This window comes from Acinonyx jubatus, chromosome B2, assembly GCF_027475565.1.
Source record: "Acinonyx jubatus isolate Ajub_Pintada_27869175 chromosome B2, VMU_Ajub_asm_v1.0, whole genome shotgun sequence".
Classification (NCBI taxonomy): Eukaryota; Metazoa; Chordata; class Mammalia; order Carnivora; family Felidae; genus Acinonyx; species Acinonyx jubatus.
The window spans coordinates 59035467-59107555 of NC_069385.1; the positions used below are offsets into that span (position 1 = coordinate 59035467).

The 72089-nt window shown below is 34.5% G+C and overlaps 1 pseudogene; it reads right to left on the reverse strand.

Annotated features, from left to right (window-relative positions):
- Nucleotides 1-17329: 17329 nt before the first annotated feature.
- On the reverse strand, nt 17330-18521 carry LOC106975269 (nucleophosmin-like; annotated as a pseudogene).
- Nucleotides 18522-72089: the final 53568 nt, after the last annotated feature.

The window sequence follows — 72089 nt, forward strand, 5'->3', positions numbered from 1 at the left end:
CAGAGCCTATGTAAATAGACTATATATGAATGAATATTCGCTCAGCAAAAATTTTTCTCTAAGGCTGGCATTCCTTCTTTTTAAAAATTTTTTAGTTATTTGTTTATTTTGAGAGAGACAGAGACAGTGTGAGCAGGAGAGGAGTAGAGAGAGAGGGAGAGAGAGAATCCCAAGCAGGCTCCTCACTGTCAGCACAGAGCCTGATTGGAGGTTTGAAACCACAAAGTATGAGATATGACCTGAGCAGAAAACCAAGAGTCAGACACTTAACCTACTGAGCCACCCAGGCACCCCTAAGTCTGACATCCTTCCTACCAAGTACTAAAGGTTAGTAGAATGAGAAGGCACAAATAAAGTGGACTGGGAAACTCATAAAATATAATGGAATATTGGAAGGATATTCATGTTGACAATCTAGAATTTAAAACACTGTTATTGTAAAGATACATTCTTTGTAATTCTGTGTCTAAAGTTTGTTCACAGAAATATTTTTCTCAACATTGTCTTTTCATGTGCCTTTTTTATAGTCACTGTTTTCTTACAAGTATTATTTCCTCCTCTGCTCATTGTACTTTTGTCCTCTGTAAATCAATCTAGTGACCATCAGTGATGCTTCCTGTGGGAGTGTTCTGGAGTATATAAAGTACATCAAAAGAGAAGAATCACAGGTGTTAATTATAGTGAAAATCTCAAATCGCTGATGGTCATAACCTACTGCAACATCTGGAGCTTATCTTTTAAAAAAAGTCTAAAAGGTTACTACTTTTAGATTTCAGCATTAGTATAGAGAAAAGTTAAATCACAGATGGCATAATTCTTTTTATATATCACCAGAGAGTTTTAATATATCATAGTACAGTGGAATGCTTTAGACATATGAGCTTCTTAAAATGATAAAATTTACCATATAGTTTCTTAAACATATTCTCTGAGTCCATAACATGGAGGTCAAGCATTATTAATCTTGAAAAATAAAGACAATATAAAATCATAAAGGAAAATAGAGACAAGTCTTTTCAAGAAATGTGATAACTTTATCCTCCTTTGTTTTTAATAAATAGCAATGCCTCCTCTCCAATTGTGTTTGATTTTAATGAATTTGAACATATTATCAGTTTATTTAATTACTAGTAGAAATGTTTGCTTGTAGCAAAGTTACCACCTCTCTGAGTCTTTTTATATCCTGTTTATTAGTTAAAAGTACAGCCATATATATATGCATGTATACTTATACACACACACACACACACACACACACATATATGTGTGTGTGTAAGTAAAAATAAAAAGAGGCTAGATCTGTGATTTTGGTTGAAAATAAAACACTATAGGAAGAAATATAATAAATAAAATATAATGGTTAGTATAAGGGAAATATAAAATATAAACAGAATCAGTGAAACAAAAATATTTCTATACATAAAATCAAATAGTTACTTCCTTAAAAGGATTAATAAAATTGCCTAAATATATTACTCTAGAATGAAAGCAATAATAAAACAATTTTTATAATCAAGAATATAAAAGACAGTCACCACACAATCTATAGACATTAAAAAGTTAATAATATTACGAACTTGATTTTGGCAACAAATTTGTCAATGACATTAAAATGGAAAGTTTCTCCAAACTATAATGTTCCAAAACTGACAGAAAGAAAATTGAAAATCTACATATTCTACTATCTGTCAAGGTAATTGAACACATTATTAAATTTTTAACATAAAATCCCTGATGAAATTATCTATTTTCAAGTTTTTATTTTAGTTCTGGTTAGTTAACATATAGTGTAATATTGGTTTCAGGAGTAGAATTTAGGGATTCATTCTTACATATAACACCCAGTGCTCATTACAAGTGCCCTCCTTAATACCCCTTGCCCATTTAGCCCATCCCCCAGCCAATTTCCCTCCAGCAATCCTCACTTTGTTTTCTATAGTTAATAGTCTCTTATGGTTTGCCTTCATCTCTTTTTTTTCCTTCCTTCTTGTATGTCCACCTGTTTTGTTTCTTAATTCCATATGTGAGTGAAATTATATGGTATTTGTCTTTCTTCAACAGACTTATTTCACTTATATATACACTCTAGCTCCATTCACATCATTGCAAATAGCAAGATATCATTATTTTTATATCTGAGCAATATTCCATTACACACACACACACACACACACACACATACACCACATTTTCTTTATCCATTTATATATACCACATCTTTTTTATCCATTCAGCAGTCAACGGACATTTGGGCTCTTTCCATAATTTGGCTATTGTTGATAATGCTGCTATAAACACTGGAGAGCAAATGCCCCTTTGGATCAGTATCTTCGTATCCTTTGGGTAAGTAGTAGTGTCATTGCTTGACCGGAGGGTGGTTCTATTTTTAACTATTTGAGGAAACTCCATACTGTTTTTCAGACTAAGAAGTTACCCCTTCCAACAGAATAAGAAGGTACCCCTTTCTCTGCACCTTCACCAATAACTGTTGTTTCTGGTGTTAATTTTAGCCATTCTGACAGACAGATGTGAGATGATATCTCATTGTGGTTTTCATTTATATTTCCCTAATTATGAATGATGTTTAACATCTTTCCATGTGTCTGTTAGCCATCTTGATGTCTTCTTTGGAAAAATGTCAATTCATGTCTTCTGCCCATTTCCTAACTGGATTATTTGTTTATTACATGTTGAGTTTGATAAATTCTTTACAGATTTTGGTACTAACTATAAGATATCTCATTTGCGAATATCTTCTCCCGTTCTATAAGCTCCCTTTTAGTTTTGTTGATTGATTACTTTGCTATGCAGAAGCTTTTTATCTTGAAGTCCCAATAGTTCATTTTTGTTTTTATTTCCCTTGCCTCCAGAGACATGTCTAGTAAGACATTGCTATGACTAAGGTAAAAGAAATTGCTGCCTGTGTTCTTCTTTAGGATTGATGGTTTCTTGTCTTACATTTATGTCTTTAATCAATTTTGAATTTATTTTTGTGTATGATGTAAAAAATGGTCCAGTTTCATTCATCTACCTGTTCCTGTCCAGTTTTCCCAACATCATTTGTTGAAAGACGTTTTTCCCATTGGATATTCTTTCCTCTTTGTCGAAGTTTAGTTGGACATAGAGTTGTGGGTTCATTTCTGGGTTTTGTATTCTTTTCCATTTATCTATGTGTCTGCTTTTGTGCTAAGACCATACTGTCTTGATGATTACAGCTTTGTAATCTAGCTTGAAGTCCAGAATTGTTATGCCTTCAGCTTTGCTTTCTTTTTCAAGATTGCTTTGACTATTTGAGGTATTTTGTGGTTCCATACAAATTTTAGGACTGTTTGTTCTAGTTCTATGAAAAATGCTGGTGGTGCTTTTAAAGGGATTGTATTAAATGTGTATATTGCTTTGGGTAGTATCAACATTTTAATAATATTTGTTCTTCCAATCCATCAGCATAGAATGTTTTTCCATTTCTTTTTGTCATCTTTAATTTCTTTCATAAGTGTTCTATAGTTAGTTAGTTGGTTAGTTAGTTAGTTAGCTTCAGAGTACAGGTCTTTTACCCCCCCTCCCCCCCCCCCCGCCTTTGATTAGGTTTATTTCCTAGCTATCTTACGGTTTTTGGTGCAGTTGTAAATGGGGTAGACTCCTTGATTTCTCTTTCTGCTACTTCATTATTGGTGTTTAGAAGTGCAACAGATTATGCATGATAATTCTATATCCCACAACTTTACTGAATTGATGTATCAGTTCTATCAAACTTTGGGGGGACTATTTTGAGTGTCTACATAGAGCATCATGTCATCTACAAATAGTGAAAGTTTGACTTCTTTCCCATTTTGGATGCTTTTTATTTCTTTGTGTTGTCTGATAGCTGACGCTAGGACTTCCTGTACTATGTTAAATAACAATGGTGAGAGTGGACATCCCTGTCTTGCTCCTGACCATAGAGAAAAAGCTCTCAGTTCTTCCCCATTGAGGATGATATCACCTGTGTGTCTTTCATACGTGGACTTTATGATTTGAGGTATGTTTCTTCTATCTCTACTTTGTTGAGGGTTTTTATCAAGAATGGGTGTTGTACTTTGTCAAATGCTTTTTCTGCATCTATTGAGAATATCAGATGGTACTTATCCTTTCTTTTATTAATGTGGTGTGTCAGGTTGATTGATTTGTGAATATCGAACCATCCTTGCTGCCAGTAATAAATCCCACTTGATCACGGTGAATAATTCTTTTAATATACTGTTGGATTTGATTTGCTAGTATCTTGCTGAGAATCTTTGCATCCATATTTATCAGAATTATCCTATAATTCTCCTTTTTAGTATGGTTTTTGTCTGGTTTGGTACTCAAGGTAATGCTGGCCTCATAGAAGGAGTTTGGAAATTTTCTTTCCATTTCTATTTTTTAGAGCAGTTTGAAAAGAATAGGTATAAACTCTTCTTTAAATGTTTGGTAGAGGGGTGCCTGGGTGGCTCAGTCACTTAAGCGTCTGACTTCAGCTCAGGTCATGATCCCGCATTCTGTGAATTCGAGCCCCACATCAGGCTCTGTGCTGACAGCTCAGAGCCTGGAGCCTGCTTCATATTCTGTGTCTCCCTCTCTCTCTGGACCTCCCCCTGTTCATGCTCTGTCTCTCTCTGTCTCGAAAATAAATAAACGTTAAAAAAGAAATACAAATAGTTTTAAAAAAAATAAATAAATGTCTGGTAGAATTCCCCTGGGAATCCACCTGGCCCTGGATTTTTCTTTCTTGAGAGATTTTTGATTACTGATTCAATTTCTTTGCTGGTTATGGGTCTGTTCAAATGTTCTATTTCTTCCTGTGCCAATTTTGGCAGGTTACACTTTTCTAAGAATTTATCCATTTCTTCCGGATTGTCCAACTTGTTGGCATATAATTTTTTATAATATTCTCATAATTTTTTGTATTTCTGTGGGACTGGTTGTGATCTCTCCTCTCAGTTGAGATTTTGTTTATTTGGGTCCTTTGTCTTTTCTTTTTGACAAGTCTGGGTACAGGTTTATCAATGTTATTAATTCTTTCAGAAAAGCAGTTCCCAGGGGAGCCTGGGGTGGCTCAGTCTGTTAAGCATCTCACTCTTGATTTCGGCTCAGGTCATGATCTCAGAGTTCATGAGATCAAGCCCCATGTCTAGCTCTGCACTGACAACATGGATTCTGCTTGGGATTCTCTCTCTCTCCTTCTCTGTCTCTCTTTCTGTCTCTCTCTCTGTCTGCACCCCTCCCCTGCTTGCTTGCATGCATGTGCTCTATCTCAAAATAAATAAATAAACATTAAAAAAAAAGAACTAGCTCCTAGTTTCACTAATCTGTTCTCCTGGGATTTTTGTTTGTTTTTATATCATTCATTTCTTTTATAATCTTTATCATTTCCTTCTTCTGCTGGTTTTAGGCTTTATTTTCTGTTCCTTTTCTCCTTTAGGTGTAAGGTTAGGTTGTGTACTTGAGATTTTTCTTGCTACTTGGGTTATTCTGTATTGCTTTATACTTCCCTCTTATGACAGTTTTCGCTGCAACCTAAAGTTTGGGACTGCCATGTTTTCATTTTTATTTGCTTCCATGTATTTTTTAATTTATGCTTTAATTTCCTGGTTAACCCATTCATTCTTTAGTGGGATGTCTTTAACCTTGATGTATTTGGGGGCTTACTTTTTTTTTTTGTGGTTGACTTCAAATTTCATAGCACTGTAGTCTGAAAATATGCATGGTATGATGTCAGTCTTTTTGTACTTGTTGAGACCTGATTTGTGACCTAGTATGTGATCTACTCTGGGGAATATGTACCTCAAAAAAAATGTGTATTCTTTAGGACGTACTGCTTTAAGAGGAAATGTTCTGAATATATCTGTTAAGCCCATCTGATCCAGTGTATCATTCAAAGCCATCATTTCATTCTTGATTTTCTGCTTAGATGATCTGTCCATTGTTGTAAGTAGGGTGTTAAAGCCCCCTACTATTTTGGATAAAAAACTCTTTATTATGATATAGTGCCCTCCTTCATCTGTTGTAACAGTCTTTGGTTTAAAATCTAGTTTTTCTGATAGAAGTATGGATACACACTAAATTATTCTAAACATTTAAGAAAGTACTACCAATATTCGCTAAAACCTCCCCAGGTTTTAGGTACTCCTCAGAATATTGAGGTAACACTTTCCAGCTATTTCATGTATCAACATACTTTGAAATCAAAATCTGAAAAATCCATCATACGAAAAATTAAAGATCTGTATATCTTATAGGCCAAGACAGAATAATCCTAAATGAATAAAATTATATATAAAGTATTATTTGTGACATCACTACAAGCATAAAACATACAGACATCACAATGACTCTAAACCCGTATCTTTCTATAATAACACTGAATGTAAATGGAATAAATGCGCCAACCAAAAGACATAGGGTATCAGAATGGATGAAAAAACAAGACCCATCTATTTGCTGTCTACAAGAGACTCATTTTAGACCTGAGGACACCTTTAGATTGAGAGTGAGGGGATGGAGAACTATTTATCATGCTACTGGAAGTCAAAAGAAAGCTGGAGTAGCCATACTTATATCAGACAAACTAGACTTTAAATTAAAGGCTGTAACAAGAGATGAAGAAGGGCATTATATAATAATTACAGGGTCTATCCATCAGGAAGAGCTAACAATTATAAATGTCTATGCGCCGAATACCGGAGACCCCAAATATATAAAACAATTACTCATAAACATAAGCAACCTTATTGATAAGAATGTGGTAATTGCAGGGGACTTTAACACCCCACTTACAGAAATGGATAGATCATCTAGACACACGGTCAATAAACAAACAAGGGCCCTGAATGAGACATTAGATCAGATGGCCTTGACAGATCTATTTAGAACTCTGCATCCCAAAGCAACAGAATATACTTTCTTCTCGAGTGCACATGGAACATTCTCCAAGATAGGGCTGAGTCACAAAACAGCCCTTCATAAGTTTACAAGAATTGAAATTATACCATGCATACTTTCAGACCACAATGCTATGAAGCTTGAAATCAACCACAGGAAAAAGTCTGGAAAACCTCCAAAAGCATGGAGGTTAAAACACCCTACTAACGAATGAGTGGGTCAACCAGGCAATTAGAGAAGAAATTAAAAAATATATGGAAACAAAGGAAAATGAAAATACAACAATCGAAACGCTTTGGGATGCAGCGAAGGCAGTCCTGAGAGGAAAATACATTGCAATCCAGGCCTATCTCAAGAAACAAGAAAAATCCCAAATACAAAATCTAACAGCACACCTAAAGGAAATAGAAGCAGAACAGCAAAGGCAGCCTAAACCCAGCAGAAGAAGATAAATAATAAAGATCAGAGCAGAAATAAACAATATAGAATCTAAAAAAACTGTAGAGCAGATCAACGAAACCAAGAGTAGTTTTTTTGAAAAAATAAACAAAATTGACAAACCTCTAGCCAGGCTTCTCAAAAAGAAAAGGGAGATGACCCAAATAGATAAAATCATGAATGAAAATGGAATTATTACAGCCAATCCCTCAGAGATAGAAACAATTATCAGGGAATACTATGAAAAATTATATGCAACAATTGGACAACCTGGAAGAAATGGACAAATTTCTAAACACCCACACGCTTCCAAAACTCAATCAGGAGGAAGTAGAAAGCTTGAACAGACCCATAACCAGCGAAGAAATTGAATCGGTTATCAAAAATCTCCCAACAAATAAGAGTCCAGGTCCAGATGGCTTCCCAGGGGAGTTCTACCAGACGTTTAAAGCAGAGATAATACCTATCCTTCTCAAGCTATTCCAAAAAATAGAAAGGGAAGGAAAACTTCCATACGCATTCTATGAAGCCAGTATTACTTTGATTCCTAAACCAGACAGAGACCCAGTAAAAAAAGAGAACTACAGGCCAATATCCCTGATGAGTATGGATGCAAAAATTCTCAATAAGATACTAGCAAATCGAATTCAACAGCATATAAAAAGAATTATTCACCATGACCAAGTGGGATTCATTCCTGGGATGCAGGGCTGGTTCAACATTCGCAAATCAATCAACGTGATACATCACATTAACAAAAAAAAAAAAAAGAGAGAAGAACCATATGATCCTGTCAATCGATGCAGAAAAGGCCTTTGACAAAATCCAGCACCCTTTTTTAGTAAAAACCCTCGAGAAAGTCGGGATAGAGGGAACATACTTAAAGATCATAAAAGCTATTTATGAAAAGCCCGCAGCTAACATCATCCTCAACGGGGAAAAACTGAGAGCTTTTTCCCTGAGATCAGGAACACGACAGGGATGCCCACTCTCACCGCTGTTGTTTAGCATAGTTCTGGAAGTTCTAGCATCAGCAATCAGACAACAAAAGGAAATCAAAGGCATCAAAATTGGCAAAGATGAAGTCAAGCTTTCGCTTTTTGCAGATGACATGATATTATACATGGAAAATCCGATAGACTCCACCAAAAGTCTGCTAGAACTGATACATGAATTCAGCAAAGTTGCAGGATAGAAAATCAATGTACAGAAATCAGTTGCATTCTTATACACTAACAATGAAGCAACAGAAAGACAAATAAAGAAACTGATCCCATTCACAATTGCACCAAGAAGCATAAAATACCTAGGAATAAATCTGACCAAAGATGTAAAAGATCTGTATGCTGAAAAATATAGAAAACTTATGAAGGTAATTGAAGAAGATTTAGAGAAATGGAAAGACATTCCCTGCTCATGGATTGGAAGAATAAATATTGTCAAAATGTCAATACTACCCAAAGCTATCTACACATTCAATGCAATCCCAATCAAAATTGCGCCAGCATTCTTCTCGAAACTAGAACAAGCAATCCTAAAATTCATATGGAACCACAAAAGGCTCCGAATAGCCAAAGTAATTTTGAAGAAGAAGACCAAAGCAGGAGGCATCACAATCCCAGACTTTAGCCTCTACTACAAAGCTGTCATCATCAAGACAGCATGGTATTGGCACAAAAACAGACACATAGACCAATGGAATAGAATAGAAACCCCAGAACTAGACCCACAAACGTATGGCCAACTCATCTTTGACAAAGCAGGAAAGAACATCCAATGGAAAAAAGACAGTCTCTTTAACAAATGGTGCTGGGAGAACTGGACAGCAGCATGCAGAAGGTTGAAACTAGACCACTTTCTCACACCATTCACAAAAATAAACTCAAATGGATAAAGGACCTGAATGTGACACAGGAAACCATCAAAACCCTAGAGGAGAAAGCAGGAAAAGATCTCTCTGACCTCAGCCGTAGCAATCTCTTACTCGACACATCCCCAAGTCAAGGAAATTAAAAGCAAAAGTGAATAACTGGGACCTTATGAAGATAAAAAGCTTCTGCACAGCAAAGGAAACAACCAAGAAAACTAAAAGGCAACCAACGGAATGGGAAAAGATATTTGCAAATGACATATCGGACAAAGGGCTAGTATCCAAAATCTATAAAGAGCTCACCAAACTCCACACCCGAAAAACAAATAACCCAGTGAAGAAATGGGCAGAAAACATGAATAGACACTTCTCTAAAGAAGACATCCGATGGCCAACAGGCACATGAAATGATGCCCAGCGTCGCTCCTTATCAGGGAAATACAAATCAAAACCACACTCAGATATGACCTCACGCCAGTCAGAGTGGCCAAAATGAACAAATCAGGAGACTATAGATGCTGGAGAGGATGTGGAGAAACGGGAACCCTCTTGCACTGTTGGTGGGAATGCAAATTGGTGCAGCCGCTCTGGAAAGCACTGTGGAGGTTTCTCAGAAAATTAAAAATAGACCTACCCTATGACCCAGCAATAGCACTGCTATGTATTTATCCAAGGGATACAGGAGTACTGATGCATAGGGGCACTTGTACCCCAATGTTTATAGCAGCACTCTCAACAATAGCCAAATTATGGAAAGAGCTTAAATATCCATCAACTGATGAATGGATAAAGAAATTGTGGTTTATATACACAATAGAATACTATGTGGCAATGAGAAAAAATGAAATATGGCCTTTTGTAGCAACGTGGATGGAACTGGAGAGTGTGATGCTAAGTGAAATAAGCCATACAGCGAAAGACAGATACCATATGGTTTCACTCTTATGTGGATCCTGAGAAACTTAACAGAAACCCATGGGGGAGGGGAAGGGAAAAAAAAAAAAAAAGAGGTTAGAGCGGGAGAGAGCCAAAGCATAAGAGACTGTTAAAAACTGAGAACAAACTGAGGGTTGATGGGGGGTGGGAGGGAGGAGAGGGTGGGTGATAGGTATTGAGGAGGGCACCTTTTGGGATGAGCACTGGGTGTTGTATGGAAACCAATTTGACAATAAATTTCATATATTGAAAAAATAATAATAAAAAATAAAGTATTATTTGTGAAAAAAAATTGACATGTAAAATAAGATAATTCAACATGAACAATGCAATTTATTCTTAAAATTTGTGGATAATTTAACATTTAAAAAACAAACAAACAAACAAACAAACAAAAAGGGCATGTAATAATTGGTACTGGATTTCAGCAAATGTGATTTCTGTTTAGGATTTTTCTATATTTGTCCTTGAGAGGTATAGAAGAAAGAAATGAGAGATAATACGCTCATTCTTTTAAAGAATTAATGGATTTGTTGGTGAACCTCTAACCAGTTTAAATAAGAAAAAAAGACACAAATTACCAATATTAGGAATGGAAAAGTAGCCATCACTCCTGAATCCTTAGACATTAAAAGGGTAGGGGCGCCTGGGTGGCGCAGTCGGTTAAGCGTCTGACTTCAGCCAGGTCACGATCTCGCGGTCCATGAGTTCGAGCCCTGTGTCGGGCTCTGGGCTGATGGCTCAGAGCCTGGAGCCTGCTTCGGATTCTGTGTCTCCCTCTCTCTCTGCCCCTCCCCCGTTCATGCTCTGTCTCTCTCTGTCCCAAAAATGAATAAAATTGAAAAAAAAATTAAAAAATAAAAGGGTAATAAGGGAATTATATGCCCATAAACTCAATCTTAGGTGAAATGAGCAAATTTCTTGAAAGACACCATATATATTATGTGTCTATATATATATGTGTGTGTGTGTATATATATATATATGTGTGTGTCTATATATATATGTATATATATGTGTCTATATATATGTATATATGTATATATATATAATATATATATTAAAATCCTTTCTTGAAAGACACCATATATATTATGTGTCTATATATATGTCTATATATATATATATGTCTATATATATGTGTATATATATATATGTCTATTCCTTTCCCTCCAAAAAATTCTAGCTCCAGATTTTTCACTGGTGAATTCCACAAAGCACTTAAATGTAAATATAACACCTGTTTTATACAAGATTCACCAGAAAATACAAAGATGGGAATACTTCTTAACTCATTTTGTGAAACTAGTCTTGTCCTGATACCAGATTCAGATAAAGAAAGCATAATAAAATAAAACCATAGACTCATATTCATCACAATTACAGATCAACAGTTATCAAGAAGAAAAGTAGTCCATCAAATCTAGCAATATATAATAAAACCTCATATTTAAGAAGGACTCATAAAAGAAATGCAAGTTTTGTGCAACATTCAAAAATTGAAATTAGAAAATCAGTCTTCAATAAAATGATCCAAAGCTTTTAGAATAAATGGCTTTTATCTAGGGCTGTGATATGGAATAAACAAGATGAGTTTGGAGTATCTTGCATAATTCCAGAAAATAAAAAAGTGCTCCCATCCCTCACAAAAGCAAAACAAAATAAAATAAAACATAATGACCAGATTGTGCAAAAAGGACACAGGGGCCAAGTGAAAGAGGTACCAGTGACCAAATTTGGAACAATTTGAGCAAGAAGATCAATAATATGGTATTGTATTATACTACATTGCATTAGACATTACTATAAAATGAACATCGTATTTATATTGGTATATAATGATTAAATAAATAAAGGTCAAAGCATGGGAATCTTTTGTGCAGAAAAATTCCAAATAATTTATGTAAATATTCCTTGCTCAAGCAGCTGTAATGTAACTTCTCATCCTATAAGTATGGATTGTGGATAGTAACTTCCCTCCAAAGACAACAGTATGGAAAAGGGTGAGGGACAGAATAATTTTACAATGAAGAAAGCTTACAAAACTATTTCAACCTGAAAAGTCATGATAGCATGTATCCTGATAGGAATGATGAGACTAGAACTTAGTCTTTTGGTCTTCCTTCCATTTAATTATGAAGAACCATAAGACAAATACCAGTTTGAAGCACATTCTGGGAAACATCTGATCAGTACTCTTCAACACTGTCAACTCTTCAAGAACAACAAAAAGTCATAGCCAAATGAAGCATAAGGAGATATGGTCACTGAGTGTAATATTGATATAAGATTCTGTAACAGAAAAAAGGACATTAGATAAAAGTTAAGGAAATTTGTAAAAGATGGGCTTTCTTAAATAATAATTTATTAATGTTGATTCATGAAATGTAGCACATTTAGCGAACCATTGTAAGATGTTAATAAAGGAAAACAGTGTGGGCACTAAGAAACTCTGTATTATCTTCATAGTGTTTCTGTAAATATCAAACTATTCTAAAATTAAAAGCTTATTTAAAAGTTAATCAATGTGTTCTAAGACTTTTCAAAAATCCATATAATTATAATCATATCATTTGGTCTAGAAAAAAATTGGCATCATTCAACATATATTCATGTTAAAAATTCTCAGCAAACTTGGAATAGAAGAAAATATTTTTGTCCTGATAAAGGGTGTCTAAGAAATACAGTCAACATCACACTGTATGATAAAAGATTGAATGTTTTACCTCTAAGATCAGGAACAAAGCACAAATATTCATTCTCATCACTTTTATTTAACATTGTATTGTATTGAAAGTTTTAGCAGTACCCTAAGACAAGAAAAATAAATGTAAGAAAATTGGAAAAGAAGAAATAAAATTGTCCCTATTTATAGATAATAAGATTAGCAATCTAGAAAATCCAAATAATCTACAAAGTTCTCAAAATTAATAAATGGGTTTAGGAAGGTCATAAAATACAATTTAAAAACATATTTTAAAATCTTATTTCTATATTCTAGCATTGACAATGTAGAAACCACAATTTAAAAAGATATTATTTATAACAGGTAAAAACATTGAAATGCTGAGTTACAAATCTTACAAAATATGTGCAGGAACTGTAGACCAAAAATAAGGAATCAAAGACCCAAATAAATAGAGCAATATACTATGTACTTCGTTTGGAAGACTCAACATAGCAAATGTCCCCAAATTGATCTATGAATTCAGTGGAATCACAATAAAAATCACCTCAGAATTTTTTTTTTAAGTATCCGCAAACTAATGTCAAAATTTAAATAGGACTCATATGAACTAAAGCTACTAAAACAATCTTCAAAACGAAAAATATAGCTGAATGATTCACACTAACCAATATCAAACAACCTATAGTGCTAGATGCTGTAATCAATAAAAGGTGGTAGTGACAAAAGTATAATCAAAAAGATTGATGGGATAATAGGGTCCAGAAATTAATCCACACAGGGGCTTTTTGGGTGGCTCAGTCTGGGTTTTGGCTCAGGTCAAGATCTCACAGTTCACAAATTCAGGCTGCGCATTGGGCCCTGTGCTGACAGTGCAGAGCCTGCTTGGGACTCTCTCTCCCCCTCTCTCTCTGTCCCTCCCCTGTTCGCTTTCTCTAAATAAATAAATAAATAAATAAATAAATAAATAAATAAAATTTATTAAAAAAAGAAGAAATTAATCCACACAAATGTGATCATTTGGTTTTTGGCAAAAGTGCAAAGGCATAGCGATGGAGAAGGTATAGCATGTTTAACAAGTGGTGCTGATTCTATTTACATAAAATTCTAGAAATTGCAAACTAATCTATAGTGCCAGAAAACAAATCAATCCTTGTCATATAATTGGGAGATAGGAAAGATTGCATCTTTGGGGGAAGATATAAATGTTGGGGATTTTGATATTGGTAATGGTCTCTTGGGGCATATGTACAGTTTATTGTATGTCAATTTTACCTCAATGTATACAAATTTTCAAAATTATAATGGAAAAAAACCAATATTTCATATTGTTATTTTAGTCTATGGTATGCACCATTCAATTATGTAAACAGATACTTTAACACACAAAAGCAATTTTTTAAAAAAGAACAGTTATAAAACAAATACATCAGGCAGCGAATTAGTGCTTATCTCACTTTATCTTTACTACTACCCTTTGAGGCAGTAACTTTATTTTAGAAATAGATTCAGAAGTTCAGAGACATTAGGTAACACTGCAAATTACAAAACAATGTCTTGGTGCCTGGGTGGCTCAGTTGGTTAAACATCTAACTTCGGCTCAGGTCATGATCTTACAATGAGTTCAAGTCCTGCGTGGGGCTCTGTGCTGACAGCTCAGAATCTGGAGCTTGCTTCGAATTCTGTGTCTCCCTCTCTCTCTGCCCCTCCCCTGCTCATGCTCTGTCTCTTTGTCTCTCAAAAATAAATAAACATTTAAAAACAAATAACCAAAAACAATGTCAGAGGAAAGTTTACAATAATTGCTGAACTGAACTTTCCTAATAAAATGTGTATCTCCCTAACAGTGTAGTTGGAATGTTTGGATATGACACCATCAGATTTGTAAGGGTGTGATAGGAAGAAATAATTGCAAGAAGACCAGATAGGTGGCTAATTTCAGTATTCTATACAACAAGCAATTGCAGTCTGTACTGGGACAGTGGAAATGAAGACAAAGGGATATATCCAAAATATATTTGTAAGAAAACTCACTTATACATACATATCCCAGTGACTTTGTGAACATGACAAAATATTTTTTGTTGTTTAGAGCAAATAAAATTATTAATAACAAAATTAATTACCTTTGTTTAATTTATTTGGGTCTCCTTGAATATATTAAAGTTATAGTCTCTATTGCTTCATCTTAAATCTATCATTGGATTTAATTTAACTTACATTTATTAAGATACTACATTGTTCATATTGCTTGACTAAGAAAATGTAATGAAAGCCATGTTATTGAAAATATGATCCTAACAAATACCAAATCCAAACATGTTAATTATCTGTGTGGATTTCAGTTATCAACTTAGTATCAACACCATCTGCTTTCAGGAACTACAATTCCCTAAACACCTTTTGGTATGATACCTGGGTAGAGTCTGCTAATGAGCCACTATTAGGATATTTGTAAGGTGGAAGAAAAGGAGAGACCAGTGTTCTTTAGATGCAGCTGTGGGTCTAGGGCATGTTCAAAGCAACTCGCAGCAGGCCCCTGTGAAGCATTTGCTTAGATATTGTAGCTTCTGGGGCTACCAGGGTCTCCTTCAGAATCATTGGTTCCTGTGTAATGGGGGGGGAGCTCCCGGTAGATTCTTGGTACTTAAAACAGCTGCTGTGGAAGACCTCTTGTGAAACCACCTGATTTGTCACTGCAGGGGAGTCCTTTAATGATAGCTTCTGGCTTCCTTGATCTATACTCCGTCCAACCCATATAATGGGTGAGTTAAGTTTCTAATCTTCTGTATGCAACATATACTTGAAATAGAAGTAATACTTTCTGCTTTTCCTGATGGAGCTCCAATTCAAGATCTAATTTTAGACTTTATTAGACTAATGTAAGACTACTTCAGGTACATTGTTAGGTTTTGACTGTTTCCCCACACCTCTATATACCTATATAAAATTATCTTTACGTGCTCATTGGACTTTCGAATATATATATAGGTCCTTTTATTAGACCCACAGTTTTTAAACACAGAGATCTTTACCTTTGGGTCTCAGTCCCTGGAACTGCTGGGCCTCTGCCTGGCACTAGCAAATGCTCATTTAGTGTCTATTAATTGTTTATTGAAATGTTTATAGCATTAAGTGAATTTATTTTTACCCAAGGATCGACATTATGCTATCTATTTTGAAAATAATAGAAAGGGTGTTATGACAGTATCCACATGGACTGGGGAAGTATAGAGATATGTTTTATATAAAATTTTATATTATCCTACCATATATATAGTAAAAGAATCTCTGTAACCAATATTGGAGAATTAATGGTGTGCAGCCATAGTTTGATTATTTTTAACAGGTCTAAAGTTTGAGTAACCCATAATAGTTTTTTGATAACTTAAAAAAGCAACAAACTTATCTCATTCACTTAAAAGAGAAATATTAAATGAATTTCATGAAGAAAAATTACCCAGGGGATAGTCAAAATTTTGCAGTATAAAAGACTTACCCATTCTCCCTTTATTAGCTTTGTAGACATAACTGCAAAATTAACAAACCATGAAATTCAACACCACACCAAACAGTAACAGATGCCTGACTTTGCAGTTGGTAGAGCAAAAACCCACAAATATATTTCAAGAATTGGAAGAGAGATCATTTTGCTTCCTTTGAACATTCATGCATTTGCATGCTTTATTCAGACCTATTTAGAAAAGATTCCTATTAAATGTAGACTCTAGATCATTGGTGCAATATAGGAAACATTTCAAAGCTCACTGAAGCATTGCTATCATGTGTCATATTGTAAATATAAGTTGTAGACAATAGTGATAATCACAAATGTTTTATAGAGAAAAAAATTAAATGCCACATCTTTGTGTGTTATTGCAGATCTACTCACAAGGGCTATGTCTCTTTCACTTGAGATATTAAAATTATAAACAAAATTTTATCTCTAAAATAATATGGTAATTATTAAAAATTATTAAAAATTATTAAAAAAAGATTTTTTCCTAAATCATAAGATTACCAACATTAATTTTGTCAAGAATTTGATTGCTTTATGTTTATAATTCTTTTCATATACTTGAACTTTATATAAAATTACTTTGAAATTATTGAGATGAAATTTAGTCCATTTATAAATCAATTACTGCCTTAGAAATAAAACTATGCTCTTTGATCCATATATTCAATTCTTAGGATTTTATCCTAAGGACAGAATCAGAGATGTAGAATATTTATATACAAATATGGTCAGTCACATATTGGTTATCTTTGTAATAGTGGAAAAATTATAAATAAGCTAAATATCCAGTGATAGCAGAATGATTTAATATAATTTATCCATATAACACACCATGCAGCCATATCTGTATTTTATAAGAGACTATTAAATCACATGGAGAAAATGTTTACATTGCCTTTTTTTTTTACTGACGTTATTTCACTGTATATTTTTGTCTCCCCACCATTCCATCTGTCTGACTACCACTACTGCTCTGTCCTATCATAACATTCCATACATACTTAAAACCAAGAAAAGGGCGGAGGAGCTCCATCTTTAAAAACTAAGTAGGCATTTCGGACAACACATTCTTGGCAATGGAACCTGGACAACATTTATCAGACATAGTAGGGAAAGTTCTCACTCTGCATATCAACTGTTACAGAAAGGCAACAAGACAGAAACTTTAACGAACTGTTTAAACCATTTTAAACTATTTTCTTAAAAAGACTTCTTCCACTTCCAGAGATCTTGAATAGCCTCTTGGTCAGTCATCCAGAAGCAATTACTCACAGAATTGATGAACTTGGCTTCCACTTTGGGAAGAAAACCACCTTTTTCTATACTTGCTAGCACTTTTGCTTTAATGTCTTCTATGAAACTAGATCCTGTCAGTGTTTTGGTAGTCTTTTCCTGGTTTTTGAAGAATTCTTGACCTTTTGATCTTGGTCTTGATGATTTTGAGTCTTTTCCATTCTGGTTTGATTTTGTGCATTTTTTGACTAGAATAGCCATATAGATTTTGAGTGGAATCTCATGTAGATTTCTTTACTGGAGGCTTTTCTTCAGCTTCGTCATTGTCAAATTCATCATTATTGTCATCATCTTCATATCATTTTCATCAGCAGCAAGTTTTACTTTTATTCTATGGAAATTTGCTACCACTTTTGGGACAGAAGACTTTCCAGCTATACTATGGAGTTTCACATTCTCTTCCTAGTCATCTTCTGACTCTGCGTCTTCCTCCATAGCTACTAAGTGCTGTCCACAAATATGCATGGGCCCTGAACCACATTTCAACCATAAGACCACAGGTGGTATTATTTCACAGCCCCCAAGGGAAACTATTGGCTGTACAGATATTTTCAAAGTGACTTTAATTGGACTGCCTTCATGATTCTTTATCTCTGCTTCAACAATGTATAATCCATCCTTTGCACCAGCCCCAAACTGACCGTTCTTAAAGATGATTGGTGCTCACTTCCTTCATTATCCACTGTAAAGTGATAATCTTTGTCAGCTTTTAGTTCACAACCAAAAAGATAGCTCTGGGGCTTCAGAGGACTCATGTCCACATCTACTGAGTCTTCCATGGGGTGTGGTGGCACATACATAGATGGGAGAGAAGGCTGACAGAGATAAACAATTACTGTTCCAGAGAACAACTATGTAGGACAGAATCACAACATGAAAATCTTTACATTGTAATGAGTAATTAAGTACAACCACAATTTTTAAAAGGTTATGAAATATCACCTCCACTCAAGGGTATAATATGAATACACAAACATACACTCACATTCACAAATGAAATCTGTGGCTGGTGTGTAAAGCAAAATGTTAATAGTGGATCTCTCTGAGAAGACATAGGTAGGTCTTATCTCCCCCTTTGCACATTTCTGTCTTTTAAGATTATCTATTGTAAACATTAGCAAAAATACAAATAATTGCTGTTGTTTTAAAAATTTAATAACAGAACATAGTTTGACCTGCCAACGACTTGCACAATAATCAAAGTATTTAATATTATGTGAATTTAGTATTATATGAATTGTGTAAACAACATTATGAGACCAACATATCTGTAAAGTCTTGACTTAGAAATTAAGAGATTACACAATTCTTTATATAATGATCAGGTACAACGTTTCAGAATACTTGAAGTGTTCTCAATCAAATTCAATACTGATCACAGAAATATCAGTTTCCATTAATATGCTAGAGGTAAGAATTCAGTCATTATTAAAAAAAAAAAAAATGCTGCTATAGGTTAGGTACTATGGTAAAGATTAAACATTTTTTAGTTTATGTTATTTAAAAATATTATCAAGTATTCAAAAGGTTATCAAATAGCTTCAAGTACAAGAGAACTCATAACAAGTATACCTACCCATATAATTTGTGAAGGCTTCTCAGAGAAAAATGTTTGAGCTGAGACAAAAAATGAATGGAATAGATGTAGAATAAAACAGCATTTTGAATAGACAATAGCTTTGGCTAAGATGCAAAATTGGAATAGTGAACATGTAAAGGACTGTAAAATCCCAGCATTGGAATGAAGACGGCATTGACAGAGAATGCAGAAACAGTGTTTCTGTGATAGTAGCTGGACTGCCTGTGAAGGCAGTGTCTTCCACTATCTAAAACAGGTTGTCTTTTATTCTGGGGACAATGGGAAGCCACTGCTTAGTTTTTGGTAAAGAAATTCCATTATCATATATATTTTTTTCAATATATGAAGTTTATTGTCAAATTGTTTTCCATACAACACCCAGTGCTCATCCCAAAAGGTGCCCTCCTCAATACCCATCACCCACCCTCCCCTTCCTCCCACCCTCCATTAACCCTCAGTTTGTTCTCATATAGTTTTTTTTTAAGTTTACTCTTTTACATTGTAGAGACTGGATTGAAGGAGGAGGGATGTTGATATCAAATGGATGTTAGAAGATTACCAATAAATTGAATAGGATGGTGACCTGGACCATGGTTGTGGCAATAAAGATGGACTGTAGTAGGCAGACTGGTGAGATTTGGGGCTCATAGAGTAGAAGAAATCATGGATGACTCACAAGTTTCAAGCTTGAGCAACCGTGTAAATGATAGTGCTACTTATTTAAAATGAACAACGGACACGGGGACGATTTAGGAGAAGGTAATAACTCTAGTTTAATTTGAGGTATCTTTGTGATATGTAGGTGAAGATTTTGAGTAGGTAGTTTGATATTTGTGAATGGAGCTCAGAAAAAATGTCTAGTTTCAAATTTGTGAGTGTTACTGGAGATAGTTGGGCAAATTTCACTCTGAGGCCATGTGAATCTATCTCTTATAACTTGCCATTCAAATAATGATTTTTAATTTCTTGCCCTTGAGGAAAATATAGGATTAAGAAATTATACATATTAAGTAAAATATACAAATAATTGTGTGAAAAGGGAAGGAATAATAATATTGTCAAAATTCTGGTGCAAAATTTTTGTGTATGTGTGTGTGTGTGTGTCGTGGTAGTAGGATAGTAAGAGTAGGGTGTTCCTCTTAATCTTGCAAATGAGATAGGCAGGTTGGGATAAGATGTCACTAATAAATCTATTCCAAATGTTAATGGAAGTATGTGATGCCTGGGGCCTGCCATTTCTGTCTCAAGAATTATGATAAGAATGAATTAAAATACTTACCCAATTTGAAACAAGTTCCCAGCTTTACCTTGAGAGCTTGTCCACGAAATGTAGATAAATCCTTCTTTGTCCACCCATTTATTAGAGTTAGCTCATCCATGGTTGCCATGAATGCTCGGAAATCTCTCCTGGGGTGGAGGACTAAAAGCAGTGCTGGTGACATCTAAACATTGTTTAGCATTTCCCTGAAGTGGAGGCAAGTAGTCTGTTTAAAACACTACAAACAGAAACCCCATCTCTTGAAATCCTAAAACATCCATTATGTTATGTATAAAACCAACAGTGCATGTTCTATGTCTTTAAGATCTTTACTACTTCCAAAAAATCCTTATGAGCACTACCTGTATTATCTGAGACCCTAAATGCATTAGAATATGTTTCTATGAATTACAAGTTGGATAAATATTAATTTTGTGGGGTATTCCTTTTACTCCTCTAAATATATATATATATATATATATATATATATATATATATATATATGTGTGTGTGTGTGTGTGTGTGTGTGTACACACGGCTTCACTATTTCCTAGTTTTAAATGTAATTGTGGAGAAGTCTGAGGTCAATCAGTTTGATTATCCATGTCACTGTTTTTTCTTGCCCTGATAGCTTTTATTTTATCTTAACATTTTAAAGCTTTGTAACTTTGCCCAAATATATCTTCATATTGCTGATTTTCTGTGCAGTTTTTTCCAAAAACTTTTATTTTCTTTTGAGAAATTTCTTTCTCTCATTATCCCATATAAATAAAAAAAAAAAAGAAAGGTAAACATCTGTTCTCTATTTTGGTTCTGATTCTATCAGCTGATCATCTATCTTTTTCTTCCTTACTTGAGTTACATGGGTCACTGTGACATTGCCTTTGTTGTGACCATTCCCCACTGTGCTTTAATTCTTCTCATCTACATGATTTTCCTCTCGCTAGTCTACATGTTTATTTCAGAACTTTTCTTCATGTCTTGATTCATTATTAGGTTCGCTTCTATTCTTCCCGGTTTTCTTTTTTCTAAGTTCTATAATAGTTTTGCTTCAGTTTGTTCCTCAAAGTGGATCTTTCTCTTCTATGTCACATTTCACAGCCCTTGAACAATCTTATACTTGTTAGTTTTTTAACCTTCATTGTTATTAAGAGAGTATAAATATTTACTGTTAAATTATTTGTTTCTCTCCATAAAATATATGGTCATCTGTCTCTTGTAGAGTTTATGATACCTCTTACTTTTTAAAAAAATTTTTAATGTTTATTTATTTTTGAGGCAGAGAGAGACAGAGCATGAATGGGGGAGGGTCAGAGACAGAGGGAGACACAGAATCTGAAGCAGGATCCAGGCTCTGAGTTGTCAGCACAGAGCCCGACATGGGGCTTGAACTCACAGACCGTGAGTTCATGACCTGAGCCGAAGTTGGACGCTCAACCAACTGAGCCACCCAGGCGTCCCATTACCTCTTACTTCTTAATATTTTGCACTATTTCAGTGTGGTTGCTACTTTTTCTGTTTTTTTTGTTTGTTTGTTTGTTTTTTTTTTAGGCAGAGAGTTTTTATATGTTTTTCATTTAATTCAATTTTTTCTTCCCAAATATATCTTTAGTGTATCATTTCTCTTGTTTTTACTATCATAAAAACAAGTTGTTATTTGTACAATTACTTCAAAACATCAGTTTGAAGATTATGGGCTGATGGTCTTTATTCTGTGCTTCATTTCTATATAGTTAAGGGATATCAGGTCAGAGGATGGGGAACCATATATCTTATTCTAGTCTTCTCTCAACTGTCGGAGTTCCTTGGGAGGGCCATTGTGTTTTGGAGTGCACATTAATAACAGATGCAACAATAAGCATTTACTTCTGCCAGGGACAAAAAGTCCATTGCTCTAATTCTAATCCCTTTTCAGCTACTTTCCTCATTCCCTTTGCACCTGGAATTACAGGAAATAGATAAAACTTAGGTACACCTTTATTTTAGCCTATTGTTATTTATTTACTTTTTGGTAATTTCTGTCATGCAAAAGCAGGAGTATGCCCAAAGTCACCCAAATGGTGGGGGACTTATTTGAGGAAATAAAAGTCCAGTGTGGATGAAAAGCAAGGAAAAAGCATGGGTGAAATGGAAATGTTGAAGTTGAAGAAATACACAGTAGCAGAAATACACACATAGTTTATGCAGTCTATGTATTAAATATTTACAAGGATTTCAGCAGGTGTTATGATGTCATGATTAGGTCAGTATTTTTAAAGGATGTATCTTGTTACATATGGATTATAAATTAATAGTGTTGCAATGAACAGGGCAGTCAAGCCCAGGGTAAAATCACTTTTATTTGAATGGTATAATGAAAATTGACAGAAGCACATGTATTTATGATTGATTTAGTTGGCAAGATGATGGAACTTAAAGAAGCTTAATTAGGAGATATAAATTTGGGAAATACTGACATCCGTAGTAATTAAGACTATAGGTGTGAGTTCCCCTAGAAATCTAATATTGATTGAGGAAATCTGGGAGCTTAGATCTGAGCCTTGCTAATTCCCACTATGCAAAGAGATGACAGAGGAAAATAGCAAAGGGAAGGGGGAAGACTGCAAAAATGTGGTTAGGAATCCAGACAATGTAAACTATGTCCTTTAGAATACATTGTTTCCCTTAGGTAAGATCTGTGCTATGCAGTAGTTTTACAAGAGGGCATTAGCCTGAAGTGGTTAAAAGCAAGAGTTTCAGAATCTGTTACTTGGGCTATTCTCAGACCTTGGACCTATTGACTGCACTATGTGACCTTCTACAACTAATAAACTTCTCTCTGTCTCAGTTCCTCGGAAGTATAGTAATTGTTTTTATGACATAGAGTTTTGAGAGTTAAAACACTTGAAGTATAGTGATATTGACAAATGGCAGTAGCTACAGTGTCTGCCATAACTGAATTCTAGCACCATGTTACCAGTCTCACATTCTCTGTCAGGAAAGAGCTAAACTCCATAGTTATGAAGATATGGATTACATTTATGAAATAATTCTAAAATTATAGGAAAAAACTACATATTCAAAAATTATTATCAATCCATTTAAAGAAATGCAGTCAGAGGTCTATGGTAATTAGAAAACTCTGCATGAAGTTTATCAGTTCAAGTAGCTTTAATTGGAGTGCCATGTTTGGTGTATTAAGAGGAATGAAGTGGTATCAGTTAACAATTATGAACAACAAAACAGCCCAGGCTAAAAAGAAAGAATCTTCAAATGGTTCTTGATTCAGTGAGTTATCAATTTAGGTTGAGTTCAGCTAGATGGTTCTTCTGATACTACCTAGAGTCATTTGGCTGGCCTGCAGTTGAGTTGTCCAAAATGTCCCCAGTCTCATGTCTGATGCTTAAGGCTTGCTGTCAGATGGTTCATATAGGGAAATTTATCTGGGCTGATTTGTCTCTGCTCCACTCAGTTTCCCGTCCTCTAGTATACTGGACCAGGAATCTTCACAACTAGTCTTCAGGGCAGCATTCTAAGAAAGTGAAAATAGAATTTGTAAGACTTCTAAGGACCGAGGCTTAGTGTTCCTACAACTTTGCTTCCTCTGAATTTTATTGGTCAGTCAAAGTTCTAAGTCAAGAGAATAGAGAAATGGGTTTTACTTCTTGAAGGGAAAAAACAATGAATTCACATTGAAGGAATAAATACAGACATACAGGGACAGGAGAAAGGTGTATCCGAGGGGATGTTGCAGATGACAGGAAAGAGGAGCATACATAACAATAATATGAACTACATGTTGAAGAGTTGAGCCAGGCTGATTTGCTTGGTGTGGAAACTTTTTGTGTGAAGTCTTGAGGTATATAAAGTATTAATTTGTGGAGTTTCTAGAAAAACACTACTCTATAGAATTATACTACAAACTTCAAAATTGAAGCTATAAAATTTTAAATTATTTAAAAAAGTAAAATTGGATATCTGGGTGGCTAAATCAGTTAAGCATCTGACTTTTGATTTCAGCTCAGGTCATGATCTCATGGTAGTGAGATCAAGCCTCATGGCAGGCTCCCCGCTGAACATGGGCCTGCTTGGGATTCTTTCTCTCCACCTCTCTGCCCTACTTTGCTCTAGTGCTCACTCTCTTTCCCTCTCTTTTTCTTTCTTTCCCTAAATAAATAAATCACAAACAAGCAAACATAAAAAGTAAAAAGAAGTAGGTGAAAAATATTTTATTTGACCCTATATATTATTATTCACATATTATTATTTAAATGGGTAATCAATGCCTTTACAGTCTGAGAGACAGTTTGCTTTCTTTTGTTTGTATTATTAGGAATAGGGTACGATCTTAAGACATTTCAATTCAGACACACACCTTTCACATGCACACGAGCCAAATGTAGCTACTGGTCAACCTATTGGATAGTTCAGGTATATAACGCTGGATTTAGAATTTTTCATTTGACTGTTTCAGAAAAATATATTTTCCAGTTTGTAGGAGTGGAAAGATACTAGCCTGAAATGATTGTATTCAGTTCCTAACTCTGGCTAAGCCACTAATGTGTAATTATATTATACAGTTATTAAATGCTGTCTTTATTTCCTCATCAAACAGTAAAGGGATTGGCCAATATTTGCTTTAATGTGTTTTGGATCTCTAGTATTATATAATCTTACTATTCTTAGGTGGTCTGGAAAAATCATTTAACTTCACTGTGCAAAAAGGAATATAGAATTGAAGTATAGAGTAACACTGTGAAAAATTGAGGAATAGAGCAGCTAACACAAGGCCACCAATTAGGAAATGTCAGTATGAGAAGAAAGTACCGAAAGCAGAGAGAAAGAGAAAAGCCAATGATTAATTGGAGAGAGGAGGACAGAGCCAACACCTGTTAAAAGGCTTAGTGACTAAGAAAGAAACAAAGAACAGAAACAGTTATCAGCAAGAGTGAATCTCAAGTTCAGGGAAACTATCTTTACATAGTGATCATAACTAAAACTTTGAGAGTACCTATTGAGACTTTTGTCTTTAAAGGAAGGTAATGGAGGAAAAACTAGGACAATGGCTACATTTGGTAACAAAAGAAAAAAATGTAACTATCATACATTAAAAAAAAAAAAAAAGAAGAAGAAGAAGAAAGGAAACAGCCAGGTGTAAGATGAAGGAAAAGTTGGGAAAATATTTAAGGAAAAAAAGGTAATTTTTAACACATTCAAAGGCTACAAGAAATCAAGGAAGCTGAGGGCTAAAGAAAAACAATTAGGTTTTGGAATTAAAGAAGAAATTGATGATATTTAAAGAAAGATTTCAGTGACATGAACCCCAGAAACCAGTTAATTTTACTGGGAAGAAATGGAAACAATGACTATGAGTTATTTCTTAAGAAATGTTAAAATAAAGAAAAGCAAGAGTAAAAAATACTTATTGACCCATGGTCATAAAGATTAAATGAAATCACCCCAAGAATATCTATTAAAAGTATAGAAATACTAAACCATATGCTGAATTATAAATTGGATGGAAAAAAATCAGAGATGTAGAAAGACAGAAGATAGGCAAAAGAATCAATTAAGGAAGTGCTTAAAAATATACAATAATACTTTCTGTTACATGTAAAATTCTCAGCAATGATATCAGTATTTTCAGATTGTGTGTTTTCATAAGCATTTTTTAATTGTTCTCTCTCTCTCTCTCTCTCTCTCTCTCTCTCTCTCTCTCTCTCTCTCTCTCTTTTTTCCTCTGGTGCAAAGGTGATTTTATTAAATACAGACAGGACTTGTGGGCAGAAAAGCTGCTCTGGGATTGTGAGTTGGGATTGTATACTTGGGAGTTGGGGGAGGTAAAGGCTAGGGGAAATTTCCAGAGGGATTCTCATCTGCTAAAGACTCACAGGACACTGGAGGCCTAGCTATTTTCTCTTTTTACGGAGACTCATCTACTTTTTACCTGATTTCTCTTGTACTTTATCACAAACATATGGATGAGCAAATTGAAAGTATTGGTTGATGAGAAATCAATCATTGCCCTGATTGATTGATGGTTAGTTTCTTATCAATCCCAAAACCATTGTACTGAACATTTAGCAGACATTTAAAGTGATGTTTCTTGGTGGTGAGGGACAATCACCAGAAATAAAGAGCACATCTTTGTTATTCAAATTAAATAGTAGTTGCATATGGTTTCCAATCAATTCAAATACTATACCCTAAATATCACCAGGCCACCAGGGTAAGTAAATAAATAAAATATTTTTAACATCAATTCAACTTTCCTGGACACAGTAACAAACATGATGCTGGAAGTAAACGGACTCTGAGCAGTATTACTTTTCAAATGCCTTCATCTAACTTTATAGTTAGATATATGTTAAGAAAAGAGGTGAAGGAAGGAGAGTTAGGCATCTGACTAAACCTGAATATAGTTTAAAAGTATATGGCCTGAAACTGTGGCAGTGAAAAGACAGCAGGAAATATTACACTGATTTAGGAAAGTATATTACTTCTAGGACACTCATCATATTGCTCCTTAAACCATTTGGTTCTATCATATTTAACTCCGGTTGTTCACAGGGTTTTCATTAGGCATACAGATACCTCTAATAATAAATCAACCAGTTTATGTACATGTGAGGAAGGAAAATAATTTTCCCTTTACCTTCTGGGTTCTTGGCTGAGACCTACCCCTACAATAAAAGACCATTAATAAAAGAAAAACAAACAGAAATTTAATAACAGGTTACCTCCTATGTACTTGAGACATACCCAGAAAAAAATTGAGTTAATCTTCAAAATGGCCCAAGCCATCAACTTAAATACCATCTCCAGCTACAGGCAAAAGAGGTTTGGGGAGAAAGGGAATGGGATTGGTGTGGGGTGGGGGAACCCAGCTATGAGAAGCTATCAGAAAGAGCAAAGTAAACAGATAAGGCTGTTATTAAGATTTAAGTTATTGCCTTTTCCTTTGATGAGAGTTTCTATAGATTATCTTCCTAATACAGAGAGGGAGACACCTTAACAAATGGACATTTCCCTTATAAATATAAATATCACTGACAAAAGGGTAGCTTATATACAGTTTTCAGAGCTTTCCCTATGTCTGCTGTTTCTTAAGTGAGCAACCTAAGGTAATCCACATGCCCAAGAGACATATTTTGAGATGGTAAATTCTGTTTCCTTTCATAGATAAACTTTTCTATAAACCCAGTTTGCTGAATTGCTAAACTAGAACTTCAAAGTTTAATTAACGTCTAATAATAGGTATATGGTTTGGTATTTTGCTAAGTAATACATATTATTAATTAAATCAGGCATATGGTTGACAAGCTATTCCACAAATTTTCTTACTGTATCACCCAAAATTTTATAAAAGTTTACTAATGATTAAAACTATGATCAGCACTATCTTGTCAACTGCAAAAAAATTAAGAGACAGATGGTGGTGTATAATATATTAATATTACTCACTAAAAAAAAAATCTGAGGATCCCAATTTAGCAGTTTGGAGTTTGGAAAATTCAAATAAAAATCAATAAATAAGGTAAACTAGGTGTATCAGATACAATTAAAAATTAAAGAAAATTAAAATTGTTCTACTGTGCATCAAAAGGTGTTAAAGAGCAAAAATTCAGCCTAGTAAATGTGAAGATCTGATTGGCATCAGTCACTATGAATTGGGCCACATCCCTTCTTACAATAGAAGGATACCCTGAAAGGCTTTTAAAAACAGAAACAGAGTGGGTCAAGAAAGTTATTAGCTAAAGAAAAGAAAGGTCACCTACCCTTAGAGGGAAGGGCAGAGGTCTTATCATGTACATTACCTCACAAGTGCCAATCACAAATTTGAGACTAATTGGTTTAAAATTCCACTCCTGAGACAAGCTGAAACTGCAGTTAGGTTGTGTATTAAGTCTTGGTGGCCCTTAACATAAGTGACTACACTTTGGACCTGTTATTTCTTTTTAACGAGGGTGAATTTTTAACAATAAGAGAATTTATTAAGAAAAATTGGACTTAAAACATTTTTTATGTAGGTTAAATTAAAATGATAATGAATTCCCTGATGTAGCTATGTTTCAATCTTACTGTAGTTAAATTAGTAGGCGTTAAGACTTTGAAATTAGAGTACTTTTTAGAATTTTGAAATTATATATATAATTTATGGTCCCCAGACAACTGTATAGTTTGGCTGCAGGGAACCTGGTCAACTATATGAATAGTATTGCAATACTATTTGGAATCTAATCCCAAGTCCCCACCTCCTTGGTTTGTGACACTCTAGTTCTCCGGCTAATTTCTGTTCACAGTGGGTCCTAACATCTGCTCCTTGGTTATCACTGACATTTTATTGCTGTCAACCCATCTTCTGCTGATGACAGAATGTGCTCCAATATAGGTATATAACTTTGCTTCCTCTGCTAAGATGCACAGAACAACTCTGCTTTTCCACCAGCCCTAACTGTCCTGTCTGCAATGCCTTACAATTGGGAGAAAGTCATTTGCTCTAAGGATTGTTGCATTTACAACCAAATCTGAACTGAGTTTTTCTTGTGATTACAGATCAGTAGGAGAGTGAGTTTGTTTTCAGTAAGTAAGTACTTTTTTTCTTCTCATTTTAAAGTCCTATTTGTCAGGATACATGGAGGATTCTTCCTAGGATATTTGAGAAACACCTGTTACTATTGTCCTGTACATTCCTCTTCTTTCTTCAATGATGTCCTGGGATGAGTAACATGAGTTTGGGCTGCCTAAAACTCAGAATGGATTCTTCTTTGCTACCTCTCAGAGAGATTAAGCAATTGTGTTCTCCTCTTTTGCATGTTTTACTCCCCATATTCCTAGAAAATCCACTTGCCACCATTTGTCACTAAGGTCCTAGGTGCTGTTGCAAACAAGCTTCCAGGTAGTGAAGGGGAGGTCAATTTACCACTCCAACCTATGCCTCTTTGGCATGAGGATTATCTTGAGCTGGTTATTTTTTTTAATGTTTATTTATTTATTTTGGGTGGAGGGAGGGACAGAGAGAGAGAGGTAAAAAGAGAATACCAAGCAGGCTCCACACTCTCAGTACAGAGCCCGACACAGGGCTCCATCACATGAAACAGGAGATCATGACCTGAGCCAAAATCAAGAGTTGAACGCTTAACTGACTGAGCCACCCAGGTTCCCATTGAGCTGGTAATATTTAAGAAACAGGAGACGCAGGAGAAGCTCTGAAAAGTTAGTAGAAGTTACTCTTTTGCAAGGGATATTTGTATTTAAAAGGAGACTCTACATTTGTGAAGGTGTCTCCCTCTCTGTACCAAGATAAGGAAGATAATTAAATCTTTAGAAGCTCTTAGGAATGGAGAAGGCACCCCCTTAAATCTGCATAACTATAATCTTATTTTCTGTGCTTTTCCCATAGTTTCCCATAAGTGGCCTCCCTATCCCCAACATCTTTCTTTTGCCTTTAGCCAGAGATGGTCTGTATGGTGGGGACTTGAAGAGTTACTCAGCTTTCCTGGGCATCTCCTGTGTATACAGGAAGTATACATGTTATTAAACCTCTGTTTATTTTTCTCCTATAATCTGTATTGTAATACAGAGTGGTCTTAGTCAGGAACTTAGAAGAGTAAAAGGAAAATTATTTTTTCCTTCCCTACAGTGACATGTCTTGATCAGTTTTTGAGTCCTGAAATGAATATGTTGATTAATATTATTCTTCCAGTCCTCTCTACTTGCTGCTGTCTCCAAGGAGACTCTGACATGCTTTTTTAACCTCATAAAAAATTTTGCCTATACAATAATTTATCTATTTAATATAATTGTATTTCTTCCTTAAGAAAAACTAGACAAGTGACATTTTTTCTGTTTTTTTTTTTTTTTTGAATTCGCATTTACAGGTTTATTGTTTTAGATCACATGAATTTATAAAGAAGAGATTTATTAGACACTTTCTTTGGTAAATCATTCTCTAGATTTGGAAATATAGCCAAATAAATTACTCTGACATAGTTATGGCTTAGTGTACCTTCTCAAAATGATCAATTTGTCACAGATTTTTTAACAGAGGACTATATTCTAAAATGCCCTTTTCAGAATTATATTTTAAGTACCAGTGTTCTTGGTGACAAACTTAAGATTCTCTGACAGAAGTAATGATTTTCTAATTCATTCTATGTTGTATAAACAATGGGAAGTTATGTATTTGAGAAACACATTTATCATCTTCTAAAAACTGAATGTGACCCAGTCAAAGTATAAGTTTATGATATAACCTGACAAAGATAATATTGAATAAAAGCTATAGATTACTCTCAGTTATGTGTCAGGTAAACATATAACTTCTCATCCAAACTGTGATACATTTGAGAATGAAATTATGTACTATTAATGATTATGATAGGAAAATAGACATAAAATTCAGGAATTCTGAGCAAAACAGAACATATGATTACCATACATAGATAATTTTGAAGTGTTAAAATATTAATTGAATGGATAAATTCATCACTTATAAGCAAGGAACATAAGAATGGTTTTATAACACCTGATTCAACCAAATTGTTGTCCATGTGATATGGGATTGATTTAATAACATCATCAGTTATGAAAGCAAGGAGAAAGAAAGAAAATAAAGTCTCCTATTATAATTCTGTATCAATTATAAGGCACATTCGAATAGTTGAAACTTAAAAATCCTAAAAATGCACATCTTAGAATGAAGGAAACACTGTATCATGAATGTATTATTATAAGACAACTTGTTAAGTTAGCAAATAATTTAAGACAATATGAAAATTGTAATAAACATTGAAAAGACATTTAAAGATATATAATATTTTTGTTAAAAGGAAATAAGTTGAAGACAAATGTTTCCATGTTAAAATATTGCTATTTCAAATCATCGTCACACTTCAAATCTGATACTTAACAATGTGCTACCCAAATATACAATAAGAAGCATCTTTTATTTCTCATTTTAGTAGGAATGGCACTAGGCTAGTCAGTACACAATAAAGAGAAGTAATAAATTTTCAAAACAATTGGAAAGTGGTGGCCAAAGAATTTGTCATTGAAAAGGTAAAATTTTTACTGCACAGAGAATAAATCAGACATAATTCTGGCATTTGGAAGGCATCTTCACTGAACACAAAGAAACTGCTGAGAGACAGATTCCTCCCACTGGGAAAAATAAGAATGCTTACTGAAGAAATGCATTTGAATAAACAGAACATCTATTTGAAAATGGAGCTCATTACCAATTTTATAAGTACCCTTTTTCTAACAGCCACATCTGATGCATTGAAACTAGCAATTATAATCAATGTTTGAAATATCAGATATATCAAGGACATAGTAATGCTTGTGGGACATGAACAATTACAGGTCTTCAGATCTTCATGAACTTAGTTATCTGCAGTTGGTGTTGTGGATACTGATCACTTCCCCTTTACCTTTACAAGTTGTGATATAATTGTGAAATAGTCAAAGAGGATAAATAAGGATGAAAATATCAGTTTTATTAATTGTAACATTTAATTACAGAGTATCACCTGAAATGAAAACATACAGATTGTGTTATGGATTGAATTGTATGGGTTGAATTTATATGTTGATGTTCTAACCACAAGTACCTTGGAAGTATGGCAGAAATATTTAAGATGAGACTATATTATAGTAGAGTAGACCCCTAGATTGTATCACTGGTGTCCTCTTAAAACAATGCCATGTGAAGAAAAGAGATAGTCATACAAGAAAGATGATGTAAAAGTACAAGAATATCATCTATAAACCAGGGAATACCCAAGGCTACCAGAAGGTAGCCTTTCTCCTGAATGGTATGACAGCATAGTTCTCAGAAGGAATTAGGACTGCCAACACCTTGATTTTGGACTTTTAGCCTCCAGAAATGTAGGAACAAAAAATTTCTGTTTTTTAGCCATCTAATATGTGGTGCTTCGTCATGGCAACCTTAGGTAGGAAGCTAACACAATCTCTTACTTTTCTATACTCATTCATTACTCCCCACTAAATTTACAGAGTGGGATCAGATTGTATTTTGTTATTGATTTATGTAAATTCTTTATATATTTTGGATATTAACCCCATATCAGATATATGATTTGCAAATACTTTTTCCCATTTAGTAGACTGCTTTTTCATTTTGTTGATGGTTTCCTTTGTTCTGCAGAAGCTTTTTAGTTTGATGTAGTCCCACTTCTTGATTTTTGCTTTTGTTACCTTTGCTTTTGGAATCAGATCCAAAAAATCATCACCAAGGCCAATGTCAAGATTACTGCCTATGTTTTCTTCTAGAAGTTTTATGGTTTCAGTCTTTAATCCTTTAGAGTCTTTAATCCATTTTGAGTTAATGTTTGTGGATGGTATAAGATAGTATTCTAGTTTCACTTTCTTGTATGTAGCTGTCCAGTTTTCCCAACATCATTTATTGAAATAGTGTCCTTTTCCCCACAGTGTACTTTTGGCTCCTTTGTCATAAATTAATTGGCAATATATATATATATATATATATATATATATATATATATATAGGTTTATTTCTGGGATCTTTATTATGTTACATTAATTTGTGTGTCTGTTTTTATGCCAAATACCATAGTGTTTTGAGTATTCCAGTTTCGTAACATCGTTTGAAATCAGGAATTGTGATGCCTCCAGCTTTGTTCTTTCTCAAGATAGCTTCGGCTGCCACTTGGGGTCTTTTGAGGTTCCTTACAAATTTTAGAATTGTTTGTTCTCATTCTGTGAAAAATGCCCTTTGAATTTTGATAGGGATTGCATTGATTTTGAAGACTGTTTTCAATAGTATGGACATTTTAACAATATTAATTCATTTAACCCATGAACATGGAGTAATATTTAACATTTTCTGTAAAATGGTTTAATGGCGATAAAATCCATTAGCTTTTGGTTTTCTGAATAACTTGTTATCTCTTCTTAATTCTAAATGATAACCTTGCCAGGTATTCTTGGTTGGATTTGTTTTCTTTTTCTCCTTTTAGAACGTTGAACATACCATTCCACTACTTTCAGACCTGCAAAGTTTCTGCTGAAATATCTGTTAATTTCTGTTTAAAGGGAGTTTCTTTGTATGTAACAACTTGTTTTTCTTTTGCTTAAGACTCCCTCTTTAACTTTTGACATTTTAACTGTAATGTGTCTTCATGCATATTTCTTAGGGCTCATCTTAATTGAAACTCTCTGAGCTTCCTGATCTGAACGTCTGTTTCTTTCTTCAAGTTAGGAAAGTTTTCAGTCATTATTTCTTCCAATAAGTTTTCTGCCCCCTTTCTCTCTCTATTCGTCCTTGGATAGCTGTAATGTGAATGCTATTCCACTTGATATTATTCTATAGGTGTCTTAAGTTATCTTCACTTTTTAAAAATTCTCTTTTTTTAAAATTATTTCTCTGGGTGAGTTCCACTGCTCTGAGTTCTAGACCACTGATCCTTTTTTTCTGCTTCATCTAGTCTGCTGTTGAACCCTTCTAGTGTATTTTTCAGTTCAATTTATTGTATTCTTCAGCTATATAACCTCTGTTTGGTATTTGCTTACATTTTATACCTTTTTGTTGAAGTTCTCACTGTGCTCATCCATTTTTCTCCTGAGTTCAGTGAGCATCTTTATGACCATTTCCTCAAACACTTTATTAGGTAAATTACTTATCTCTGTTTCATTAAGGTATTTTTTCTGAGGTTTTATCTTGTTCTTTTGTTTGGCACATATTCCTCTGCATTTGTTGTGTGTGTGTGTGTGTGTGTGTGTGTGTGTGTGTGTGTGTGTGTTTCATTTTGCTTGATTCTGTTTTTGTGTATGAAGTGGAACAGTTATGTCTTCCAGTCATGAAGACATGTAGGAGATGGAACTTATTATTCAGTGCTGCCCTAGCTCTTTGTTGTTTCCCAAACCTTCATAAATGTCTAAGTAGCCTGATTTATGTTTGTTAGGCCCCAGTTGTTGAGGGTGTGCCAAGACCTGTCAGTGTTCTAAAGAGAAGGAACTCAGTCAGCATCTCATTTCAGGCTTAGTGGAAGCCAAAACTTCAGGCTAAAGCTTTTAAAGTATACAAATGTATAAAGTCCTGTGGAATCATAAACTCTGTTGGTCTCCATATCAGCCAATCTGAAAGTGACCCCTGAGCAATGGATGCAAAAATTACAGCTCCAGACAAGTGTAGAAGCTCCTTTTAGGAGGTACTGGTGAGCCCCAGCAAGGCCAAGGGAGAGCACAAGTGATGGCATATCCCAGCCTGCATACCCTAAGAGAATCTTCATAGTCTCTAGGTAGATTTTAGCTATTTTTCTAGTCTTTTTCAGAAGGCATTGTTCCATATGTATCCGTAGATTTGGTGTGTCCATGGGAATTGGGGAGTTTAGGATATCCCAGTTATCTTTCAAAACAATCCTAATTTAGATTTTTAAATAGAATGCCTGATGAGTTAAAATTTGATAATTTGGCAAAATATTAACAAATATAATATAACATTTAAATTGTAACTTGAAAAAACAACATCTCTCCAATTACTGGATTTCAGGTTTCAAGCTCTCATTTAGGCTCTGGAATAACATTTATTATTTTAATAATAACATCTAAAGCTATCATGAATAGCTAGAATTATATGCAATCTATTTATTATTGGTTGAAAAAATGAGCCCATGTTAAGCAGAGTATATTTGTTATACGCCTGTATGTTCATTATTAAAGTATATTTATGTTAAGGAAGGTATCTTAAATGTAAAGTTTTCAACAATTTTTTCCGGTGAAAATGGACAATACTGACAGTTTTTAGACAACCTTTCGAGGTAAAAATGTTATATTTTCTCATCACAAAATATGAACATCTACAAGTACATTTTGAAAGAGTGGTTAGAGTGTTGTCATGGAAACGTTTCTCTACTACCACTCCATGAGGCTGTGACAAAATTTCCCAGACTCTGCTCATAGTAATCTCAATATTATGCAATAATGCCATTGATGGGGTGCATGCCTCTTATACCAGAGATATTGAAATTGATATAAAATCCTTTATTTTCTATCTAAAAGTGAAAAAATGTATAATCTATCTAAATTGGCAGTAAAACATTTTAAATTCCTATATGAGTAACAGTTTACATAAAAAGAAACTAGAATAGAACAAAAATTTTTAAATTAATATTTTCTATTATATACTTTCAAATGGCTTTATATATAATGAATATCTTTCTATATATACATATAATGTATTTGCTTTTCTCATTAATTTATATCCAAACTTCTATAGCAAAATGGCTCACGCTACTGCAACATTTGCAATATTTTGAGATAGTCTTGATTCATGATGAAATTTGAATCTGAGTGTCATACATTAATAACTACCAAAATTAACTTTCATTATACTGGGCTCAATTTATTGATTATTTTCCATACCATTTAACACTCAGCTTGTTCTTTGGAAATAAAAATCATGTAAATAAGGTTATAACGACATTGACAAGTTATGTGTCATTCATAATGCATGGACTGGGAATAATAATAACAAAACTAAAATATTAAGAGCTCTTATATACTCTGTGTTTGCTCCCTTACAGGCACTTTGATTAGTCTTTGCAAATCTCTGTTCAAGTCTATGAGTTTTTATTTCTATTTTATAAACTGGAAAATGTATGCTCAGAAAGATTATCTAATTTGTCTAATGTTTCAAAATTATTAAGTGGTTGAATATGGAACCAAAGCACAAATTTATCTGACGTTAGAGCCAATTCTTGTAGCACATTTAATACTGTTTCTCAGAGCAATGGACTCTGGTTATTATATTTGAAGCTATCTACAAACAAGAAACAAACATTAGTTTAGATTTCGAAAGATAACTAAGAATTCATTCAGAAAAGGTATCATGAACAATAGAATAAGATATGTATGTTATAAATCTTGCCCCATTTTTTAACAGCATTGTGATGTTTGTCCAGTGACTTAATAGGTAAATATGTCAAAACAAGGAAAATAGCATTATGTCGTTACAGGCTCATTTTGATGAATAAAAAATTAATGTATATAAAGAATGTAGCCCAATGCTCATCAAAAAGAAACACTTAAAAAATAAGCAAATAGAAGTTCCTATATTATTAAGTAACTGTAAAAATCCTGGAATTAAGTTTTTAATTACATCAAGATGAATGATAGTATAAACTAAGGCTTCTGGGAAGTCCAGTTTTATTGAAGTAATCCATAGCAAATATTTCATTATGCTCTGAACAATGAACTATAAACACGATTCATTCATTGATCCTACCAATACTATGGGTCCTTCTATGAGAAGCCATAATGTACACACTCCTATGGTGTTATGAATTAAATTGTGTCTCTCTCCCACCACCCAAAAATTAAATTGAAGTCCTAAAACCCAGTGCCTTAGAATGTGATCTCATTTGCAAATAGGGGTCTTGAAAATGTAATTAATTAAATTAAAATGAGGTAATAATGGAAGAAAGTGGTCTCCTAATCCAATATGTCTTGTGCCCTTCTAAGAAGACAACTATGTGAAGAGAGAGGCAGATACCACACAGAAAGAATGCTACATGATGATGAAGATGGACTGGCGTCATGGAGCTGCAGCCCAGGAAATGCCAAAAACTCACAGCATGCCACCAGAATCTAGGAAGAGGCAATGAAGAACTTCCCTACAGTTTTCAGAGAGAGCATGGCCAAGGCGACAACTCGATTTTGGACTTTTACCTTCCAGAACTGTGAAACAATTTATTTCTGCTGTTTCAAGCCACATGATTTATAGCACTTTGTTTCATCAGCTCTGGAAAACTCATAAATATGGGAAGCTGTTCTGTGTGAGGAGCACCTCCATCACAAAGGACAATTCCAATTCATTTTCATAAAGATAGATAATCTATGGGAAGAGGTTGGTCAATGATGTGGGATGAGAACTAGTAAGCAACAATGAATTATAGTAATTGAATTATCAGAAAATTCCAGAAGAATGGGACGTATGATGGTAATAGCAAAAGCTGAACTTGAAAAGGAGAAACTTGGGGCACCTGGATGGCTCAGTCGGTTAAGCATCTGACTTTGGCTCAGGCCATGATCTTGTGGTTCATGGGTTTGAGCCCCGCATTGGGCTCTATGCTGATAGCTCAGAGCCTGGAGCTTTCTTCAGATTCTGTCTGTCTATCTCTCTCTCTCTCTCTCAAAAATAAAAGCAACTTTAAAAAAACATTTAAAAATTTTTAAAAAGTAGAGACTTGAGATCCTAAAGAATAATACATTAGCTGAAGTAATAACTAAGATAAAATTTTAAATAAGTTACATCACAGAAATAACATAGACAAAGTAGAGAGAGGTAAAGTCACATGTTAGTTGAAGGGTTAGCAGAAAAACCAGGCTAGAGCTATATGTGAAAAGAACAGCTGGATCAGATTAAAAGCAATATTGCTTGAATGAACATTGGCAGATTCTAATTACTGAGGTTCCAGGATTTCTCAGATTTTAGAATAACCCTTTAATCTCATACTCTCTGGGGCATAAAGTTCCTGTTGAATTAGCCTGATCTGGGTTTGATTATTCTCCACATAAATCCTTATGATAACTATTCTTTTCCTGACTTCTTAGCTGAATAATCTACATTTCTTGTGGAATGGAAAGTTAGTACTAGCAAAAGTAATTGTTTTTCTAATAAACATAGAAGTATTTTTTTAAACACTGATTTATCTTTGCTTTCATAAGTCTTTATATTTGTTCTTCCCTGTTCAATCCTCCTTTTGTGTCTTCCCTAAATCTTTTCTTCATCTATAAGACCGCAGAGAAGCAAAGGGCTGGGAAAAAGCTCACGTGTTAAAGGGAGTTAAGATGAATCCCATGATTAAGAAGTTAGGTATAGTAGGTAGTCAGGGAGACACACACACAAAGAATGGGGGTAGACATGGAGAATGGACATAATAGAAGTAAGAGATTGGGAGAGTTTAAAAGATAAGAGATTGTGATAAAAGGAAATGGGTATTGGCTTAGGGATAAATAATTGCTCTTATAGAAGTAGTAAAATTGTACTGTAAGCCAAAAGTATATATTGTTAAAAATTTTAATCTTTCCAGATTCCTTTATGGGTATATCATTAATAATACATGGGTATGGATAAGCAATATATATCATACATACAAATATGATATATTGGACTATACTTGTGATTATATATTGGAGATACACATACACATACACATATACAGGAAACATTTATCTGCCCAGTGTAGTGGAGCAGAATGTTATAAATATCGGTAGAATCAAAATGTATGAATTTGAATATTTTTTCACAACTTTCTAGCTATATGACTTGGAGTATTATTTACATTCTTATTGCTCCAGTTTTCACATCTATAGAAGTGATATATAATATTATCTAAATGATATATTTGTACTAAAAATTAGAAAGAATAAAACATACATTATTCCTTACAGTAATCATTCAACAAATCTTACCTCAATTTTAACTACATATATCTGGACCTGCTGCCATCTTTACACAGCAGGATAATAGAATTTAATTTAACATACTGTAAGCTTAAAGTTTAAAATCCATCTAAAATCTGATTTCCTAAGGTTTTCTCTGATTAAGCCATTATGTTGCCCTCTATTTGATGTAATAACTCTTGACTGAAACTCTTAGACTTAACTGCTTAAGATGTAGAGTGACTTATTAGGCTTTAGGAGTTCTTTACATCATGTATGTTAATGAACTTCCATTGAAGAGAGGTAATATTAAAAATACTATATAAGAAATCAAGTGATTTTGCTTTTGTTTAGGGTTTAAAATGACACAGGAGGGGCGCCTGGGGGTGCTCAGTCAGTTAAGCGTCTGATTTCGGCTTAGGTCATGATCTCACGGGTTCGTGGGTTTGAGCCCCCCATCGGGCTCTGCGCTGACAGCTCAGAACCTGGAGCGTGCTTCAGATTCTGTGTCTCCCTCTCTCTCTGCCCCTCCCCTGCTCGCACTCTTTCTCTCTCTGTCTCTCAACAATAAATAATGTTAAAAAACATTTTTTAAATGACACAAGGGAAAACCATTTCTATCCTAAAATTTGATTTAAAAAACTGGAAAACCTTCAAAATCATAATTTTTTGAGCCTATTGGAGTGCTAAAGTCACAAGTTTACTAGGTGAACTGAATTCCAAATGATGACAAGCCTCTCTATGGAAAGAGACATGCAGACCTTTTCACTTTAGGAAAATCATGGAAGGAAGAAGGGCTGAGTGGTCTGGGAGTTCCAGACAGAAGAAGGGTGTGTGCCAATTGCCACTATTTGCAAGACACTTTCCTCTTAGACTTTATTTACATCTGTGCCACTGAACAATCCTATTATTTCCTATTGTAGCTATTAGTTTACTTCCAAGGTTTACATTGCTGATCACTGAGTCACAGAATATTTTCTAATCATGCTCCATTTATTTTTTTAAATGATGTTTATTTCTGAGACAGAGACAGAGCGTAAGTGGGGGAGGGGCAGAGAGAGAGGGAGACACAGAATCTGAAGCAGGCTCCAGGCCCCAAGCTGTCAGCACAGACTCTGACGCGGAGCTTGAACTCACAAACTATGAGATCATGACCTGAGCCAAGTCGGTCCCTCAACCAACTGAGCCACCCAGGCGCCCCATGCTACAGTTATTTTTACATCATCCTGCGTTGTGATCCGAGGAGATTTTAGGAATTGAGGCTTAAACTTTGAATCATTATTAGCTTACAGCTAACAAACTCAAATTTTCAAGTTTATTTTTCAGCAGGTAGTGAAATAAAAACACTGGAATTTTATGATAGTAGTTTGTAGACTTATAAATGTTACGACATTATTTTTAGGTCATAACAAGAGAGCATGGTCTGATAGAGGACAGATTTGGGCATTAGACAGATTTGGTACAAAGCCTTACTCCTATACTCATTGTGTGATCTTTAAAATATTACTCTAATTTTAGCTCACGGAGTCTCATTTTCCCAATCTATAAGATGGGATTAATAAAATAGACCTTATATGTGTTGAAGATTCAAGATAATATATGAAAAGTCATTATATAAATGGTGGTCATTATAAATTCTAGTTTTATTTGTCAACACTACATCTATTGTTAATAATAACCTTTGGATTTTCAACTTTTTGTTTATGTTAATGGATTTGTGACAGAGTTGGGGAGAATTATTTTGTTAAAATAAAATTATCTGTTAGTATTTTATATGTCAATTAACATTTCTAATATTAGCATAATTTCCTGTCAGTAACCTACATTATCATCATCATCATCAATTCTGTCCCCAGTAGCCTAATGGTAAATCCATAATGATCCATAAATCTGCATGAAAGCCTAACTATGTAGAAGCTATTAATATTTTATTAGCAACATAGCTGCAGCTGTCTTTACAAAAATTTGATTTTAAGAAAAGTTTTTGAAAGATTTTTCTCAATTAAACAATTAAGGATATATCTATTTTCATTTTTTAAAATATGGCTTTTAACTTCAGCTGTGTCATTGGATTCAGAAAGGAACATTCAATCATGTTTAATGGAAATAACTTATTAAATATTGTAGAGAGATGACTTTGATGATACTTTCATTAATTGAAGGTTGCCATAACAACTGAAGGTCCACATTCACCACCTCACAGTTACAAAGGGAACTAGCTGTCCTATATCACCTTTATTATAATTCTTAATACTTGCACATGTGTGGCATGCCTAATTTATCTCAAAATGATATTAAGGTGAAAAGGACATGACAAGAATGCAAATACAGGGATGCATGTCCATTTTTGTTAGCACAAAGTATCACAACTTAACTAATTTTTTCTGTGTCTGAATATCTTAGAATGTATTAACTGTTTTCAAACAAATTACTGTACCAAGCAATACTCCTCAAATTGCATCTTTGTGAGATTTTCTAAAATGTTATTTATAGGGGTGCCTGGGTGGCTCAGTCGGTTAAGCGTTCGACTTCAGCTCAGGTCATGATCTCACAGTTTGTGAGTTCAAGCCCCATGTTGGGCTCTGTGCAGACAGCTCAGAGCCTGGAGCCTGCTTCAGATTCTGTGTTCCTCTCTCTCTTTGCCCCTCCCCCACTCATGTTCTGTCTCTCTGTCTCTCTCTCTCTCTCAAGAATAAATGAAACATTAAAAAAAACATTAAGAATAAAAAATAACATTAAAAATAAAAAATAAAATGTTATTTATACATTTATTTATATATATCAGATAGATCTTTTTATCCTATGTAACACTTGCACTAGTTAAGCAGTAAATACATGTTTGTTGAATGAATATCACAGTAGAAAGTAAATAAGGGATTTAAACAAATACAAAAAGTTAATGTCCTCTAGAAAGAAACATAAAGTAGGGTTGTAGTAGTATGTATGTAGCTCAGTCATCATATATATTATATGTATATATAATATACATGTATATATATATATTATATATACTTATAATATATATATACATATGTATGTGTGTATATATATATATATATATATATATATATATATAATATATTAGATACAATATATTCTGAATCCAAATTCTCATTTGGACCAACTGATTTAAAATGTAACTTCAGCACTTTCCAGGGCTCTTTCTCCTATCCTTTGTATTAATAATCATATTTGATTATACAAAAAACTAGCTAGTATTTTTATGGAATAAGAAATTTTCACTGTCGTTCTATTTTAGTATGGTCAAAGGCCTTGCTGTTACTCACAATATTTACTAGCTGCTATTAGCAATCCAGAGTTGTCCCATTACTATACTATTCATTTAGTTGGATTTTATTGATATTTTTAAAATTCTAGGTAGGAAGGCAATATTAGTCATTCACATCTTTGCTCAAACATTGTAACAGGACCTACATTCGTCTGAACCACCAGACCTACCTACCTTGCCTTAATATTTGAACTAATTTTCCTCTGCCACTATAGTTTTAGACATACTGAAAAACATATTCTACTTTTTTCTGCCTTAATTCCATCTTACATGCATTTCTTCGATGTACACTGTCCTCATCTCAGTGTGATAGAGGCTTTATCCAGGCATATGTAGCTAAGAATGTGGGGTTCTCTTCCCTCACAGCTTCCAGTCTACAGGGATGGCTCTTATGGGAGGGGCAGGTGACAGCATGTCTTATCACCCTCGGTCCCATGTTGCAGAAGCATTACTGTAGGAAAGTACAGCTGAGATGTATGAGGCTTTCTTCTTTCACCCAGCTTCTACTTGTAAGGTAGAAGCTCTAACCTAGACATAGCAGGCCAAGGACACCAGGCTCTGCTTGCTCTCAGTCTATCTGACTCTTAGGGAGGGAGTTCCAATCCAAAAAGGGCAAGCTGACATCAGGACTACCGTTACAACTCAGTGCCTCACTAGTAGAGCAGAATAGTCACTCTGAGGGGAAGCAGGCAAGAAGACAAGAGTTCTTAATCCTGGGATCAGATATATCTGGCAATCTTAATGCAAGTTCTATTTTTTTCCACATGTTGCTTTTATAATGTCATTCAACTCAGACTACTCAGTCTGGGTTTCCAGAAACAGTTCCTCCTGGTTTCTTTCTAGTATTCTAACAATCTTTTTAAATTTCTTGTTTCTTCTACCTGTTGACATTTTTATTGCTAATGAGAAATGAAATTTCTTATTTTGTTTATACGTTCATGGATCCAGAGCATCTATTAAATACAGATAAATTGTGTACTATTATGTTTTCAAGGAAAAGAGAAAAAACGTGTTTGAAATACTTTTCAAAGTACATGTAACACATTAAGCAACATTTGTTTAATTTTCTAGAATGGGTAGCACAAAAATTCTGAATACATTTATTATAGCTGGAAATCAAGGGTTTGTGTTGGTTTTGTTTTACCTACTAATATGTTTAATTTTTAAAACTCAATCTTAGTGTAATTTATTCTATTAGTCGGCTCAGGCTGCCTTAACAGAATACCATAGATGAGGTAACTTAAACAACAGAAATATTTTCTCACAGCTCTGGAGGCTGGGAAGTCCAAGATCAAGATGCTGGCAAATAGGTTTCCTTTGAGGCCTGTTTTCTTAGCTTGTAGATGGCTGCCATCTCGCACTGTGCTCAACAGCCTTTTCTTTCTGCATTGGTGAAGAGAGAGATCTCTTCATTAGTCTTCCCACAAGACCACCTTTAGGATTATAGCTCCACCCTTATAACCTCATTTAACCTTAATTACTTCTTAAGGACCCATCTACAAGTACAGTCACATTGGAGGTTATGGTTTCAACAGATAGATTTGGGGGAGGCACAATTTAGCATTTATATTGGGCTTGTACTGTGAATATGTACTGGCATATTCAGCCATTGCAACAGTAGAACTCTATTTTGATACTTTATTTTCATTTCCTTGAAAATGTTTATTGGTGACATTTTCTAGTTTCATGTAGTTTAATATTTGACCTCGCTTTCCTTTTAGGATGGTTGCCAAATGGTCTATAACCTCTGCTATGACTAATTTTATAGTCGCTTTCATAGCAAAGTCATTATCTACTAGCAGTTTCTGAACGATTTTCCAAGGATATTTCACATGTTGAGCCTGTAAACATTCCAGTGTGATGTTTGCTTCCAATTTCATTGTAGCATTTTCAAATATGACTGCATAAAATAGATTGGCTAAGACTGAATTTAATACACAACTTTAGTTTTTGCTTTGGCAAGTAGAATAGATCACAAATGGCAGAAATCTAAAACATATTTTCCAAATATGTAGATATGTAGATAGTAGCCTAAGGATACTATGGAAATGATCTGAATTAAAATATTTAATTTGATGCTAATGTAGTTTATATGTGCAAAATGTCAAATGTTTTAATGATGATAATAAATGCAATATTGAATTGTTACTATTTTCCTCTAAACTGCTGCAACTGATATTCACAGGAAATTTTCAAAAATTGTTTCATTAAAAGAGTTTTATTACCACTACTAGGAAATAGAAATAAAAGCAATAAAAAGATAACATGGCAAGAAGATAGAAGAGAACAAGCTGCTTTGGGAAAATTTGGGGGTAAATTAATTAATAAATAACATGAAGATAATAAATCTGGCTTTTGATCATTATAATTAGCAAGATATTTTTATTAAAGAATGACTACATTGCTTAAATATTAAATAGTTGCAGCTAAAATATTTAGCATCTATAAATTTGATATTCCAATACTTTTTTCCTTAACTAAATTTGTGATGCTAATTAGGAAATTATTATTTTTCAAGTGTGTTGTCATGAGTTACAAATGTCTTCAAGGAGATAATCCATGTTATCTATTCAGGATAAGTGACAGCTCTTTAGTTTTGCCATTTATTGTATCAAAATGCATTCAGACTGATAAAAGTAATCCATTTTAACCTTACTTTGCTATTACAACTTAAAACGGCGTCCTCCATGGCAATGAATCAAAATATATACTTTAATGTTAGAAGCAAAAACATCTTCACATGACTTGATGTTTTAAAACATTTTTATACATTACTATTTTTAGTGTTTTCAACTTGCTGCTTTTTATAATAATTTTTCTTAGTTTGGCTCATGAACATGACAAACATAAATATAACTTGTTCTGTACTGGAATATTCAAAGAAACATAGATAGCCTGTTTTGATTAAACCAAATTGCAAGAAGACATTTCTCTTTACATCACGTGTTTCTTTAAGTTCCCTTTCATTTCAAAAGGTATAATTTCTTATTCCAACCTTCAGTGAAGAGGAACATGAGTTGGAACCTGATTGCTAACTACTTACTTTCTGTGGCTTACTTTCTAGGTAAGTGTAGGAGGGCCATAAATTCTACATTGAGACTTATATCCCTATACCTGGGCCTTAATAGAAAATAACAGTTGTTCCATAAAAAAGAGCAAAATATGAGGGAGATAGAACTATATCACATGGAAGAAGAAAAAAAGGACATACCCTCATAATTCTGCATAGATGAAGGAGCCAGTAAGCTTCTAACAAAAGAAATGTAGTTTTAAAGGAGGAGATATCCTAAATCAAAACCCCAGATATTTTGTAGATACTGACATGTGGGTTCAAAACTTATATGATCTTGGTATTTATATGATCTTTATATGATAATGCATTTATTATAAAGATATCTATATTTATAAAGATCAAGAATAGCCAACATAATACTGAAGACCTAAGTTAGAGTACTGACACTACCTGATTTCATTACTTATAAAGCTGTTGTGTATCAATACGGCTTGGAATTGGTGAAAAAATAGAGAAATCAATAGACTCAATTTAATAGCCAAGAAATAGAGTGGCACAAATTTAGTCACTTGATCTTTGGAAAAGGTACAAAGGCAATTCAATGGAGAGAAGACACTCTCCCAACAAATGGTAATAGGAAAATTGGAGACCATATTCAAAAATAAGAATGACATACAGGCGGAATGCAACTCATACAAAAATTAACTTCAATACGTTATAGCTGCAGTAAGCGACAGATTATAACAGTTATGAAGTATTCACTATTAAATAGTGGCATCTATTTTTTGTTTGTTTCTAATTATATATATCCAGGTTTGCCTAATCTATGGATATTAAATGAAAAGTCAGTGATTAGATTTGTTAACTCTATTGTTTTACCAATGAATTGATTTGTCATTTATTTTTCAACATGCACTAAATCAAATTTACACATTTACCTCTAAATATTTTCCTGATATCACTTGAATTTAACTATTAGTCATTTTTTTGCCATTTAGTTTTAATAATGTTTTCCATTATGATATTCTTTTTTTACCCATTATTGATTTTATTATTTTCAAACCATTTACTTCTGTTTTTAACATTATTGTAATTTTATTGAAATATTTCATTTAATTGACTTGAATTATGTATTTTCATTGTTTTTCTCATTGTTCTTTGTCACTTTCATTTTTTCAGGTCCATGATAATTATGGTAATTATTGTTTCTAAATTTCAAAATATGGAAAGGGCTTATTTACCTAAGGTATAGCTGTTTTAGAAAATTATCAATGTAAATGTAATTAGGAATATCAAATCAGTTTAATAAATATAGAATTATGAGCACACATATTAATATGTCATTTAAATTGCTATACCTTTCATGACTTCTGTTGTCTATTAATATGTAACAATAGAGACATATTAAATATTTTAAGTGCAATCAGATTTATCAACTCACTCTTGTGATTTGGTTTAAATTTTTCCAGCTTTATTGAGATATAATTGACACATAACCTCACTAATCATCAGGGAAATGCAAAATAAAACCACAGTGAGATTTCACCCCACACTTGTTACAATGGTTGTCACCAAAGAGAGAAGACTTAATAGGTGTTAGCAAGGATGTAGAGAAAGGGAACTCGTATGCCCCGTTGGTAGGAATGAAAATTGGTGCCATCACTATGGAAAACTGTATGGAAGTTCCTCAAAAAATTGGAAGTATAATTACCACATGACCCAGTAATTCCATTTCTGGGTATTTATTGAAGGGGATAATATTATTATCTAAAAAATATATCTATATCTTTATGTTACTGCAGCATTATTTGTAATAGCCAAGACATGGGAACAACCTAAGCATCCCTCAAAGGATGAATAGATAAAATATGACATATATTGATGATTAGTGATGTTGAACATCTTTTCATGTACCTTGATTATTTCTTCCCTTTTGAATACTAACATATTATGTTTCACATTTACTGTTTCAGGTGCAAAAACATTTGTAGCAAACATTTTGGTAAGATTGGGAAGGAAGGAAGGAATATAGGAGTTAGTATGTAGTAAAGCCTTTTCAGTTTATGGAATTATGTACTATTGTGTTCTAAGCAAAAAAGGGTATTATCAGGTGATAAAGATTTTAACTGTAGGGAGAAGAGATCTTTATGTTGTGATAATTTCTATACCAGGTCTGGATGTGAATCTTCTTTGTATAGAAATCTGTGGACAATCTGCTCCCAATTCCTACCCACTCACACAAAGGTAGCAGACAGGCACAGATCACAACAGTCTCATTTACGGGAAACAGGACAATTCTGAAATCCTCTTACTCAGAACAGACTGTGAAGACTGCAACCCTGTAGCAGAAGAATGATCCTCGATCCCACCCAACTTCTGCTTTGTGCACTACTTTGTTCATTTTTCTGTGGTTCCTCTGGGAGAACTCCTTTTCCACTAACTTTCTCAAACTGGGCCATGGGAATGTATACTTTTTGAATGGCCTGCATATATGGTTTTTAAGTTTTATTTTACTTATTTTGAGAGAGACAGAGAGAGAGAGAGAGAGAGAGAGAGAGAGAGAGAGAGAGAGCTCAAGTGGAAGAGGGGCAGAGAGAGAGAGAGAAGAGAGAGAATTCCAAGTGGGCTCCATACTGTCAGCGTAGAGCCAGAGGTAGGGATTAATCCCACAAACCATGAGATCATGACCTGAGCAGAAATCAAGAGTCAGATACTTAACCTACTGAGCCACCCAGCTGCCCCTGGCCTGCCTATTTTAATTTGTTTTAAGTGTATTCATTTATTTTTTGAGAGAGAGAGAGAGGGAGGGAGAAGAAGGAGAGAGAGAGAGAGAGCGCACATGAGTGGGGGGAGGAACAGAGAGAGACAGAGAGAATCCTGAGCAGGTTCCACACTATCAGTGTGGAGCCCCATGCAGGGCTAGAACTCACACCATGAGATCATGACCTGAACCAAAGTTGGACACTTAAGCGACTGAGCTACCCAGGCACCAGTGCATATTTTTTCAGATTACTTCAGCTTGAAGGAAATGGGAAGGCCAAAGTGCTAAGTCTTAAAATCACAACCACAACTACTAGCCTGTTGTTTCCTAGAAATACAATTCTCACGCAAATATTGTAGAATTTATATTTCCTTGATTCCTGGCATCTGCATTTGACAGGAACGACCCTTACAGTTGTCTTCACACCTTAGTTCTTCTATGGTTCTCCTATTTTCTTGCTGCAATTTCACTCTTTGTCAATTTAAATAGGACTACTTTGATGCTGTTAGGATTTTGTGGGAGAGGCTTAATCAAACATTTGTCCTGAAATATTTTATTCAGTTAAAAAGGTCTAACAGATTATCATGATTTTTGTCTGATATCAGTTCTTTTTTTTTTAATTTTTTTTAACATTTATTTATTTTTGAGACAGAGACAGAGTATGAACGGGGGAGGGGCAGAGAGAGAGGGAGACACAGAATCGGAAGCAGGCTCCAGGCTCTGAGCCATCAGCCCAGAGCCTGACGCGGGACTTGAACTCAAGGACCGCGAGATCGTGACCTGAGCCTGAGCCGAAGTCTGACGCTCAACCGACTGAGCCACCCAGGCGCCCCTGTCTGATATCAGTTCTGATTCAACTTTACTTATTTAAAATTTTACTGGGTGTTTGTCTCTCAAAGATATTCTCAATAATTTGGGGGAAGCTTAGGGGTCTCAAATCAGTTTGCTTTTTCAGCTTTCAAAAGCTCTAAATTTCTGCAATTTTCTATTCCATTTCATTTTTTCTTTCAAAACTACCACTTATTTCCTTGACTTATATTTATTTCTCTAACACCTTTCCAAGTACAGCCAATAATAAATATATCACTTATATTCTGTTTGCTGAACCCTTTTTCCTATAGATACAGATTCAGAAGGTGAAATCTATGACTTTTAAATTCTCTCAAGTAATAGTTACGTAAAATGTTTTGCCACTGTACAATGTGGATTGCCTTTTTTCCCATTTCCGAAATGCTTCTTCAGCATCTATTTTCTATTCACAATTTTCCTAATTATGACCCTTATTTCTTAAGAGTTACATTATTCAAATGACCTGATTTTTTAAACAAGGAAATAGTGTGTAATATATAAAGACTTATTTAATAACTGTTGAGTTAAAATTTAAGACATTACATAGAGACCATTATCAAAATGTATCAAATGATTATCAAAATTTCAGTAAGGTAAGGTAATTTCTTCCATAAACATCAGATGCCATATCTTTATCTTTGTTTTTTATAGAATGAACTAAGTTAATAAATTCTACACGATAATTGCTCATTTATAGCTCTAAGAATACAAAAGACAATTTTAAAAAATTCTAGTAAGAAGTTGAAGAAGATTAGATTGCAGGAAGAAGAGTGATAAAATTCTTGAACAATTTTAATCTTTGTAATAATGTACATGACAGTAGTTGAGTGGTAAAAGTGAGGAAGTGGATGTGTTTTTGACAACAAAGAGTTGGCAATCACTTACTGAGCCTTACCACAAGTAGAAAGCTCCAGCATCCAAAGGTTATACAGGCCAAGAGCCACAAGGATGTCAGGAGGAGAAACGGCATAGATTCAGCTAAGCAGGAAATACATACACTGATTACATCTTGATCAGTGAAGGTACAAGCTCATTCAGTGTGTTTGTTATAATCAGTTAGTTACATAACCATTGTAGAAAAAGATACCAGGGGTAATTAAAAGTTAAGCTATTGATAAAATATTTTTAGATTCTCATTATCTATGTTAAAAGTTATCATTGAACTCATAAAGAGAACAGATTGGTGGTTGCCAGAGGTGGAGGTGGGGGAGGGGGTGAAATGGGTGCAAGTGGTCAAAAGGTACAAATATCCAGCTACAAAATAAGTAAGTTCTGGAACTGTAATGTATAGCGTGGTGACTATAGTTAATAGTACTGTATCGTATATTTCTAAGTTGCTAAGAGAGATCTTAAAAGTTCTCATCAGAAGGAAAAAAAAATGTAACGACGTGTGTTGATGGATGTTAAGTAGACTAATAGTGGTGATTTTTTGCAATATATACACAAATGCCAATTCATTATATTGTACACCTGAAACCAATATAGTGTTGTATGTCAAATACATCTCAATTCTGAAAAAAAAGTTATTAAAGTCTGGGATGCATATCAACTATGGGTGGGTAATAAGTGGTCAAGACTAAAAACATTAGTAAGATATGGAGATAATGAAGCAGATGTATCATTATAGTAGTCACTATTTTTATTTGTAGCATTCATCATTTTAAAACACTTTTTTCTATAATAATGTTTTAAACATATAATTAAAACATAATAACGTTTTAAACATATAATTATGTTTTAAACCAAATGATCATATAAACCAAATGACCCATTAATTTTCTTGATTATTATAAATAAAAATAAAACACATAAGGCATTTTTTATAACTGAGGTATAATTGACATAGAATATCCTATTAGTATCAGATGTACATTATGGTGATTTGATAGTTTTATGCATTATGAAATGATCTCCACAATAAGTCTAGCTATCATCTGTCACCATGCAAAGTTATTCCAATATTATTGACTGTATTTTCTATGCAGTACGTTATATACCCACGACTTATTTATTTTATAACTGGGAGTTTGTACCTCTTAATCACCTTTACCTATTGCGTCTGATTCCAAACTTTTCCCCCACCTGGTAAACAACGATTTGTTTTTTTGTATGTATGAGTCTGTTGCTGCTTTGTCTCGTATGTACATTTGTTTTGTTTTTAAAATTTCAAATATGAGCGAAATCATATGGTATTTATCTTTCTTTTTCTGACTTATTTAGCATAATACTCTCTATGTCCATCCATGTCACAAATGGCAAAATTTCATTCTTTTCATGGCTGAATAATATTGTAAAAATACATTCCACATCTTCTTTATCCATTCAACTATCAATGGACACTTAGGTTGTGTCTATATCTTGACTATTGCAAATAATGCTGCAGTTAACATAGGGGTGCATATATCTCTTTGAATTGGTGTTTTCATTTCCTTTGGATAAATATTCAGAAGTGGAATTGTTGGAACATATGGTACTAAGAAACTCCATATTATTTTCTATAGTGGCTACACCAATTTTTTACATTTTTACCTACAGTGTATAAGGACTTCCTTTTCTCACATCCTCACCAATGCTTATTATTTTTGTCATTTTGAAAATGGCCAAACAGACAGATGTGGGGTGATCTCTCATGGTCATATTGATATGCATCTCCCTGATTATTAGTGATGCTGAACATCTTTTCATGTGCCTGTTGGCATGGGTATGCTTTCTTTTGGAAAATGGTATGCAAGTCCTCTGTCCATTTTTTAATCAGGTTGTTTGTTTTTTAATAGTCAGGTGTGTAAATTCTTTATATATTTTGGATACTAACTCCTTATCAGATGCATGCTTTGCAAATACATCCTCTCATTCAGTAGTTTGCTTTTCCATTTTGTTGATAGTTTCCTTTTTTGTGCAAATTGTGTAACTTGATGCAGTCCCATTTGTTTATTTTAGTTTTTGTTGCCCTTGGAAACACAAAGCTGGAACATAATAAAACACAAAGAAGGTGAGAAAGGCGGAGCCTGAATATATGCCAGGAACCACTAGATGTTTTATTCATATTATGGCATATAATCTCAAAATATGATTTATTATTATTATTCTATAACATTTTCCACAAATATATTCAACCATAAATTAATTAAGTGCTCACACCTCTGGGAAAATTGCTAAGAGTTATGATATCAAATCAAATCACAAATATATACATACATATTGTACCACTTAAGGTCTCTATTGTGAACTTATAAAATATTTCCAGCTGGTAGGTAATGGTAGTGTGCTATTATCAAACACTAATATATTAAACAATGACACCTTTAGTACATGTTCCAGTGGCACAATAAGCCACTCTTATATAATAAACCCCTCCAGTTTTATTGTAAAGCCGGGAGCTGTTTCACTATTGTGAAACACACGAAGTAGAACATTTATTGCTATTATGCCAAATAAATGAAGTGAAACAACAAAGAGGCCTTTAAATGAACTGTGTTTTATGGCTAAAGCACACAGAAGATTAAATGAAAAACCAACTTGGAATTCATTCAGTCATTTTACTTATTCGTTTCTCTGTGTGAGAGCACAGTCCATTCTGAACAGGAAGAGAACCCCTAAATCCTAGTGCTCTCTTTATTATGGCAAAATTATGAAAGAGTGTAAACCAAGAGCGAAGAAAATAGGCATAGCATATAATCTGAATTATATAATTTAAATACAGAGATGGACAGGAATAAAAATTGGTTATTTTCCAGCTTCATACGGATACAATATAGACAAAGAGGTTTAGATTTCACTGGGAAAAATGCTAATATTTCAGTATAGAGCAACCACAAATAACATATTTTTAAATACCCTATTTAAATCCCAAATTCTTGGGGCACTTGTGTGACTTAGTCCATTGGACGTCTGACTTTGGCTAGGGTCATGATCTCACGGTTCATGGGTTCTAGCCCTGTGTCGGGCTCTGTGCTGACAGCTCAGAGCCTGGAGCCTGCTTCACATTCTGTGTCTCCCACTCTCTCTGCCCCTCCCCTGCTTGTGTTCTGTCTCTGTCTCTCTCTCTCAAAAATAAATAAACATTAACAAAAAATTTTTCAAAATTAAAAAAACCAAATTCTTAAAACTTTAGTTTCCAAACATTTAAAAATGTAATTTCTTTGGGGGAGGGGGTAAACTGTGATTTTTCTTAATATCTTGATAAATATCTTCCTATTTCCTTAATGCATACCCATATTTTTTTGCATTATTCTTATTAGCATAAAAGGTGCATGTTCCCATAAAATAAAGTTGCTAATATGGGAATATTAATTTGTGTGGGCCTGTGTCAATGTTGACGCTAAAAAAGCAGTATATACTGTCATAAACAGTTGGAAAAAATCAATTGTCAGACATATTTAAAATCTGTATGATGTGAGGATGGGTTTCAATGCTGTTATTGAGCTCTCTTTATTTATTTTTTTTAACCTTTATTTATTTTTGAGACAGAGAGAGACAGGACATGAACGGGGGAGGGTCAGAGAGAGAAGGAGACACAGAATCTGAAACAGGCTCCAGGCTCTGAGCCATCAGCCCAGAGCCTGACGCAGGGCTTGAACTCACGAACAGCAAGATCATGACCTGAGCCGAAGTCGGACGCTTAACGACTGAGCCACCCAGGCGCCCCTTGAGCTCTCTTTAAAATATAACAACCATAAACCAGTTTTCTGGGACCATAGCATTATCTATACATGAGGCCAGCAGCAGTGCTCATTAATATCTCTGCTGATTATTCTCTAATCCTTTTCTTTCACAATAACAAAATTAGAGCGGGTCATGAGGCAGCAAAAAACATCCATCCTTCTCAGTGCTGGCTGAGGTTTGTTGTCTCTGTAAGTATGTTTAACCCCTCCCTTTCCTGAGCCACTAGCCTTCATAAATGCACAAGAATTTGAAAAGAAAGAAAGAAAGAAAGAAAGAAAGAAAGAAAGAAAGAAAAGAAAAGAAGAGAGAGAAGAAGAGGAGGAAGAGGAAGAGGGGAGGTAGAAAGAGAGAGCAAAGGAGAAGAAGGAGGAAGAGGTAGAGGGGGAATGGGGCATAGGGAGAAAGTAAGGGAGGAAGTGAGAGAGGGAAGGAAAGGGAGAAAGGAAAAGAATGAATGTATCTAATCCCATTGCTAATTGTATATTTTTCTTTTCTCATTGCTAATAGTCTTGGGGGAAATGTGGTTTATTTTAAACATCTCCATTCTTCTTTCAATTCCTTTCTTTTCCCACTGTATAATTGTCCAGGATATCTGTCAACCTCCCTCCCATGGAATTTGTCATTACTTTGGCTTTGGGTACAATATATTTTCCTACTTCTTTGCCATATTTATGGTAGATGCTTCCATCTCACTCAGTGTTTCATATTCTGATCTAAGGTTGATCAAGATGGTCGATCAACTTTATTCTCACCAGTGTTTGTATACCCCATATGAATAGTAAACAGGTTTTAAATTTTATTTTGATGTTTATTTATTTTGTGGAGAGAGACAGACAGAGTGAAAGAGGGGGAGAGGCAGAGAGAGGGAGACACAGAATCCAAAGCAGGCTCCAGCCTCTGAGGTGTCGGCACAGACCCTGACACTGGGCTTGAACTCACGAACTGCAAGGTCATGAACCTGAGCCGAAGTCGGACGCCTAACCAACTGAGCCAGCCAGGCACCCCAAAACAGGTTTAAATCTTTCCCTTTTGTTCTCTCTCTCTTTTCCATATTTTTTTCTCCTAAAATAAAGAAGAGCATATATCCTGAAAAGAGTAATCTAGTACTGGCCTCATTGCTGGAATTTTTCAGTAGTAATTTAGGTAAAACAGTGTGAGGATTATGTACTTGTCCTATAGGAGCTAGAATTCAATCAGGCTTGTAGAGATGTACCTTATCCACTAAGTGACTGCAAACATGCCAGTTGAACAATTAAAAAAATAACTTGGCATTTTGCCCACCAAAAATCCACCTTAATATGGATTCTGGGTTCTCATTACTTCCATGAGAGCTCTATATGAGCCCAAATCTCGCAAAAGGATATATATTATTTGGAATAAAGACGCTACTGTTTTCTGGGGACTCCCAGGGAAGGAATAAAAAGGGAAAAATAAAGGGAATTGACTTTTCTTTTATCTAGATTGCTTGAAAATAGGCTATTTTAGAGGTCTCCATTCTAAAATGGTATGGGTGGGGTATTTTCAGCTGAGCCTGATGTTTACAGCATACCATAAAGTGTTTGGAAAAAAGATACAGTGTGAATGTGTGTGCTGTACATGAGCCGAGGGAGAGAGCAAAAGGGAAAGAGCCATGGAGAGAATAAAAACCGTATGCTACAAAATTAAAGCAATGTCTGAATCAGGGAAGGGGGTTTTTGGAACTTCTTGTACTATTCTTGCAACTGTTCCATAAATTTGGAAATAAAATGACAACAAAAATTTATCAACACATAAAAGTTTTAAAATAGGGAAGGAAAAAGAAAAGCCACGATGACTTTGGAAAAATGAAGAGGACCGGATCATTTAGGGCTTTGTGTCCCTCCCCCACCCCCCCTCCACCCACCCCCCCCCACACACCCCCCCCCCGCCCGCCATGGGCTGGGCTTAGATTTTACTCCAGCTTTATGAAAGTCATTAACTGATCTGTAGTGAAACCTGATTTGATGGAGGAGTTTCAGATCATTGAGCTACAACTTGGATACAATTTGGGGGGGGATGGGGTTTGGCTATTAGGTTTTCTATTGTTTTCATTTTTCCCTAATAATTGCTATCAGCCGTGTAACATGCACCTTTTTTCCCAATGGAAAGCAAGCTTACTTGTTGACATCTAACTAGTTTATAGGTTTTCAATTGCTTTTAGTTTTTACGGCTGTGCACTTAGCAGTTTCTTCCTGCCTGCAGGACAGGCTCCAAAAGAGTTGAGTACAGGATTGGGGAAGTCTCACATTTTCCATCCTTCCCCTCTTTGTTTGACTTTCTGCTCTAGTAGCTGAGAGAAAGGATCTGAGAAAGAAGGCAGTGCCTTGTTGGCAGCTTTTGGGGGATACTTGTATTTGTTTTTTAGAATCGGTGTTTCTAAATGATAGCAACAATATATCCATGGGAGTGAACAAGCTGACCCCTTCAAGCTACATCTCCTTGCTTAGTTTAGGTTTTAGTGCATGGCTAAGAATTTGACTTTAGTTCTCATTTAAGTTGTCTTTGTTAAGCCAGCTGGATATTTTCATCATTAGTTAGTTATATTTAAACATATTTATCAATTTTAACTGAAAAGTACTGGTTTAGAAAGAAGCATAATTAAAATAGGCATTTGCAGGGCCCCTGAATGTCTCAGTCAGATAAGCACTCCATTCTTGATTTTGGCTCAGGTCATGATACCAAGGTTTGTGAGTTCAGACCCATGTTGGGCTCTGCACTGCCAGTGCAGAGCCTATTTGGGATTCTCTCTCTCTCTCTCTCTCTCTCTCTCTCTCTCTCTCTCTGCCCCTCTTCCACCTGTGCTCTTTCTGTCTCTTTTTCTCGAAATAAACATTTAAAAAATAAAGTAAAATAGGCATTTGTTCACATAGATCTTTTTTTTAAAGTTCAAAAACATTTATTATATATAAAAATAAGACCATGTCTAACATATCATATATACAATTATGGATACAACTGATAGAAAAACATTTAAATAGTAAGAAAAATAACAAAATCATACTGAATTTATATTATGAGAGAACATATGTAGATGGTTGATTTTTTTTTCTTGCTAATTTTTTCCTAGAATCCTTTGTTTCAAACAAAATGTCACACGGAATGCAATCTAAAATAGATGAAATCTACTATGTTCTGGTACTATGTTATTGGTGGTTAGCCTGAAGCCCCACCTCTTCAACCCTTCCCAATATCCATCACCTGCACACATGCCTCAAATCACTTCAAAGCTCTGCAGAATAATCTTCAATACTTGTCTAAATAATACTCAGTGTTTTCCACAGCTCTCATTTTTCTTTCTTAGAAAACATGTCTAAAAATTAGTGTAATCATTGATTAATGTGATATTATAATTAAAATAAAAATTTTATAAAAACAAAATTGCCATTGATATTATATTTAAGAAAAGCATGATATAAAATGTTTGCAATAGGACTTCAATTTTCTAAAAGAATAGAAATATAAAATATATTGAAGTAGACAAAAATGTTAGCACTTTTGTTTCTGTGTTGTGCGATTTTGGAGTGTGTTTTACTGTATTTTGAAATGTGTATGTTTTTTCAATTATTTCGTAATATGTCACATAACCAAAACAGTATCAGGAAAATAATGTAAACTTAGATCACACTCTCAAAATCACTGTGAAACTTGTGTTTAAATTTTATTTAAATTCTTTAACCCACGGGGACCTGGGTGTCTCAGTCGGTTGAGCAACCAACTACGGCTCGAGTCATGATCTCACAGTTTGTGAGTTCAAGCTCCACATCAGGCTCACTGCCATCAGCACAGCACAGAGCCTGCCTCAGATCTTCTGTCCCCATCTCTCTCTGCCCTTTCCCAGCTTGCACTGTCTCTCAAAAATAAATAAACCTAAAATATATATATAAATAATAAAAGCTTAAGTTAAAAAAAAAAACTCTTTAACCCAAACTTTATTCTAATAAAATTGGTTTTGGAATTACAAAATATTATAGTTGAAGGACACAATGTAGATCTTCTACTTAAGGCTGTATAAAATCAGTGCTTTTGAAAACATTGCCATGTCCTTATATAATGAAACACTTCAGGAAATACCACATAGTATCCTTTGACTTTAGATATTTATAATCACATTAGAATTTTAAAGGCTAAAAAATTAGAGATTTTTAACTGTGCTTCATCAATTTTCCAAATTTGTTTTCATTTAACACTCATACTTTTTGGTAGACAACATGTGGTATTAGTAATATTGCTATAAACTGTTCATTTTATAGGTGAGAAAACTTAAATAAAAGAATGAGGTTCCCTTTTACCACTGTGGCCTGGGTTAAAAAGAAAAATACATATTTTAGCTTTTTAGCTACATTTTTTTACACTTTTACACTTTTTAGTTATAATTGTGTACCATGAAGGAAAATTGATAGATAACTAGACATCTTTTTTTACTAAAAAAAGAAAAAAAAATGAGGCTCCCTGCCAGAGATTACATAATATGGGTGGAATAGGAATTAGAACAGAGGCTTTTAAATTAGGGTTTATAGTCTGTAGATACAGTCTAATGCTTAGTACTCAGCACCAGCAGTTCCAAAAAATCTAGGGGCACCTGGGTGGCAGAGTCAGTTAAGCCTACAACTCTTGATTTTGGCTTCGGTCATGATCTTACAGTTTGTAAGCCCCTCATGGGGCTCTGTGCTGACAGTGCAAAGCCTGCGTGGGATTCTCTCCCTCTCTCTCTGCCTCTCCCCAGCTTGTGTGAGCTCTCTCTGTCTCTCAAATTAATACATAAACATTTAAAAAGAATCCAGATCCTGAATATTTAGGACTTAATTGAAGGAACACCAAAAAGTTTATTGTATTTAGACAAATAGTTCAATTTTATTTAAAAATTTTATTATATTTGCCATAGGCATCAGGAATTATCACAAGTTCATATACTGTCATCCTATTTTGAGTATTAATCCTAAAGAAATGGCTTTCATGCTACATAAATAAGCAAGAGTTGGTAATTGGGAAAGAGAGAAAGAAAAAAAAGTGAATATAAAAATCAATTTAAAAATAATTATAAAGAAAGCTTATAATGTACCTGCATATGTGCTTAATTCAAATATATTTTTTCTTTACCTTATTCACAATATTTCTTTATTCAAATATTTTTAACTCAAATTCCAGAAGGACATTCAAGAGACTGAGATGGTCCCTTTATTTTTTTCTTTTCTTTTTTAGCAGCGTTTGATTACATAGATACCATGATGTCCTAAGGATTTTGTTCCTGACATCTACCATTTTATGGGAAGAAGATCCCCACATGCTTATGAAGGATTTCATAGCTTATATTTCCCTGTAAAATCATCATTTATATTCACTTTTGTTTAATGTAAATAATGCTATCTTAATGATGTCTTTATCTTCAAAAGAAATGGTTTTGAAAAAATAATTCATATAAGGAAGAAAATATATGAAAAGAAAAAATGTTAGATGAACAATTTAGATAAAATTTGTCTGTTAAGAATTAAATTGAATACAAATTGACAGAGCCATTGTTAGAGCAATCTTCAGTTTGTGTTATGGTTCAGTTGTATTAGTTACATAAAGTTACTATGACAAATGTATATTGGCTTAAACGTAATACATACTGATTTTTTACTGATATTGCCATCCAGTTTTGGTGTTATTGATCAGTGGGTGGCTCTATTCCACATGTTGACTCAAGGATACAGATTTCTTTCTCCATGCAGTCTTTTTTATTTCTCAGTGCCCTATTATCAGCATGCAGCTGTGGGGAAAAGACAACTGTCCCCTAAAAGTCTTAGACTGAAAGAGCACATATGATTTCTACTCATATTACAGTAATAAGAACTACTCACAAGGGCAGTACTAGCCATGGGAAATGGAGGCTTATTCATATAGTCCTTGGCTGGATGGGCACTTTTTCGCTACAATTGTAACCATGAAGGGAAGATTGCAAATTGGTAGACAACTAGACACACTTACCACTAAAAATATATACCAAGTTATGCATGATAATTGCAAACAACCCTTAATAAACATTTGCTTTTTACTAATTATGGTTATTTATGTTCTAAAAAGCTTAACTGACACCATGAACCATTTTTTTTAAATTTCAGATTTTCAGATATTAATAACAACATCTACCTAAAATGCATGTATATGTGCCTCATAGCATATCTGGACTAAAGTAGAAGTTATTGATTGTTCCTTTAAATAGTGCCTAAATGGACTTATATGTGACCTTCCTAGCCTCATTTTTCTTTACTATGGACAGTCACCCTTCTCTGAACAGGCCATTACTCTCTCACAAATGTACAGGATGATAAAATGAATTCATTTTCTTTGCCTGATAAACTCCACGTTACCCTTAAGTAGACCACTCAACTATTACCTACTCTATAAAACATTCAATGGCATTAGACAGAATGGATGCATTTCCACCCTGCGCTCCTACAGCACAAAGCATTAAGTAACTAGTGGCAAAACCTAAAAGAAATTAACCTCCTAAAACAACTCTTTCTAAGGAATACTGCTTAATAGCACTCACTGGGGCAGATTACATTTTTCAAAAGTGACCACAGGAATATTGCGATCTTACATAATCTTACAGAAATGGGGCAGAATCTGTGCAGAATTCTGTGCTTCAAGGACTATATAGAAATGATGTTGTATTACTTCCTAGTTTAGGTCATAAAGATGGTATGGCTTCTCCTTCCCTCCCTCTCTCTTTCTCTTTTGAAGAACATTTGTCCCTGGAGGTCAGCCACCATTCTGAGAGAAAACCCTAAGTAGTCCTCCCAAAGAGAACATATGAAAAGAGAAACTGGAGGGGTGCCTGGGTGGTTCACATGGTTAAGTGCCTGACTCTTGATTTCGGCTCAGGTCACGATCTCACAGTTCATGGATTGAGCCCTGCTTTGGGCCGTGGGCTGACAGTAAAGGGCCTGCTTGGGATTCTCTGTCCCTATGTCTTTGCCCCTCCCTGGCCTCTGCGCACATGGGTTCTCTCTCTCAAAACAAATAAATAAGTTAAAAAAAAAAAAAAGAAGAAGAAAGAAGAAACTGGGGACTTCTAGCCAATAGCACTAACACTTAGACATGTGAGTGACGTTGACTTCAGATGATTCCAGCCTCCAGGCTTCAAGTCTCCTATCTGTGCCCCAAGATTTTGTGGAATAGAGACAAGCAACCTTGCTATACCTTGTCTGAATTCCTTACCTTCAAAAATCTGAGCATAATAAAAAGTTGTTTTAGGGGCGCCTGGGTGGCTCAGTCGGTTGAGTGTCCGATTTCGGCTCAGGTCATGATCTTACCGCTTGTGAGTTTGAGCCCCGCATGGGCGTGGAGCGCTATGCTGACAGCTCAGAGCCTGGAGCCTACTTCAGATTCTGTGTTCCGCGCTCTCTCTGCCCCTCCCTCGCTCATGCTCTCTCTCTCTCTCAACAACAAATAAAACATTATTTTTTTAAGTTGTTTTATGCCACTAGGTTTTGGAATAATTTGTTAAATAGCCAGAATTACTGATATTTTAGACACAAAACCAGATAGATTGACACACTTTGGATACTTATTAAATATTAAGAAGAATTAGAGATATTATGGGATCAGTAAAGAGCTTAGCTAAGAACGACTAACACGTACGATGTATTTAAGCCATAAACACATTACAATATTGATAATATAAGTATAAAATATCCCAAATCAACAAATTTAAAATCTTTGTGTTCTAATAATAATTTATCTTCTCAATAAGGAATTAGCAAAAAATCCCTAATGTGGTTCATCAAATGAATATGTCTTTATTCTGATCACATTCAGGTATTTTCTAAGTTTTGTTCCTTCTCTATATGTCCATTCTTTGATTTTTTGACCACGTGCAAACTTATATTGGAATATCCCTCTCATGTATAAGACCCATATCCTCAGTCTTCATTAATAAACATCACAAAGTTCACTAAAAGTACCGTTTCAATCAATTAATTGCAAGCAAACTGACTGACTGCCTCTAACAGTTTCTGTGAAATAGCTGGCCACTTACTACCAGTTAGCCTTCGAGTGGTTCTCCTTTGTATCTTTGTGACCTGGCAGCTTTCAGATCTTAGTTCTAAGCCCAGGGTCAGGATACCATGTTCTGCCTATGCTGTGCTGATGGTCAGGATTAACTCTCATTCTGTTCAGCGATGAAAAGTACCTTCCTGTGTTAGAGGCTAATGATTGACTTTCCCGATTGGACAGCACAGAGATGCTGACCCTGTCTGTAAGGCATTGTTAAATACCTGTCCTGGCTGAGGAAGCTTTGGAAGCCATCTCTTTCACTCAGTCATCTCCTCTGCAGTAGGGATCATCAAACCCAATTATTTTTTATTTTGTTGTTATCCACTTGGCTAGAATCTCAGCTTCCTAAGAGCAGAAAACCTGTCCCATTATCATGTCCACAATGCTAAGAACAATGTCTCTTATACAAGAGATACTCACTAAATATTTTTAAATGAATCTTTCATATGGAAATCATAAAGTTAAAATTAGTATCTGGTAACAGCACTGTTCTTTTAATTCTCCCCAATTATTCAGTCTGTAGTTGTTTTTTAATCTTTTCAGACATCCAGTTTTTAACTCCCCTCTTTTCTCTCAAACTATAAACCCTGCCATATGTTTTTTTTTTTTTAAATAGGCTGTTCTCCACATGGGCCGCTTCAACCAAGCCCCTGTTTCCACCCACAACTACAATATGTAAAACAGAGAAATGTGTCATTGAATACATAAAGCATTGTTAGCTCCCAAATTCCCAGTTTCCAACCTGCATGACCTTTTAGAGTTACCAGACAATTGTTCTGTTTTCCCAATAAGTCCAATCTGCCATTTTCTAGGCTATTTCAAGCCTTCTGCACCTACTCGATTCCCCCCTACATACACCATTTCTATTCACTCTGGATAGATGAGCCCTAAATGACTGACAAGATAGAATCCATCAGGCTCTTCATCATTTATCTGTGCTCTTGTGAAAACTTGTTGCTATCCTTCCATCCATCTGTCCAACCATCCTTTTTTCATTCCTAACAGATGAAAATGTGTCTCCCATCACATTTTCTCCAGATCAAACTTACCATCTACACCAGCCTCTTCTTCACTACAGAAATCTAACAAATTAATCCAAATGTTTTACTGTTCAACCTTTCACTTTTTGTTGGCTCTTCACTTCAACACTTAAATACAAACTTTCTTGCAAATTTTGTGAAAAAACAGATTCTTTCTTCCTTCTGTACCTCCCTGTAAATGCCAGCCTTTCTGTCTATCTGCTTGCAGAAATCAGCTTCTTGACTTGAGGTTTCTAATGAACCCCTCAAACACTTCACTGTCCTTCTTCCCTTCATTCCAATATGACCACCTCTTCACTGAGATAGTCACCTACTTATGGTGAATGTGGTTGGCATTAATTGGCATTTTTATATTTTATCACTGGACCACATGGTAAGTTTTGATAGTTTTAATTTTGCCTTGATGTTTTCACTTCCATTGATTCCAGTTATACCACTCTGTTTTTCCTGTTACCTCTCCAACCACTTCTTAATTTTCTTAATAAGTTTGATTTTTTCTTACTGCACCTTCAGTGCTTGCTGTTTCTTTGTGTCTTATACTATTTTCCTCTCTCCATGCTAGATGTTTCTCTGGGTGATATTGTCTGTATCCTGTTTTGACTATTATATCTGAATGCTGTGAAATTCTAAATACAAATGTTCATCCCAAATCTATATAATGGATTCCAGACCTCTATATCCAACTACCTAATGGACATCTACAGTGGGGTTTTCCACAATTCTTACAATTCGTCTCAGTTCTCACAAGTTCTAATTATTACAAATTCTAAGATGACCTCATAATTTATATATCTCCTAAATTCTGTTCATGCCTCCATGCCTTAAATAGTTAAAGCATTTAAAAGATCTTTCTGTGGTTATGCTATTTCTAAACCAGACTTAAATACAGGAAATTTTGGTAAAATTGTGCAAAATGCATTCTCTACATAAGTTGCCAGGAATCAAGGCACAGACTCCCATCTGTCCTAAGGAGCCACTGACCTTGAACCAAAGTGAAATCAGTGAGAACCTTTAATTCCTACTCTCAACTCTCAAAAAGAATCACCACCAATTTATTCACTATATCCCTGGGATCATCAGCATATTTCCAATGCTATTTTACAAAATGCAAAATGTTTCCTAAAAGCATCTTTTTGTTCAGTCCTACCATATATTCCAGAGGAAATAATCTTGATGAGGAAGAATTCAGAAAGGAGAAAATAGAGGGAGATCAAGCAAAATGTAATTTATCATTTTAATTAATTGTTTTGTCATATTTACCCAAACTGAATATTTTAACAAAAATCTTTTTTAAGTTTATTTATTTATTTTGAGAGAGAGAGAGAGAGAGAGAGAGAGAAAGTGCACACGAGAGAGCAAGCAGAGGAGAGGAAGAGAGAGAGAGGAGAGAGAGAACTCCAAGCAGACTCTGAGCTGTCAGCACACAGCTGGATGTGGGGCTCAAACTCACGAACTGTGAGATCATGAACTGAGCTGAAATCAAGAGTTGGATGCTTAACTGACTGAGCCACCCAGGCACCCCAACAGAAATATTTTAAGTTAACATGGAAGCCTATAATAATTTTATTGTTTCTTTAAAAGGATCTTCTAATCACTGATGTGTGAGAAATATAAATATACTTTCTATTTCTTTCACATGAAAGATTTTCGGAAAGGACTGTAAATCACCAAAGGCACACTCTAGACCTCACTGATCTCCCATTCCAGGGCACATGAGCCAAACTGCAGCTGTAGATTTGCTTTTCCAAGGCCACAATCCATTACCCAAACCACATACAGACAGGTATTTTGGAATTCGATTTTTTTTTCAGATTTTACAAAGATAACATGGTTCATACACTAAAAATTATTACTAAACAACTGACAATATCTGAGACCACACTCTATAAACATAAGCATTCATAGGACTTCAAAGGCGATAAGTAAAGACTTAAACCACTACCTGTAAATTCAGGTCATGTTTTCTAACTAAATAGAACTATATCATACTGAAACACAGTGCATGTTATATTTTGGGGAACTTTTAGATTTTGAGCTTGAAGAAAAAAACATGTGGATCTATAATGAAAATGAAGATCAGGAACTTCAACATATAATTGGAAATGTAAGTATATAGTCTCTGTACTGCATAAAATGTGTTAAATCAAACTAGAAATAATTACCTTGTCAGAATTTACTTTTAAAGTCAAAAGAAAATGGGACAAAGAAAAAGAAATTACTTTTAAAGTCACAAGAAAAATGGGAGGAAAGAAAGCTAGAGTACATTCATGTAAGTTCAAAGTTGTTAGTTCTTGAGTATAATCCTGGTTTAGATAAAGTAATCAGCTGTTTAGTGTTTCACATGCCTAATTCCTAAAATGGAAAACTATCCTTGTTATCTTTTACCTCTAGGAAAAACCACCTAAGCTCAAAGTATGTATAATTGAAGGTGAAGATCATGGATGAAGGGCAGCAATTTTTACCAGCTCTCTGGGCATCTCTTAGTCAAGTTGACACATAAAATTAAACATCACATTTTGAAAATCAGAAAACCAAGATCCATTTTGCTTTAAAATATTTAAAATATTAAAAGAATTTAGGGGCAGTTGGTTAAGTGTCCTGGCTCTTGGTTTGGGCTCAGGTCACAATCTCATGGTTTGTGAGTTTGAGTCTGCTGTCAGCACAGGGCCTGCTTGGGATTCTATCTCTTCTTCTCTCTCTGCCCTTTCTGCACTCTCTCTCACTCTGAAAATAAATAAATAAACTCTAAAATAAATAAGTAAATAAAACTTAAAATATTAAAAAATTTGATAAATTAAATTTGAATCAAATTAATCTGAAATTGTAAATTCATTCAGGTGATTGTCTTGGGCAGATCAAACACAAGAAAATATCGAGAAAAGTGCATTGTGACAAGAGAACCTATAGATGCTAAAATGTTAGTAAGGCAGTATTAACATATTTATGTAAATAATTTTGACAACCTGGAACAAGGACAGCTCTAGGCCAAATGTACCCACTGCCTATTTTTGTACAGCTTACTGGCTAATGTGAAGTGATTGAAAAATAATAATATTTTGACCCATGAAAATTACATGAAATTTAAATTTTGGTCCCCATAAGTACAATTTCATAGTACACAGCCACATATGTTCATTTATATATATTGTTGATGGCTGTTTTTATGCTATAATGGCAGAGTTGAGTAGATGCTGCACAAACATTATACGGTGGTTTCTTATTGTGCTCTTACACAAAACACAGATTAGTGAAACAGTTGTCACTTTACAGTGTTTCAAGTTGGACTCCAATTAAGTGAAATGTAATCTTCCAGAAAAGAATTTAATGCTTCTCATTAGTCAATTTGTGTTAAAAAGTGTAGTAGAACTGTATTACAAAATAATAATCTATTGTTAATATACTTCGAATTTTTCTCTTGTTATTGAAGTATTTAATTACTTCAATGTTGAATCTTGGCCTACACAGCCTAAAATATTTACTATCTGACCCCTAAGAGAAAAAAAAAGCTGACTTCTGGGAAAGATGAAAAAATTACTTGAAATACATATATTAACAAACAAATGTGATAAATAGAAAATTGGAATAGACTTCTATCTCTCAAATAAAATGAATTTATAATTTTAAAATTTTTCACAAAGAAAATTTTAAGCAAAGATGGCTTCACTGATAAAAATGTCGTGAAACAGGGGCACCTGGGTGGCTCAGTAGGCTGAGCATCTGACTTTGGCTCAGGTCATGATCTCACAGCTCCTGAGTTGGAGCCCCAGTCGGGCTCTACGCTGATAGCTCGGAGCCTGGAGCCTGCTGCGTATTCTGCATCTCCCTCTCTCTCTGCCCGTAACCCACTCGCATTCTGTCTCCATCTCTCTCAAAAACAAAAATGAAACATTAAAAAAAAATCCGTGAAACATTTAAGGGAAAATAAATGTATTTAAGAAAAATATATTTAAGGGACTCCTGGGTGACTCAGTCGTGAAGCAGCTGACTTCGGCTCAGGTCATGATCTCACTGTTCTGTTGGTGAGTTTGAGCCCTGCTTAGCACTCTGTGCTGTTATCTCAGAGACGGGAGCCTGCTTGGGATTCTTGGTCTCCCTCTCTCTCTGCCCCTGCCCCACTCATGTTCTGTTTCTATTTCTCTCAAAAGTAAATAAACATTAAAAAATAATTTAAAAAGAAAAATATCTTTGGGGCACCTGGGTGGCTCAGTCGGTTAAGCGTCCCACTTCAGCTCAGGTCATGATCTCACGGTTCGTGGGTTTGAGCCCTGTGTTGGGCTCTGTGCTGACAGCTCAGAGCCTAGAGCCTGCTTCAGATTCTGTGTCTCCCTTTCTCTGTCCTCCCTTGCTCATGCTCTTTCACTCTCTCAAAAATAAACAAACATCAAAAAAATTTGAAAAAGAAAAATATCTTTAAGAAAAAAATACATGTTTGTGTGAAATTATCGACACAAACTCTCTCATAAACTAGAGAAAAATGGATCACTTCCTAGCTCATATTATAAGGCAATAACTCTCTGCCCAGACAAAAAATTACAAGGAAATAAAACTAAAGAATAATAACCCTTCATAAATCTCAACCAAAAAATCAAAATTAGCAAATGAAATCCAGCCATATATAAATGGATAAGATATCATATCCAAGTAGGGTTTATTTAAGGAAAGCAAGTTTGGGTTAACTGAAAAAAAAATTAATGTAATTTACCATATTAAAAAATAAAAGAGAAAAACTTGATGGCATTTTCGTTAAATGAAAAAATTTTGATTAATTTAATACTCATTCATGATAAAATCTCAACAAACCATAAAGGGGCTTCCTGAGTCTCATTAAAGATGATCATATATGAAACCTATCATCACACTGAGCGGTGAAAGGCTGAATGGTTTCTCCTTAAGATTGAGAACAAGCTAGAAAAGCCTACTCACACTTCTTTATGTTCTAAGTTGTTCCATACACTTATATGATTCTTCTTATGTCAATACAACACTGTCTTGATTGCTGTATTTTTCTATATAGCACACCTGCAAATCAAGTATGAATCCTCAAATTTGTTATTTTGTTAAAAGTATTTTGGGGGTCATTCTAGGATACTTTGTCTTTCTATATAAATTTTAAAGTAAGATGGTCAATTGCTTAAAAAAGAAGGGAATTTTTTAATGGGAATTTTTACTGGTATTTTGTTAAATCTGTAGATGCATTTGGGGAGAATTAGCATCTTAACATTACTGAGTTCTGATTCATGAATATAGGATCTCTTTCCTTGTATTTATCTAAACTTTGAAAGCATATAATTCAGAAATGTATAGTGTTCAGTGTACAAATCTTGCACATATTTTGTTAAATTTAATGCTAAATATTTCATGTTTGGGTATTGCTCATAGTATGTTTGTTTACATTTCATGCGCCAAATTTTTCTTTGCTGGTATTTAGAAATAATGACCTTTGTGTAATAGCCTTCTATTTTGCATTCTGGCTAAATGCACTCATTATTTCTAGTGGTATTTTTTGTAGGTTAGTTAAGATTTTCTAAATGTGAAATTTTTATTCTGTTCCAATTCTTATTTCTTTCATTTCTTTTGGTGCCTTATTGTATTGTCTGGGATGATTATATGGCACACAACAATATTACATTCTATCTATATTTCTGTCTTCTTCAGTATTCCATGTAGCATACAAAATATTTTCTCATGTTTGTGGACTGCTGATCTCTACTCTGATCCCACATATTTCCTTATTGTTTACTATTTTTACTTCTTAATTGATTCTATTTTTCATTTATTTTATTTTTATATTTGAGAGAGAGGGAGAGAATATGAGTAGGGGAATGTGATGGAAAGAGGGAAGGGGGAGAGAGAGAGAGAAAGAGGGAGAGAGAGAGAGAGAGAGAGAGAGAGAGAGAGAGAGAGAGAGAATTATAAGCAGGCTCCATGCTCAGTGTGGACCCTGATGCAAGTCTGGATCCCACGATCTTGGGATCATGACCTGAGCCAAAATCAAGAGTTGAACACTCAATTCACTGAGCCACCCAGGCATCCCTTTACTTCTTCTTTTAAAGACAATGTTTACAATTAAGGGAGATTTGAACTGTCAAATTTTATTGTGGTACTTACTATATACCCTCTACACTCAGGCCTCACATCCTACCACTTTCCTCCTTGTTCTACTTCCACAGTGAATTTGTTGGTGGTCTAAACATGCCATGTACTCTCCCAATCCTGTCTTCACCTTTGCTGTTCTTTCTGCATGGAGCACTCTTACCCTAAATAGCCGTACAGCACATTCCCTTGCTTCTTTCTGGTCATGTTTCCTGCTCATGTTTCCTTATCAGTGAAATCTACCCTGACTACTCTATATAAACATAGCAATCACTTTCCAGAGGCTCACTTAGACCCATGACATTCCTGGTTTTTCTCAATGCCATTTATTAACATTTAGTATATTGTTACATTTATTTTCTCTCCATGTTAGATTTGAGCATCATAATAGGGACAATATATATTTTGTTCATTGTGGCATCCTCATCAAGTATAATAGTGTCTGACAAATTATGGATACTCAATAAATATTTTGTGGAGGAATGAACAAATGAATAATGTATCTATCATTTCAATGAGAACTCAAAATACATTTTGTGTGTTTGTTCAATATATTAACAAGTGCTAGTTATGGTCAATGCAATGGCAAGATAATTTTAGGATTTATAGAACCATTTTTGAAAATACAATATTTTGAACATTAAACATGTACAGAAAGTGTATAAAGAAAATGAGGCATAGAACACTTATTTTAAAAAGTGGAACTGATAGCCTGTATTTCATGAGTTGGTAGAGGAAAAGATAACAAAAGAAATAAGTTATTTCTCAAGTCCTTTATGAAACTCAAAGCCATTGCTTTCTATGGGTCAAGTTTTGGCATATAAGAAAGCGTATTCCATATTTTCCAATACTACAGGAAATTTTTTATACCTTATCTAGGCCAGAAGAAAGGAAAAAACTCACTTAATTCTTTCAGTGAGTAACTGAATATGATACACCCCACTTTCATTTTTACAACTCAGTTTAATTTAGATACCATAAAAGGACCAGATACTTTAAGCTATCGAAGTGATTACATGGTCATCGCAGTGGTGGAGTAATTACAGAGAAATACAAATAGGTTTAAAGGAGATAGCATTGCTGCATGGGGATGGATCTACTCAGCAGAAGACGGTACATTTCTGGTCAGATTTACACTTTTTAATTTTTTAAACTTTTTTTAATGTTTATTTTTGAGAAAGCGGGGGGGTGACAGAGCACGAGAGGGGGAGGGACAGTGAGAGAGGGAGACACAGAATCCCATGCAAGCTCCAGGCTCTGAGCTGTCAGCACAAAGCCCTATACCGAGCTTAAAGCCACAAGCCTTGAGATCATGACCTGAGCCAAAGTCAGATGCTTAATGACTGAGCTACCCAGGCACCCCTTTGGAGGTCCCCCAAGGTTTTTACAAGATCACACAGTTGCTGCATGCTGTGTGGCAAATTCCCTCCAAGCTCCAGAATGAGTTCTGGCTGTATCATTTCTCGTTTATCATTATTTTAGAACTGACATAGAACTGACATGTAGATTTTTAAGTCTATGTAATACTTTTTAACTAAAATGTTAACAATAGTAGGAACTTATCAACAAGGACACATATTTTTCCTGGGCATGGGAAGAGAGGGTGGTCCAAGAAAATCTACTTCCAAGTAAAACATGTAAACCTATAAGGAAAAAGACACTGCAATGATGTACCAATAGTAAGGTCTATGCATATATGTTTGCCGAGGTAAATATTAAAATAAGACATGTTAAATATATAAAAGTAGAAAACAAGATTTTATTTCATTTTGATTTATATTGCAAAAAGAATGAACCATATTAAAAGAAAAAGAAGCAAAAAAAACAGGCATGAAATTTATTACCACTGTTATTACACTGTTTCTGGGTAGGAAAAAAAATACATGTATACATGTATACATGTATACTCACACACACACACACACACACACATTCACCAACATACAGAAGGTAAGAAAATATAACAGAAGGTAAATTATTTTTCCAAAAACTGAGGTATTAATTTACCAACATGGAGAATTTACTTATCATTTTCAAATATAATTATAGCTTTTTTCTAAAGTTAGCCCTACATGCTCTTGTTCAGTGTTGCCTAAACTAACATTATTCATCACTTTTCCGGGTAATAATATTTCTACGATAACTATGGACCTAGAGTACTTTTTACAGGCTTTTGTCTCATTTTTGATACTGTTCATTGAGAAGTTCTAGTCAATTCTATGTTAGAACTGAGTAAAAATTAACTAAAATTGAAAATAAAAGTAAAATTTCAGAGTGACAACTGTCTGGTTTTCAAGATACAAATATAAAAAATATTAATACAGGTTCATATAAAGAAATGTATTTTGTCTTTATAAAGGAACCAAAGGTCTTTGAAATAATTATTATATTCTTATAACCCCAATAGTATATTTTTATGATTAACAATTTTATGAACTATTTAAAACCAGGGAGATTAGAAAAATAGAAATAAATCTCAATGAACAAGTTGGTAAACAAAGAAGCAGAAATATAAAGGTCAACATTAGCATTTCTGGCTAGATATATTAAGATCTTTTATTCTTTTACTCAATTTGTTTAAATATTTTCATGCTAAAAAGTCAGAGTGATTCATATTAAAATTTCGTAGCAGAGTTTGTCTTCCACAAGCATGGGCTAAAAAATCACCTAAACCATAGAGAGCAACCAGAGTTGACAATGAAATTAGATTTTGTAAATGAACTATGACATGTTCATCTTTGATAATCTAGATTTAAATTTCGAGGAGCAAACTCATCTGCCCAATATGGTAGGCATATTAATGGCCTCTCAGATATGTCCACAATCAAATCCCTGGAACCTCTGAATGTTACCTTACACAGCAAAGGAAGAATAAGTTAGCAGATAGAATTAAGGGTGTTAATCAACTGCTTAACACAAGGAGATTATCCTGGTGGGTCCAATGTAATTAAGGGTCTTCAATGTGAAAAAGGGAGGCAGAACTTTCAGTGCTTAAGTGATGCTAAATGAGAAAGATTCCACCAGATATTATTGACTTTAATGCTGGAAAGAGATCAGAATTCAAAGGTAGGTGAGCAGCCTCTAAAACCTGGAGAATACAAGGAATTGGATTCTTTCCTAGATTTGCTACAAAGAAATGCAGTCTTCCTGACACCTGGTGAAACGCCCAGAGTCTAAGAGACCCCCAAAAACGAACCACCAGAGTCCAGAGTCAAAGCTAAGCAGCAAGGGTCATTTATTGCAGGTTCGAACCTGGACCTCTGCGCCCCCGTTGCCGGTGACGCCAAGAGGCCCTGAGAGAGGTTTTTACACCCCTTTTATAGACAGGTACAAACAAGTCATGGGGAAATCAGGAATTTTCCACAGTTACAGAGCTGCGATTGGTTGGTGTTTAAAGTTGGACACTTAACAGTATTCGATTGGTTCCTGCCTTTAG